Source organism: Schistocerca gregaria, chromosome 2 (assembly GCF_023897955.1).
Source record: "Schistocerca gregaria isolate iqSchGreg1 chromosome 2, iqSchGreg1.2, whole genome shotgun sequence".
NCBI classification, from domain to species: domain Eukaryota; kingdom Metazoa; phylum Arthropoda; class Insecta; order Orthoptera; family Acrididae; genus Schistocerca; species Schistocerca gregaria.
The window spans coordinates 31,393,496-31,465,584 of NC_064921.1; the positions used below are offsets into that span (position 1 = coordinate 31,393,496).

The 72,089-nt window shown below is 45.4% G+C and overlaps 1 protein-coding gene across 1 annotated transcript; it reads left to right on the top strand.

Annotated features, from left to right (window-relative positions):
• The first annotated feature begins 12,299 nt into the window (after positions 1-12,299).
• LOC126335625 (uncharacterized) lies at positions 12,300-48,423 on the top strand. Its single transcript, XM_049999080.1, has 3 exons — positions 12,300-12,397; positions 46,931-47,247; positions 47,356-48,423. The coding sequence occupies exons 1-3, from the start codon at positions 12,300-12,302 to the stop codon at positions 47,802-47,804; spliced, it is 864 nt and encodes a 287-aa protein (XP_049855037.1). The 3' UTR covers positions 47,805-48,423.
• Positions 48,424-72,089: the final 23,666 nt, after the last annotated feature.

Sequence of the window (72,089 nt, forward strand, 5' to 3'; positions counted from 1 at the left end):
TATAAACTTTATTGTGAACTATATAATTCATTCCTTAGTCAGTTTATTGTCGTTTTGTCTTCTTAGTGCCTCGATTTTGGGTTAACATTCTATGTTCAAAGCACTGATATTATTCCTTTTGATGGTTTCATTTAATGTCATACTACAATAATGATAAAATATCTGCTCATTTTTCTACATCTGTTTAGCATAGCCAGAGCTGGCTGTGACAACACCGTGGCCGCTGGAAGAGGGGCGCAGCGAACGGGATGGACAGTGCGGCACAACGTGGTCTATGCTTCAGTGCTTCAAGTAACTCAACGAGGCTACCCGAGTGGGGGTTTGTCGTTTGCGTGTCGAGCTGGGCTTTCTTGAACGCCGTGATGGAGTTGTGAGAGCAAGTTCTGTGGAGAAACCCTGGGATCCCTTCTAAATTGATGGTTTCACCTTGTGAAAGGCCACTGCATTCTACCCAGCGAGAATCAACTTACGTAAGAACCATTTGTGGTTTGACGAATCTTAACACTCATTTCGATTGTCACGACTCGAAGAGGTCATCGGGACTACACAACATTCCGTGTGGCGAATGCTGGCAAAATTACGGCGTGTTAGCTAAGTACATTATTACATTAACCAATAAAAATTAATTGCATTTACATCCTCATAACTACAGACCTGCTGTCAATAGCTACATCCGCCCAAATAACTCGGCGACTGATTGAGCGGTTTATACAATGAAAGGAAATAGAAGTAAATGGTTTGGAAATTAAGCCAAAGCGTCGTAACTCAGACGTGTACACGTAGTACACAACAATACGACGTAAACAAACCCATTACTTACCTTCTTACGTAGAAATATTGTAGCTATATGACTAAATTAACGATAATATTAACATTTATTTGCAACGGCGATTAATAAAACTGACGAGACATGAGACTGCTAGGGCATGTAAAGGAAAGCGGTGGTTTCTGTAACGGATTAATTTGTAGGAACCCGTGTCTTGACAAGCGTTAGTATATTAAAATTCATAGTTTGCAAAGAATATAAAGCTGCCCAGGGAGTACAGCACCGACATGAAGACACTCAGTCAGTATTTGTCGGACAAGAACAGGTTAAAAGGGCTCTGAGCACTATGGGACTTAACACCTGTGGTCATCAGTCCCCTAGAACTTAGAACTACTTAAACATAAGTAACCTAAGGACATCACACACATCCATGCCCGAGGCAGAATTCGAACCTGCGACCGTAGCGACTGAAGGGCCCAAAACCGCACGGCCACACCCGCCGGCTAGACAACAACAGGGACTGTACGTTTAAAATGCATGATGAAGTTAACATGTGTGATAGCCACGTATCAGCTCGTTTTACCTGTGTCGACAGAACGTAACATGTGATGATGAAAGTTAAAAGCATAAAATCAATTTAGAACTGCAACTGCTCTCCCGGTAGCTCTCGTGCTCGAGAAAGGCAAAGTTCCTGGTTTCGAATCCCTGTCCGGCACACTGCGTCAATCTAAAAGGAAGTTTCATATCAGCGCATACGCCGCTGCATAGTGAAAAAACTGAATCTGGAAGAATCCTTCAGGCTGTGGCAGGGCCATGTCTCTGCAGTGTCCTTCCTTGCAGAAGTGTTGTCCGGTAAGACTTGCCGGACCATGCTTCTGCAAGGAAGGTAGGAGATGGGGCACTAGTGGAAGCGAAGCTGTGAGGGTGGGTCGTGAGTGGCGCCTGGGCTGCTTAGTCGCATAGGTCCTACTTTACAGTCCAGGACGTCACACATTTTCAGTCTGTCAGGAAGTTTTGAATTTAGAGTATGTCCAAGGACTGCATTCGCAGAGTGGATCACAAATGCTCCATATGAGAAGCCGAATACCGCATCGCAACTGGAGGGCGCATTGCGATGTCATACAAACCAGGAACTGCGTCGAAAGTGAATACGATTTAAAATAACACTGAAAGCGTAAAATACGGAAATGTAAGATAACTTGAACAAAAACGTAAGGAAGTGGGTAGCATTGTGAAGGTAGGATTAAAATAAGACGACGCTGAACGTAGAGGCAGACGTAGCTGTGCAGTGGGCGTCAGACGGATGGACCACCGGCGATGGCAGCAGCAGAGCGGGCGGCGGCGCCGGCGGTACTTTGACCTGCACTGACGCCTGCATCTGCATCTACATCTGCATCTGCATCTGCATCTGCATCTGCATCTGCATCTGCATCTGCATCTGCATACATACTCCGAAAGCCACCGCATTGTGCGTCGCGAAGGGTATATTGTACCACAACTAGTCTTTTCCTTTGCAGCTCCTTTCGCATACAGAGCGAGGAAAAAACAGCTACTATATGCCTTCGTAGAAGCCTTAATTTCTCTTATCTTTGGGGTCCTTACGCAAATTGTACGTTTGCGGCAGTAGAATCGTTCTGAAGTCAACTTAAAATGTCGGTTCTCTACGTTTTCCCAAAATTGTTCTGCGAAACGAACGTCGTCTTGACATCAAGGATTCCCACTGGAATTCACGAAGCATCCTCGTAGTACTTACGTGTTGATTGCACAAACGGTAACAGATCTCGCAGCTTGTCTCTATGTTACTTCGATGTCCTCCTTTATTCTGACCTGGTAGGAATTCCAAATACTCGAGCGTTACTCAAGAGTCAGTCGCACTAACTTTCTATACGTGATCTCCTTTACAGAAGCACCCTGTTCTAAAATTCTCTCAATGAACAATGTGAATCATTCACTGTCTATACTGCAGTCCTTACATGCTCGCTCCATTTAATATCGCTTTGCAACGTCGCGCCTAGATGGTTAATCGACGTGACTGTGTCAAGCCGCAGAATACTTACGCCGTCTTCCAACTTCCTGGGACAGCTGCATTGACTTATATTTTTTACATTTAGAGCAAACTGCCGTTTATCACACATATTAAAAACTTAAATCGATGGGCCGCTAGGGTGTTAACTGTGCGCACGACTTGCTGTAGTCAGGTGCGGGCGAGTGAAGTGGACAGTGAGGCGACTAGACAGCACCGAGGAATGCTCTCTCATGGCACATCCCCGAGACATCAAAACAGCTGCAGTGTTGGAACCCACGCACTGCAGTTACAGTCTAGTAACCTTGTCATGAAAAAGTGGGGGAGGAGAGGGGTGGAAGCTGACTTGCATCAAATAGTAGTAGTAGGCTTCTTTCATTCTTTTATTTCTTGTATGTGATGACGTCACTGCGATGCAAAATCCAAGTTTTCGACATCGGTAGTCTCCCGGATCACTTTCGATATCCAAGAAACTGCTAAATTTTCGCAATTTTTTCGCTTTTTCCCTTTTTAAGCAAGTAGGAGCACGTTTTAGACAAAGACCATTCGACACAGTTTTAAATTAGTCTGATTTTACTACAAGTTGATATCAAAAGGCTCTCTGAGATACAGCTTTTCAAAGTTTGGCAAGTTATACACACTTGAAAATTCTGAGTTGTTTTTCATGTTTCTTCATATGCAGTCGTCTTTATATCTTCAATAACATGTCTGAAATGTTTTAGTGAAGTAAATATTGTCTTAAGTTCATTATGTTAAAGAAGGAGGATACATACACTACTGGCCATTAAAGTTGCCACACCACGAAGATGAAATTTAACCGACAGGAAGAAGATGGTGTGATATGCAAATGATCAGCTTTTCAGAGCATTCAACAACGATGGCGCCGGTGGCGACACCTACAAAGTGCTGACATGAGGAAAGTTTCCAACCGATTTCTCATACACAAAAAGCAGTTGACCGGCGTTGCCTGGTGAAACGTTGTTGTGATGTCTCGTGTAAGAAGAAGAAATGCGTACCATCACGTTTCCGACTGTGCTAAAGGTCGCATTATAGCCTATCGCGATTGCGGTTTATCGTATCGCGACATTGGTGCTCGAGATCCAATGACTGTTAGCCGAATATGGAATCGGTGGGTTCAGGAGGGTAACACGGAACACCGTGCTGGATCCCAACGGTCTCGCATCACTAGCAGTCGAGATGACAGGCATCTTATCCGCATGGCCGTAACGGATCGTGCAGCCACTTCTCGATCCCTGAGTCAACAGATGGGGACGTTTGCAAGACAACAACCATCTGCTGGAACAGTTCGACGACGTTTGCAGAAGCATGAACTATGAGCTCGGAGAACATGGCTGCGGTTACCCTTGACGCTGCATACTGACAGGAGCGCCTGCGATGGTGTACTCAACGACGAACCTGGGTGGACGAATGGCAAAACATCATTTTTTCGGATGAATCCAGGTTCTGTTTACAGCGTCATGAGCGTCACATCCGTGTTTGGCGACATCGCAGGGAACGCACATTGGAAGCGTCTATTCGTCATCGCCCGACTGGCGTATCACAGGGCGTGTTGGTATGTGGTGCCAATGGTTACAAGTCTCGGTCACCTCTCGTTCGCATTGACGGCACTTTGAACAGTGGACGTTACGTTTGAGATGTGTTACGACCCGTGGCTCTACCCTTCATTCGATTACCCGCGAAACCCTACATTTCAGTAGGATAATGCACGAACACATGTTGAAGGTATTGTACAGGCCATTCTGGATACAGAAAATGTTCGACTGCTGACCTGGTCAGCACATTCTCCAGATCTCTCACGAACTGAAAACGTCTGGTCAATGGTGGCCGAGCGACTGGCTCATCACAATACGCCAGTCACTTCTCTTGATGAACTGTGGTACCGTGTTGAAGCTGCATGGGCAGCTGTACCTGTACACGCCATCCTAGCTCTATTTGACTCAATGGCCAGGCGTATGGAGGCCGTTGTTACGGCCAGAGGTGGTTGTTCTGGGTACTGATTTCTCAGGATCTATGCACCCAAATTGCCTGGAAATGTAATCACATGTCAGTTATAGTATAATATATTTGTCCAATGAATACCCGTTTATCATCTGCATTTCTTCTTGGTGTAGCAATTTTAATGGCCAGTGGTGTACATATGGCAATGACGATATATTGTGAGAATAGAAACTAATTATATAAGAGAGTTGGCAAAAAAAAAAAAGAAAAAAAGAAATAACGTGAGTCGAGCTGACTGTGCCACTGAATTTGAAGTACCCTCAGCCTCGTAAAACGTATTTCATAAAACGGATATGATAATATGAAGTTAGTATCTGTACAGATGTCGCTGGTGATTTGCAGCTCTATAAAAATGAAGTTATAATTAATTCTAAACGTTGTTAAGCAGTGAAGCTGTAGGAGGGAAGGGGGTCAACTCTCATATGGCAAGAGGAAGAAAGGAAAGCTGAAGGTTGTAGGGGAAAACTTCCAAAACGTCAAATTCGAGGGTAAAACAAAAGTTATTTCTCTTTCCTGTGCTGTTCGTACTGCTACTGTTGGCAACAGACAAGGGACTATCGACCCACTCTCTGTTGCACACATTCGCCAGTAAAAAGTAGGATGAAGAATTTCTTCACACATGAGCTTTCACCACTTGCAGTGTTTCTATTAACTCGCTCTATTCACTCTTTCTATATGGCATTCCAACCGGTAAATACTCATGAGTCACGAGGAAAAACTAAATTTGTTGCTATCGATGGTGGTCATCTCCTTCACAAAGTGGTGAGGCCCAAGCACTCTTCTTTTGAGTTGATAGCTGGACGATACGTAAAATATCTCAAGGTACGTTGTGATCAGAATATAGCTGGAGTGTTTGGTGCTTATACAAGAGATCCTGACCAAAACAGTACAAAGAGCTCTGATATTAATTGCCGCGATCAGACACATTGTCCTCCTGAAGTGGTATTAGAGAAAACAACCAGTCCTAATGTTACCGAAGGAAATTTGTTATCAAGTGGTAAAATAAAGTTAAGATTAATTCAACGACAGTAAGTGAAATTTGAAGCCAAACTCTTTGAGGTTTTTCAGGATGAAGAAGACGCTGACACGCTAATCATCACTACAGCTCTCAGAAAGACCTCTGCTCTTCAGGTCGTGCTTGCTTCAGGAGAGGACCTAGACTTGTCAGTCACGTCCACTAATCTCACAGGTCCCACAGAAGGTACCATGTACTTGTGGAAGTATGCAGGAAAATACAAATATAAAATAGAACCCAACTGAAATTGTCAATGAAGTATATGATCAGAAACTTAAAACTTCCAATCTGTTTCACATTAGTCTAAACCATACTTTAGAAACAAAGCCCGTGTACATCAAGCAGACCAATCTTAAAAGAAAGAAACTTGTTGCACTAACCATCATCGGTGGTCATGGTATAGAAAAACATTATGCGAACGAATGCTTAGCACCTTGGCATGAACTAAACAATGGGGGAAGTATCCGAAAGAGAAAGTACAGCCATATCAGATTGAGAACAATACGCATAACCAGGTTATCAGTATTAGAAACTACTTATAATAAATTAACCGTTGCAATGTGAAGCCGTTAAACCAAAATCACGAGACTAATGTTATCAACGCGTAAAGTGCTGAAGACATCGCAATGTTGTCTGAATGACAAATGCTAACTCAACAAAACCTGGGTGATGACTAACCTCTGTAAAAAAAAAAAAACAGGTGGTGCGGGGGGGGGGGGGGGGGGGGGAGAGGACACACACACACACACACACACACACACACACACACACACACACACACAAGACATGAAACATGACGTTGTATTTGGCGTTACAGTACAAAACAAAAGGAGACAAACATCGTAATCAACTGGTGAAGATAAACAGAATCGGTAAGAGCAGTTCCGTTACTCCAAGTCAAATAACATACTGAAACTGTTATGCTGAAAATCCTCAAATAGTAACATGCTTAACGATCAGAGTAGTGCGTGGAGACGTAGGTCCCCCTGCTACACATGCCACACTATACATAGACGTACCGTAAACGGTTAAGCCACAAAAATCAAATTCAACAAAACCATTTAAACGAAAATCACATCAAAGTAAATAACCTATATTTTGTATAAGAAAGGACATGGCTGTAGATATCGAAGGTGCCCATTGTATAAGCGTGAATACTTAAATGAAAACTGTCTATTGAAAGCTGAGGAGCAAAGACATACTCACACCTAGAAACTAATACTGCTAGGGATACAACCCAAACAGGTGACGAAAAGCTAAGGAAACGAGCACATCTGTAAAAAGAAAATAGTTTCAGTAAGCCTAGCCAAATCAGCATATAAAAAAATGCGTCAATAACCATCTAACAAGCCCCTGGGACTTTGGTATCGTCGAAAGAAATGAAGCAACAAACCATAACATCCTTCATCAACCAGTAACGATTGAGGACTAATCAGGGTTGGTGCATGAAGGAAAGAGGGAAATATATAATAATAACTCGTGACACCAATAGGGTCAACACAAGTCAAATATGAAAACTTAATGAAAGCAGCACTGTGTTAGCGTTAGTTAGTTTAAGTAAAGTTCAAACGAATTAGTACTATGACATTGTACCAGTATGAACTCACGAATGAGTGAGTAACTAAATGATAATGTATCTATGAAAGAGGTAAATACCATGTAGTACAAAAACCACAAACACAGAAAAAAAGGAACACAGAATGGAAGATAGCCTCAGATGATTACGCATAGTCAGTATTTACGACTGTTGCAAGGGGGAAATGTACTCTGGTATGCTATGTACAAACATTACTGCATCCATAATTACATGAAGAGAGAATTCGAATGCAGTTACCTACACATCTACTATCCTTACTCGTAATCGTTCTCATCATACTTCTAGCGAAGAAGGAAGAAGTAAAATAGAAAAACTCGATACTATGAAAGTCGATATTGCCAACAAAATCGTTCTCCTCATACTTCTAACGAAGAAAACGAGGAAAAAAATATTAACAGATATAAACGCTATTTTACAGCTGGTGCAGTAAGGATGGAGACGTCAGAGGCGAATTAGGCTCCATACGAGATAAGGAACCGGAAATAAAAGAGTAAGTGAAATATTCAAACTTGAGGGCTTGCTGAATGTCGACACTTTGCTACGCTCCATGATTAGACTGGCCTGTCATGTTAAGGTGTGCCATCAGAGTCTTCGGCGGCTCACCCGAGTCAAAATGTCATGGAGTGTTGCAAACAATGACAGACTACAAATCCGAAACTTCTTTGAATGTGCAATTATTCGGGAAAAAATTAGTAATATATGAAATATATGGATATTCTCTGCCCGTAGGAAACAAGATATTACGAAACAGGTGTTGTCAGCTGCCCCGTATGAAGGAGACACGCTCTTGGCCTTTCTGGCTTACCGGGTACTCTCCTGTTGTTTGCATCTTTCGCCGTCAAGTGCTTGCTTTGGTGGTACGGAGTGCTACATCCTTTGAAAACGCTGAGGAGCTCCTTGGGAGGAATCATTGTCGCCAGGATTTCACCCGGAACAAGTCCCGCCCACTCACCCTCGGCTTTCCCGGTCTTTGTTCGGCGCCTGGGCATCGTTTCAGTTGATCCACGTGGTTTACCGCGTTCGGCTGCACTTGGAGTGAATGTTACATTAATATCTTGCCAGGTCTTAAATTTTGCCACATAGTTAAAAGAAACGTTAGAAAAAACGTGCACAACTGGCCTCAGCTGTGCCAGGTACTCCCACAGAAAACATAAGAGAAAACAATTTAGCACTGAATTCTTTAAATATTCAGATGAACAGCCTATGAAGAAACATACTTCTGTGTGAGAAAAAGCACCCAAAGCTACAAGAGGAAAAACCTACCCTCAAAGAATAATTTGCTTGAAGAAAGAAGGACCACAGTATACTTGACACTTGAGTTTCAGAACACAGACAGTATATGTGAAACAAGCACCAATGTTCAGTATACCTCCACAGGGCATCAAAATTACTTTCTCCTTGCTAGATCGATCCAAGCTGTTTTGGCGTGTTATTCACTGAATAGTTTTGCTGAAAAGGTTTAGGGGTGGAAGAACTAGCACAGCATGAAGGACGTTTTAGAGCCATGAAACACTGCAGCATTCATTTCCTCCATAACTGCTCTGTGACAAACATACACATTGTCATTATTATTTATAAAAAGTGGTTTGAATGACATTTACGAAGTTAATAAACCTTTTGGTTGAAAACAGACAGGACAAAGAATAATGACAGATTATTTTTCTGAGACGTTTGCAACTGCATGTAGGACACTAATCACACAGAAATAGCCACAATTCCTTAAACCCTCGTTCATAATGCGCAGGTATGGCATTGGAAGAATTTACAAGTTAAAATTCACCCATTACCCCTGCAAATACTAACGAAATATGTCATATAAGCAAATATCTTACTGCTTTCATTAGGCATTTCTACTTTATGGCATTGTTATTATTCTTTAATTATTGTGAACTACTATGACGGTCTACATAAACAAAAGGACTTTCACTTATTTCTGTATAACGTTGATGTTAGACAACAGAGTAAGTCGACTGCATCCGTGGTTTTACTACGACACGAGAGATTCAAGACCACTGTTTTCGCACTGTACGTTTGCTCTGCTGTTTCCCTCAAATAAACGTTTTATAATATCTGAAATAGTTAATGAAATTTGTCCTTATTGCCCTTAAGTAACATCACATTATTTTTTGTTTTCTATTGCTGGCGATGCTTTCAATTCTGTATAAATATTTTTATTTCTTTAATAATGCACATTCATATTATATTACTATCCAGAAAAACTTAAATTTATTATCATTACTGAATCTCATCACAGTGTTTAACACTATGGATAGGCATGGAGGGGCGTGAATGGGCGGAACTTGTTCCGGGTGAAATCCTAGCGCTAAGGGCACGTCTCCTTGGAACAGATGCAGCTGAGACCCTTATAGGTGAGTAGTGGGCAGGCAGAGGGCAGCCAGTGACGCAGACTCACCGGCGGCGGGAGTCCGTGCGCCGAGCAGTGCAGCGCCACCCCCGTGGAGTTGGAGAAGCTGGCGCGCTGCGGCGGCTCCTGCAGGAACACCGGGCCCTGCAGCCCCTCCTCGTCGGACAGCGCGGCCGGCAGCCCTGCAACACGGCCGCCACACATCACACTCTGCTCAGACGGGGCGTCGCGACGGCTACCCGCACTGCTCAGTGCCGGTACCACCGCTTGCTGTCAAAGTACATAAACGACAGATTTTATATTGTCTTTATGTCTTTTTTCTCCGAAACCGGAGAGTATGTTATAAGATTTTAATACTCAGAGGTTCATGACATACTACCGGTAGTTAATGCTGTATCTACGATATCAAAACGGATAGACTTTATGTCAGGCACTGTTTCACGCATGCCTTAAGGAAACTCTTGCGATCGTACCACCCACAAAAATTTTGCTGATCCAAATATTGTTAACTGCGTCCGACAACTTTTATCAGTTGTTCATTCCTACTACAATTCCAATCTTTAGTATAATGTCAAGTAACATTTTTATTGTGTTACATAAGGCCGAGAAAAGTATATATGCGGATATTACACAAGAGAACGTGCTCTTTCACATTGTGCTGGACTTGCAATTTTCATTAAAAAAACCTATTAGAATTGAAAAATATAAAAAAAATCCTTTAACTGCAATACTAACAAGTCGCAATTGGAATTAATCAACTCATATGCAGATACGTGACTGTATCGGCTTGTGGGGATATGAAATGGAGATATCAAATAAGACAGATTGCAGGTAAGTCAGGGGCAGACTTCGGTTCATCTCTATGGTAAAGGAAATTCTACACATTCTACAAAGGTGGTTGCTTGTAAAATACTTATTCGACTCCTTCTACAAAACTGTTTTACTTTGTTGCGCCTTTATGTAATAGAATTAACGGGGCATACTCAACGTGAGCGAAAAAGGGTCACTTAAGTTGTGACAGATTTGTTTGACTCACGAAACCTGAGGACGATCAAGCACCGTCTCAGCCAATATGCCGATATCTCATATCGCTATTAAAACGCGGAAAACTAGACTCCCAACTGAAATCCTCTCAAGTAATTACACCTTCGAAGCCTCTTCCATTATAACGACGAAAACATGCAGTTTGACTGTAAAATGTTAATGGGATTCTTTGGGTAACTTGTCTGCAACGGAGGCCGGCCGGAGTAGCCGAGCGCTTCTAGGCGCTACAGTCTGGAACCCCTACGGTCGCAGGTTCGAATCCTACCTCGGGCACGGATGTGTGTGATGTCCTTAGGTGTAAGTGGTTTTAAGTTCAAGGGAACTTATGGCCTCAGAAGTTGTCCCATAGTGCTCAGAGCCATTTGAACCATTTTCTAAGTGCTGTGAAGATAGGTTTGTCTTTCGTCAGTCTTCCTGCCGAGGATGCGTGTCGGCGGGGCTAAGGGAGCCAACCGGGAGTAATCCAGCGTATGTCATAGGGTCAGTATTGCCTCGAGTATTCCCACATTTTTCTCAAAGCCCTTACTGATATTTCCCAAGGTCGGGTTCTACCAAGTTCCTCAATCTTCTGTAATAATTCGTGCTAGTATTTCTCAAGCGAGACTTATAGAAGTGATAGGTCACTAGAATTCACACCTCTCAGCATGACTTCTTTGCATATTACATCCTTCTCGAAGGATGAGGGTATTTCGATTGTCTCACCTATGTTGCGCACCAGGTGCAACTGTTTCTTCGGTTATCAGTATCTGGCTATACAGGGAGATTCCATGATGATATTAAAAACTTCCAGGGATGATGCAGAAGGATAAATGTTTCAATCTGTGGCATTGAACTCAGTCTGGCAAAGGCCGAGTCGATAGTTGTAAGCGAAAATCGTTCTGACATCTCAACAGTGGATCGCTGCCGCTAAAATGTATTTTGCTTTCAATATTTTGGGGGGGAGGGAATAGTGTGGGCAAAAAGAAGGAAAAACACCTAGTAAATACTTGCTTAAAAATGGTTATATTAAGATCTAAGAGCACTTCTTCAATAGAAGAAATGTTTTTCGCAGTACTGAAGATGAAGGTTACATTTTAAAGTCCATGTTTATTGGACTTTTTTTTCTTGTTTTGGTCCATACTACCACCTCCACGTGTTGCCTATCCTACAAATGTGTAGCAACAGCGTCGGTAAATGTATTCCACTGTCAGAGGTGTCGGAACGATATTCGCTTGTAACTTTCGACTCGGGTGTTTCACGACCAGTATCCCTTACCTCAGATTGCTACATTTATCCTTCTCCTCCATCCATGAAAGTTTGTAACATCATCACAGAATCACCTCATGTATCTGTGACAGAGGTAGTGTAAGGGACAGCAGTCCGTGCTGCGTACAGAAAGCAGAGGCGCCGCTGTTTCCCAGCCTGCCACTCGCCTCGCCTGCTCGTCGGCAATCATGGCGCCGCGAGAGTGGAGTGGAGCGCAGCAGTCAGATGCTGCAGCAGCGCCGTTACAACAAAGGGCCGGCCATCGAGAGCAGCACAAACAGCGGCGGCCATCACTCAGGGCCGCGCCGCGTCCTGCTCCAAGGGTAAACAAGCCCTCAGTCTCACTTGTAGTGAGGGATATAAACAAGCCGCCGGTCAAGGCGAGAGCGAGGGCGAATGGCGCTGGGGTGAGGTGGGGTGGGGGGATGGGGTGGGGAGTCACTCCTCCTGCCGAGGATGCATGTTGGCGGGGCTAAGGCGGCCAACCAGGTGTAATCCAGCGTGTGTCCTTGTGGGAGTCAGCGTGCAGGTGAGGTACCGTGGAGGCCAGTCATATTAAATTTCTTGGCGTATTAAAACTGTGTGCCAGGCTGGGACTTGAATCCGGGACCTTGTAATATTTCTGGCTTATTCAGCCATCATATTAGGCTCCAGGGAGCTATTCCCAGGGTACAGGAGATACAAGAAGCATAGAGATAACGCAGTGTGGGATGAGGCACCGGTGACAGATGTTAGATTCGGTACCATTCCCGCGAGAAAGACCGCCTGCATGACGCTGATGCTCTGTGATTGGCTGCTGTGTTCGGCGGTAGGGCGCCAAAACGTTAAACTTTAGTTGCTATTATTAATTAAACCTCTCATTCAAATTATTTAATTTTTTAAAATAAACATCTCTCAACAGGCAGTATCAATCAGTCATTTCAAAATTATTAAAATCAAAGTATTACTAAAATAAAAGACTGATGATATTACTGCCGATGCACTTCGGTGGCGTTCGGGTCATGATGTGTTCGGGAAGTCCGGCTCTCCAGTTCCTACCGTTCCAGTAGACAGACATGTTGTCTGTTACAGCTGTAATAGTTTCTTGCAATTTTATTTACTACAGTTCCGACCGTCGCTAGGTACAGACATGTTGTCTGTAATAGTAGTATTTGATTCGTGTAATTTTATTCTCCAGTTCTGACGGTTCCAGTAAACAGACATGTTGTCTGTGGCAGGATGTATTTCATGTTATTTTAGCCAGATATAATGACTGTAGAAAGATATGTTCAAGACGTTGCGATCAAGAATAGTTTCTCGTGTCTATATCAATAAAAACGCGAGTACCATCCCAAATGAGTTATAGTTTAATTGCAGCAGCAGTTCCTTGCTAAGTTAATTTCAGCCTCAAGAAAAAGAATGCACGACCTGCGTGCTGTTTTCTGCGCTGGGGACATCATCATCACGAAGACAGCAGGTTAGTGAAGTGTACACGAACACACAGGGCAGTGGAAACAACTAGGCACCTCACGTGTACTGCATGCACAGTACAAATGTGCTCAGTGACACGTCATCTGAAGTAATGCAAAGCAGGTAAAGAAGGATGAAAGTATTAACACTATCTCACTTTTATTCCTTTCTTTTCTTGCCGCAACCTTTGTCTTTCGCAGGCAAGTGCTACCAACTGAGCTACCCGAGCATGACTTACGACCTGTCTTCACAGCTTTCCCTCCGCCACTACCTCATCTCCTGCCTTCTAAAATTCAGAGAAGTACTCCTGCGGCATTTGCGGGACTAGCATTCATTGAAAAAAGTATGCGCAGAGACAAGGCTTAGCCACAGTCTGGGGCTTGTTTCCAGAACGAAGCTGCAAGCAAAGGTGATCAGTTTTGCCCGGTTAGCTCAATTGGTGGGACATTTTCCGATGAAAGGCAAATGTCCCAATTTCGAGTCCCCGTCCATTACACACACTGAATCTAATGGCTCTGAGCACAATGTGACTTAACTGCTGAGGTCATCAGTCCTTCAGAACTTAAACCTAACTAACCTAAGGACATCATACACATCCATGGCCGAGGCAGGATTCGAAGCTGCGACCGTAGCGATCGCGCGGTTCCAGACTGTAGCGCCTAGAACCGCTGGGCCACTTCGGCCGGCACACACTGAATCTGTCAGAAAGTTTCATATCAGAGCACACTCCACTGCAGAGTGAAAATTTCATTGTAAAAGCTGTGTATATGTCCCAAACATGACTGCCTTAGATTACACTTACTCACTAATTAGTATTGAAGTGAAATTGGGACTGGTAGCAGTCAAGTTGGTATCTTTAACTCCCTTCTTAACGACGGTAATCGCGTCCTATCCCCTGACTGTCCTTAAAAAATATTTGGTGTCGGAGATGGGATAAAGTAACCCATCGTTGCTTATTTTGGATGTTGTACTGGAATTTGTCCGCAATAAACCGAGGGAGCAAACAATACGTCGGACAAACAATCAATCAGCAAAATATCCCATGCTCCGTCGGCAGGAATTGTCCTTTATTTGAAATTGGTGTGTACAGAATACTGACATGAGGTCGGGAGCCGCGAAATCACGTCTTGTTTTCGTGTCCCAGCTTGGCCAATGAAAGATCTAAATTTATGCAGGAATTGGTCAATACGTGATACTACCTCTCTTAATTAACTTTTTCTATTTGTTTTGGCAAAGACATTAGTTTTGATATAAAGTGATAGTTACTTGAGAGTGCAGGGAAGATCTGTAGTTTCTTGTAGAGCATATGAAGTTTGATGATGATTGTTCTGCATCTGTAGTACTGGTTTGGAACAAAATGACCTCACCGATTGGACCTTCATTTTTATTTTCCCCCAAAGCAATTACCCAGTGGCCTCTCAGGGCGTCTGACGTAGGACCACTGCGTAGTGGCCATCGGCGCCCAAACCAGTCGTGCTGCTGAAAATAATAGCCCAACTCGTCTAGTCATTTTACAGAAATATTGTAAGTAGGGTGTTTAAGTTTTTTTATTGGTAACGCCGCCGCCACGAAGCGCTCTGTATAAAAATCACTGGCTGTGCCGTGTGTAGTCTGTGGCTGGTTTGCATTGTTGTCTGCCATTGTAGTGTTGGGCAGCGGCAGCTTGATGCTAACAGCACGTAGCGTTGCGCATATGGAGGTGAGCCGCCAGCAGTGGTGGACGTGGGGAGAGAGATGGCGGAGTTTTGAAATTTGTAAGAATTGGTGTCATGAAATGATATATATATATATATATATATATATATATATATATATATATATATATATATATATATTGACTATTAAGGTAAATACATTGTTTGTTCTCTATTAAAATCTTTCATTTGCTAACTGTGCCTCAGTAGTTAGTGACTTCCGTAGTTTGAATCTTTTAGTTAGCTGGCGGTAGTGGCGCTCGCTGTATTGCATTAGTTCGAGTAACGAAGATTTTTGTGAGGTAAGTGATTTGTGAAACATATAGGTTAATGTTAGTCAGGGCCATTCTTTCGTAGGGATTTTTGGAAGTCAGATTGCGTTGCGCCAAAAATATTGTGTTTCAGTTTAAGCACATTCGTGTATAATTATTTCTAAGGGGACGTTTCAATATGTTTTAGATGGATAAATAAAGTATAAACGCTGGAATGTAAATAAAGAAGTTGGCTCGTTGGTGTACATGATACAGTGGAAAAAAATAAAAAAATTCATTTCGTTTGTAAAACACAACTTTTATTTAAGGAATTATATGTAACAGTCCTGCCACATTGCGCTCTAAGGGCGCTCTTGTTACATATGAAGCATTTCTTTTCTAGTGTGTTACTGGATTTGAAACCTCTCGAAAAAGTTTTTTTTTTTTTTTTTTTTTTTTTTTTAGTTTGTTGCGCACATAGTTCCGCGTAGTCAGCGCGTACACAACTCTCCCACTAGAGCGCGCCCCGCTAAGCACAACAGCGCAGGCGCAGCGCTCGTCCTTCTCCGCACTACGAGATGGCGCTGCCTTAGAGACGCACCAATCCACGTATTAATTGTAACGCAGCCAATGAGTTTGCTGCTAACGTAGAACCTTTTCTCCTCGCGGATCACAGTCGCGCAGTGATACATGAACGCGCGAGGTATTATAACGAGTGTACAGACCTCCGATTAGTCAGTCTGCATTTGTCTGCAACAGTCTGTACGAGTTATACGTTTGTCTGTGTCAGCCTATAGTCAAGTTTCAGTCTACGCCCAATAAGATTACCATATTCCTGTACATAGCCATGAAGATAAATGTATAGACACTTTTGTCAAGTCTCAGAGATATATGTGAGAATAATATTAACGTACTAATACCAAAGGAACTTCAGATTGTCAATTGTAAATAGCATCCAGAACCAAGTTAAGTAATTTTAATACTTGTTATTATTTTAATAAATGTGTATGAAAATGAATTAAGGTCTGTTTAAAGTTGGTCACCGTCAATCTGCTACTCCAAGCGTGCAAGTGGCATTTCTTTCATCTGACCTAACGGCATAAGATAAACACGCCACGATAAGACCACGAGACATATTGCTGACACTCGCCTACTTCATTAGAGTGACAAGTCAAATAATCTGATGGTGCGTGTACAGGAGGTCTTACAGTATGCTCATCACAGAAACAGAGTCCAAAACCGGGGGCCACTGAGTGAAGCGCGTTTCTTCGGCTCGCGAGTTTTCCCGCTCATTGAAGGTGTTACAGAGAAGTGCGGCACTCCACAACGTGTGCATCCGACTAAACAAGTGTTACTTGCCGTGGTGTATTGTTCTCCGTTGATTACCACAAGTGATAAGTGATAAGTGAGTGAAAAATGGGAAGAGCACGAGTAAGCGGCAGCAGGCGAGGCTACAGGGGCGCAGGCAGCGCGGGCGCCCGGTCTCCGGCGGCAGGTGAGGCCCCGCTTCCTGACATCGGGGAGCTCGTCCGGTCCCAGGTGAGTGCGGCGCTGCACAGCAAAGACACGCTAGACGTAATCGTGCAATCCATCACGGACTCTGTGACGGCCGCGGTCATGGACAAACTGAAACAGTCTGTCGGGCGCAACAGCACCGAAATCCAGTCTCTTAGGAAGTCCCTGGCCGCACAAGAGAAAAAAGCCGCCGACCTAGAGGCAAAACTGTCTGCTACCACCGATGAAATTGAGCAGTATCAGCGAAGGAACAGCTTGCGCTTGTTCGGGGTAGCTGAAAACGATCGCGAAAACACCGACGACCTGGCCATTAGCCTCGTGCGTGAGAAACTTGGCGTGCAGATCGACGTGGCCGATATTGACAGAAGCCACCGTGTTGGGCGCAGGATACCAGGTGCCACGAAACCCAGGCCCATAATAATTAAATTTGTGTCTTACCGGAAAAGAGCTGAAGTGTTTGCTCAGAAAAGAAAACTCGCCAAGAGTGGGGTTACCCTGAGGGAAGATCTGACGCGCGAAAGACTAAAAGTTTTGAACGCTGCGATCACACAGTTCGGCCTTAAAAATGTATGGACCCAGGATGGCAGAATCGTAGTCAAGATGGAAGGAGGGAGGAAAACGGTGACGAACATGTTCGAACTGAAAGACTGAGCGAAATCTCGCGAGACACAACGTCTCATATTGTAATCTGTCTAATATAAGTTAATTTTTATTCTTTCTTTTCATTTTTTAGCTTAAATATTGCTCTGTTATTTCTATAACTACCATAACCTGTATGTTTATACAGTTTACACTGTCAACTATAGCTTAACTAATGTATTATCAAATTATTCGTTTCTCTACATAACTATTTTTTTATCTCTAATTACTTTTTCGCGTGCAATTTTTGTTATTATTTGTATTATCAACTTTTCGTTTCTCCACATAACTATTTTCATCTTTAATTGTTTTTCTCATGTAGTTTTGTTAATTATTACATAAGGTAGTCTCACTTCCATGCTTAATTAGCAACCCACCATCATACTTTAGTTGCAATCCTCATAAGTGAAATTAATACACACTCTGTCGTAACGTGCAGATTACTCCCGTTGTGTTTAGCGAGATTCCTTCCCCTGCCAGCCCACGGCTGCTTCCAGAACCGTTGCAGACCTTGCTGACCTTGGCCGCAGACCCCGTTGCCTCCCCGGGGACCTACCCCCTCCCCTTCCCGACCGCTTTCACTGCACAGAACTGGGAGGACACTCCCTCACCCCCCCCCCCCCCCCCTCCATCACACGCCTTCCCCATTCCTCATGCCAGACCCTCTTGTCACCGCCAACCACGACCCGCAAACATCGGTCGGCAGCCTCCTCGGGCAATCAACACCCGAACGCACCAAGTTGCATATTGCAGATGCAAATGTCCAGTCTCTGCCTGCTCACTTCGACGAGTTTAAATATATATATTTCAAACTGCTGATATAAACGTAATACTTTTGTCAGAGACTTGGCTCAAACCAAGTATTCCTACAACTTCCGTAAACCTAGATGGCTATATCTTTCTCAGGCACGACAGATACAACAGACGAGGGGGCGGAGTAGGGGCGTACATACGCTCTGATTTGTCACCTACTGTACTACACACATCCCACAACAATGAAGATAAACAACTGGAATATATGTTCATAGAGATCAAATCGCTTAACAGAAAGTGCTTAATATGTGTCCTTTACAAACCTCCTAAAGTAGGTGGGTTCGCCTGCTTCGAAACTGCCCTCTCTAGTCTCGAATCGTCATATGAACATGTAATTATAGCAGGTGACACTAACACTAATTTTCTGTGCAATAGTCCTTCCACTGGGAAATTTAAGAGGATGCTTTCTTCCTCAAATATGACGCTACTTCCGCTGGCACCTACTCATCACACGACTACCAGTCACACTTTCATTGATATATTCGCAACGAAATCTCCGAACAGAATAATCCGCACTTCTCAAATATCTGCACCTGGCATGTCTGCCCATGACATCATTTCCATGACGTATTCACTAGAATGTCCTAGAAAGAAACAAAAACTGTCTACATACCGAGACCTCAAACGCATAAATTTGCCTGAACTCGAAACTGAGGCACAAGAAATAGTTTGGGGGATGACCTCTGCTCCCCTCATGGACATAAACGACAAACTCCAGGATTTCACTAACAAAATTACTCGACTCTATGGCAAATATGCTCCAATAAAGACCAGAAAAGTAAAAAGGCAACCTGCACCCTGGCTGACTGATGAACTAAAACAGCTCATGAATCTCAAAGGTGCTGCACATCGAGCATACAAGATACACCCTACACCTGAAAATCATGCTGTATACAAGCAGAAACGAAACAAAGTCAGTCAAGCGGTGAGAAACGCTAAGTTCAGACATGCCCGTACATTAGCTGACAATAGATGTAGACCAGCTATCCTGTGGAAAAATCTTCGTAGTCTCGGTTTAGGCAAAATAAAAGTTGCAGAAAATCACATGGTCCCAGCTGAAGAACTAAACCGATTCTTCGCGTTACCTACAACCAAAATTGTACCGCAAAAAAGAAAAAAAAAAAAAAGAGAATCATTGATTACTTCATGGGGTTGAACGACTGTAGCAAAGAGAAATTCTATCTACAGCACGTCACTTGCAGTACTGTCAAGAAAGCCATAATGCGGATTAGATCAGCATCTACTGGACATAATCGTATCACTATCCACATGGTAAAACTTATTATTGACCAACTACTGCCCTCTATAACAGACATTTTCAACGATTCATTAATCACAAGTGTTTTCCCTGAGGCCTGGAAACTGGGACAAATTAAGCCACTGCCTAAAAAGGACATAGCCACAGCACCCTCTGACTACCGCCCCGTCTGCCTTCTTCCTGCACTATCAAAGGCCTTAGAATATATAGTTCATGACCAGCTCACCAACTACCTCACTACTAACAACCTACTAGACGAATACCAATCAGGTTTCCGTAAACATCGAAGCACAACATCTGCTCTGATAAAGGTGACAGATGACTTGAAACTTGCCATGGACAGACAAGAAGCGACTATCATTTGCTTCTTAGATTTCAGCAAAGCATTTGATACTGTCGATTTCGACATCTTACTGGCCAAACTTAGCGGTCTAAATTTCTCACCAAGTGCAGTGCAATGGTTTCGCTCATACATGACGTCTCGTCAGCAACGCGTCCTATCTGGGAATATAAAATCACAATGGCGGCAGGTAGTGTCAGGCGTTCCCCAAGGCTCAGTATTAGGTCCTATACTCTTCTCTCTGTATGTCAACGATGTGTCATCGGTTCTGACCTATTGCAAATACCATATGTATGCTGATGACCTTCAGTTGTATCTAAGTGCGTAACCAAGCAATCTCAAGAAAGCTACTGAAAATTTCAATACTGACCTCGATGCACTGTCAAAATGGGCACAGGACATAGGTCTAAAACTAAACCCATCTAAAACACAAGCGGTACTTGTTGGTCACTCAAAGCTCATTAGTCTAAAACATCGGGAATCCTTACCACCTCTTATCCTAAATGGAACAAATATTAACTTCTCTCCCTCAGCAAAGAGTTTGGGAGTGATAATAGATGAAAATGTAAATTGGACAGAGCACGTAACTGCAGTGTGCAAAAAAGCATCAGCATCCCTTCATGTCCTACAAAAATATAAAAAAAACTCTTCCCTTTCGATCTGAAAAAGAAATTAGTACAAACGCTTACACTCCCAATCATTTACTACAGCGATATTATCCTACAAGGCCTCTCTCAGGAAAATTCCCGACGTCTAGAACTGGTCATGAATGCCTGCGTCCGATATATCTGTGTCGTTAGACTTTTTGATCACATTTCACCAGCATATGCAAAATTGTCCTGGCTGCGTGCAGACAAACGCAGAGATTTCCATACACTCTGTCTCATCTACTGCCTTATAAATGTAAACTGTCCCTCATATCTCTCCTCGTCCCTAACGCTCATGTCGGAACAACATGACAGAAACACACGTTCCCATTATAATAAAATCCTCTCCGTTCCACTGCATCGCTCAGTCACTTTCTCCAAGTCCTTTACAGTAGCGGGAACCCGACTCTGGAATAACCTCCCTCGTTATGTTAGAGAACTTAAAAACATGTCCAGCTTCAAAAAACAGTTCATGACGTATCTACTTAAGCAACAGTAATGCCTTCCTCTGTACATGAATGCACTTCACCTCATTACTTCCCTCTTTCCCCCTCCTTAAATCCCCATTCCCCAAAACACGCTAAACCAGTAAACATCTACTTTACACACCAAGATATTATGTACATCTGCACAAACCTTCGTTACTGTTGCCAATCCTTCTCATGGTTGCCATTATTATTTGATTTTTTTTACTGTTATTATTATTGCTTATTATTTCTTTTATCATAATCTGTATGTATAGCACCTGCTGTAAAAATACTGCCAGCATTTAATTTATTAAGTCTTAGTCATGTTTATCATTACATTTTATTATTACTTTTATCATAATCTGTATGTATAGCGCCTGCTGTAAAAATACTGCTGCATTTACTTAATTAGGCCTTAGTCACTACTCTTTATTCATATTGTCACTAGAGTAAGCTAATATTCTCATTTAAACTATGGTCATGATGTAACTCTGGTGTGTGAAATGCTGCAAGTGTGGAACACTGGTCCGATGTAAGAGAGGGCCTGATGGCCCTAATCTGATCAGGTTAAATAAATAAATAAATAAATAAATAAATAAATAAATAAATAAATAAAACCAGACTATCCACACGTGGCTTCTGCATAAATTTCACATTTACAGAAATTGCGTCTAACCCTGTTATTAGTCCATACTGGGCAGTGACCAGCTTATACCGATGTACGGATTTTGGTGGAAAATACGACATTCACTCCAAAAGAAATGCACACTGTTTTTTTTTTTTTTTAAATCCATCTTTTATTCTACATGTTTGAAAGTTTTGCAGTGTGTAGATAAATCGTTTACGAACAATATTTTCATTTCTCCACATAATTTCCATCCATCTCAACTGCATTACACCATCTTGGAACAAGCGTCTGTATACCCACACGGTAAAATTCTGGACCAACCTGTGGGAGCCACTGTTTGGCAGCGTGTTCAAGGGAGACATCATCTTCAAAACTTGTTCCACGAAGAGAGCCTTTCAATTTCCCAAAGAGATGACAGTCACATGGAGCCAGGTCAGGACTGTAAGGCGGGTGTTTCAATGTTGTCCATCCGAGTTTTGTGATCGCTTCCATGGGTTTTTGACTGACAAGTGGCCGTGCGTTGTCGTGAAACAGCAAAACCTCCTGCTTTTGCCGATGTGGTCGAACACGACCCAGTCGAGCTTGAAGTTTCTTCAGTGTCGTCACACATGCATCAGAATATATGGTGGTTCCTCTTGGCATGATGTCCACAAGCAAGACACCTTCGGCATCGAAAAACACCGTGGCCATAACTTTTCCAGCAGAAGGTGTGGTTTTGAATTTTTTTCTTGGGTGAATTTGCATGATGCTACTCCATGTTTTGCCTCTTCGTCTCTGGTGAAAAATGTTGGAGCCATCACCTGTCACAATTCTTCCAAGAAATTCATCTCCACAATCTTCGTACTGTTCCAAAAGTTCGGTGCATACCGTTGTTCTTGTTTCTTTGTGAGCCACTGTCAACATCCTGGGAACCCACCTGACACAAACCTTTTTTTAACGCTTTCAGTATTCTACAAACACTTCCTTCCCCTATCCCAACGCAGGGTGACAATTTCTTCACTGTGATGCGTCTGTCAGCAGTCACCAATTCGTTAACTCTCTGCACATTGTCTGGAGTGTGTGTAGTACGAGGCCTGACTTTGCGAGGAGAATCCTCAATGTTGCCGTGCTCGCTTTCATCACGTAACCTGCTTGCCCACCGAATGACTGTACTGCGATCGACAGCAGCATCTCCATACACCTTTTTCAACCTCTTGTTGATGTTTTCCACTGTCTTGTTTTCACAGCACGGGAATTCTATGACAGCACGTTGCTTCTGACGAACATCAAGTGTATCAGTCATTTTGAAGACATGCTGCGACGGAGCCCTCACGGGAACAGGTTGAACTAAGTTTCAAAACAAGCGGGAAGGATGTATCTACACACTGTAAAACTTTCACACATGCAGAATGAAAACTGTATTTTTGCAAAAATAGTGTGCATTTCTTTTAGAGTGACCCTTGTCCTGTGTCTGGCCTTCGGGTGTCTTCACCTGAATATCCTGTTTTACTCAATACCTTTCTTTTCTGCTTCCTGGAGCTCTTGTACCCACTTTGCACGTTATTTCTTCAGAGTCAAGCAGGAACTCTGCTGAGATCATTGTTTTCCTTGAAGACTCTCGTATAACAACCATGAATTAGCTATGGTACATATCCTCTCTTATTCCTCAAGAGTCTTTTACATTTTCTAAGCAATCTGTCGATCGCCATTAATTATATTTATCATGAATGACCTGTGAATGAAAATGTACTTCCTCTAAGATTTATTACATCACTTTACCCGTGATGTTGCAAATGTTTACGAAAAAGTTGTCTCACTATCTCTCCAATTAAGCACGGGAACTACTGCTTTATTGTTATCAGATACATACTCTACCAAATACAAATCTTCTTTTTTCTACCTTTCCTTAACAACTGGAATTTTACCATTTGAAATTCAGTTTCTCCAGTACTACCAACGCAAGTATGCCCTCTAAGTGCAGGCACTTTAACAAAGAAATTGAATCAACGTAATTATGAAATACAGACAATAATTCAAATTTATTGGAATATCCCCAGGCAGGCGTTCATCTACATACAAACGATTTCCTTCTTAGTTTTATTGGTTTCCATCCACGTTTCACTGCCATACAACGCTACATTACAGAGACCTAAGTATACAGCAGCAGCGATCTCCCTGGTGTCTACTGAGTGGGGAGTCTGCCAGAAGCTCGGAAGCACTGTCAACTGAGTGTTGGACAAGCAACTGCCGTGGAGGATAGAGAGGAATGGATAGGGTCTGCGTGGTTCAATAAAGTTATTAGTAATCTACTACGGAACGAGGGGAACAGCATAGCAGATTCAAACTAAGCACAACCCTTACCGAATTAAATGTAAACAAGCGTAGTGATAATAATATTGTCAGAGAAGACATCAATGAATTCGTAAGCAAATACTTAACAGCTGAGTTGTCAAAAAAATTGTTGTTTCTCACGCTACAACCCTGTTGATTGGCATCAGCAAGGACATCCTCCCATCAAAGTCACTAAAGCTGCCAAGACCGACATGTAACGATGCAGACCCCGTAAGAAACTGGCAAAGAGAAAGGGAAAAGGAGAACTGTGGGGTAAGGCAATGTCTATGGCAAGTACTTGCAATGGGAATGTTAAAGCACAACACAGACAATTTCTGGTGGTGCAAGACAAAACAAATGGCATAAACACTTAATGTTTTTAAAAGAAGCAAACATGGAGAAGTCTAGACAGAAATGAAACAAAAATAACGTGAACGAAGCCGAAAAACTAGTCAGACATCTTCAAATGACAGTCAGGAAAGCAGGTGCGAAATGTTCAGTTCCAAGCAGTAGGTTACGTGATACACATAGCCATACGATAAAACAATTTTGTTTTAGGAAACAATAATTTTTTATGGCGAAAACATTCTGTGCTGAACAGGAAACAGTATGTACGATTATGGTAAAACTTTATGTAGCCAGCTTATGCCTTTGGGTAACGATATCCAAAATCTAATATTCAGAAATGAGGAGCAAGTGAAAATAAAGCAGTGGTTGAATGAGACTGTATTTTATGAAACAACATGAAGACATGAGGATTAAGACAGCTGAAGCCAAGAGTCTGGAGATAGCAGCAGGTTCCAACAAGGAAAAAGTTGAATGACTCTTCGTAGAATTAGGCGATGTGGTGGACAGATTAAAGTTTACTCTTACAACTCTTGAAAAATTTAAAGGTTCAAAAAGATATTTTTATATCACGAGATGTTTTCAGTTATACTGATTTTTATAATCTATTAATGAATGTATACTAGTATTGTTTCATGTGGAAAATGTTCAGATCTAAGTTCGAACAAGATTACATGTCTGACAATACCCACGAGCCCTTATAAAAGCTGATCTATATGTAAGGAATTTGTGTTGTGAAAAAATCGAAATTTTACGCAAAAGCCTTTAGTGCGATATTTTCTTGTAGTTTTCGAAATAGTCTAATTTCAACCACTTAGTGGACTTTTTGTAATCAACCGCCTTCAGAAAAGAAGGTTTACTGTTGATCTGCAGTATTTCGTTACGGTTATGCCTTCCTCGACGACGAATTTCGTGCATATCGGAACAAAACAGTACATCTGATTTTGCATGGACATGTAGTGGTGAAAAAAATCTGTTCCCGTTGGATTATGCCTAAGTTCACCCAAAATCATATCCCATCTCGTGTAGATGGGTGTACGGAAACGTTCAAGAAATGCAGAATCCACAGACAATATCGTGACGGGAAACGAGACTTGTATATAAACTCTCTGATCGTAAGTATCCAGACACCTATTAGTGGGCACTAATAGAGTGCGTGTTGTCCGCTCTGCGGCTGTATGTCGGGCTGGACTCTGATGGGGACTGCTTTAAGTGAGGTGAAGGCCAGGGGACCCATTCTTAACAGCTGAAACCAGAGAAGGTACCGGTGCTGTATGCTGGGGCCTAGAGGGAAGTCGACGTTCTAAAACGAATCTCAAAGGCATTCCCTTAGGTTCAGGTCGGAACTCTGAGCAGGCCAGTCCTCCAGTTCTGAAACTTTACCGTCCACAAACCATTGCCTCACAGATTATATGGTGGTCTTGGACGGGGTTGATTGTCGTCTCCGAACTGCTGCTGTAAGCACTAAACATTACTGTAAAACACGTTCGTATCCATTTGATTTAGCGTTTTCTTAAGCGCAGTTAGAGGATCACACTCTAACCACGAAACAACACCTCCTCTGTATTTCAACGGTGGCACTGCACGTGATGTCAGGTTGCGTAATTCAGGCATTCGCCAAACACACAGGGTACAGCGCGATTCAGCGCTTGTGTCACTCGTCAAGAGTGAAAAGTCTCCTCGCATTGTCTACAGAAATGCTTGGCTTCTGAGGGTCTGCTCGACAATTCCAAGTCGTTCTTTTCGACTCCCTGCGCCACTCCCTGTCACTGTGCTAATTTCTTCCGATTTCTGTCCCCCGGGAGATACGTCTGCCTGGTATTGGTTTAGCTGTGGTTGCTCCTTCATGTTTCCATTCGCTATCACATCATCAGCAACAGCACGAGAGACGGCCGCTGTGGCCGAGCGGTTCTAGGCGCTTCAGTCCGCAACCAAGCGGCTGCTACGGTCGCAGGTTCGAATGCTGCCTCGGGCAAGGATATGTGTGATGTCCTTAAGTTAGGTTTAAGTACTTCTAAGTCTAGGGGACTCATGGCGTCAGATGTTAAGTCCCACAGTTCTTAGAGCCATTTGAACCATCTGAACAGACATGGGGCAGCTTTAAAAGAGTTGAAATGTCCACCATGTGTTTCTTATTCAGGTGTCGAAGTCGCTGAGCTCTCGTGGCTGACACATTATGCTGTTACTGCTTCTGTACTGACGACACAATACTTGCCGCCTTCTTTACGTTCGTGGCTCCGCCGCATTACGTAGGGATATCCGCACACTTTTGTTCAGATAGTGTATTCGCAGGAGACAACTGACAGAAAGTATTCCAAGATGGAATGAAAGCAACGAAAGTGGTCCTTTCGCCAAGCACGTCCAAGAAAGTGATCGCTTTTTTTCTGTGGTTATATTGGACCGATCACTGCCATTGGTTTACAAGCACGAAGAATAATTAGTGCTAATTTTTTGCACTGTTCTTCGATGGCATCAGAGAAAACAAGTGAAGACCTCTCACTGTAAATCGTGAAAGTGCCACCTGGAAACGAGTTGGCTTCCGCGTTTCAGCTGGGTCTTTAGCGCCCGTACATTGCTATTTGCCACAAAACCAGGTATTTTGAAGGAGGTGAAAATCATATCAGTGTCTCACAGATCGTATTCACTTTACGTACTCGCTAACGGCTTCTTTTTGTTGTCATATTTAAAACAAAAAAGTGAGTGGACAGCGATTTTCCTCGCCTTAAGAAGCTGCTGAATCATTGCAAAACCATGTTTTTAGGTACACATCAGGGAATCAGAATTAGGGAAAACGGAGACAAAAGCGTATAAATTGTAAATGGAAATGTTTTAAGAAGCAATAAAACATTGGAACCAAAGAAACAAATTATTTTCTTTCACTGTTTTTGCGGAAACTCGAAAGGCAGCTCGCCCATCTGATGATACATTCCACAAGAGTGTCTCATTTGTACTAGGCTACAACCTGCAACTCTGCGGAAGCTTTTTTGAAACAAATAAACAAGGCATGAATCCAAGAATAAGTAAGTACAGCCTTTTGGATGTCGTGAATGAAAAGGCCAAATTGAATTCCGCAGCAAGCTCTTATCTACATGGGTGGAACCTCTAAAAATGTCATCACATAGAATCACGAAGGGCCTTCAGCTACTTCATTCGTCAGCGGCAGTACTCCTGTGAACCTTGCTAGAAACTAGGACTAATAGGCCCAAATTAAAGTTACAATTTGAGTAATGCTGAGTGTTTCCGTCGTTTAACGTATGCAAGTGGAGGCAAATCGTCAGCACAGTACCTCGACTAGTCCAGTGTGCATGTGTTGTGATTGCCAAGAACTGTGATTATTTGACCTGTAAATGACACGCACACATGCAAGTAATGTCGAACTCCTCATATAGCGCAATTCAAGGAGTCAAAGTAAGTTGGACTGCGCAACGGAATTAAATTATCAGTTTTCGCCACTCACTGGGACGCTTAGGGCAACGACCTTGCCGCAGTGGATACACCGGTTCCCGTGAGATCACCGCAGTTAAGCGCTGTTGGGCGTGGCCGGCACTTGGATGGGTGACCATCCAGCCGCCGTTTTTCGAGGTCAACTCAGCCTCGTGATGCCAACTGAGCAGATACTCGACCGAATAGTAGCGGTTTCGGTCAAGAATACCATCATAACGACCGAGAGAGTGGTGCGCTGACACCACGCCCCTCCTATCTGCATCCTCCTCGGAGGATAACACGGCGGTCGAATGGTCCCGGTAGGCCACTCGTGGCCTGATGACAGAGTGCTTTCACTGGGATACTTAAGTTTGAAGTTAGCCTCAAATGTGCGTACACTATTCCTCTGTTAATGCAGCAGATGCCTGTCATCCAGCGACGCAACCATCGCCCTCTATGACGCATCAAACAGTAAGGTGGCGACACACGCTAAAAAAAACGCCACAGCTCGAAAGTTCATGTGTCGTGTGAGGCACGTTACTGGTGTCACACTGGTACCACATTTCAACACAATTATGCCGAAGGCCAGCGTGGACGGGTCACACGATCTAAAGATCGTCACGCCTCCTCTTGTCCATATATCACACCTTCTTTTGACGCCTCTGTCACGGAGGTCAGAACAGCGACGCCCAGGGTTGAAACCTTTAGGTTTTCTTACCAGAGGCAAAGCATTTCACACAAACCGCCTCTTAGAATCGGCCCCAAAAGGCTACAGGGAATGGGATGAAGGCCATCAGTGAGAGCTCCCATTTCCCTGGAGCGCAGATTCCCGCACATACGGCGGTCGAAAAGGACAGTTGAGCAACACGAAGACGTTCTTCACAATCTCTGATACCGCTGACATCCTGGGTCGTTTCAAATCTTTTCTAAGTACATTTTGGGGCGTCGTCCCCATAGAACGTCATCGCACCAGTTCGGAGCGCAGCTCGACCGCAATTTTTGTTCTAATCTACAAGTTGGAACCAGTAGGGGCGGTTCATAATGATTCGACGGGCACCAAAGCCGCTGCCGTGATCGCGTGGGGACACGCGACACCAACACCTGAGTGAATAAAACGGCGAAGACCCACTCTAAGTAACCCCATCGGTGGCACCTACCGGCCTTTATAGAGTAAAAAATGTGCCTGCACAGACAGAATCGTAAGGAAGTCCTAGGAACTCACAGACCGGCAACCCCTTCGACATTCTCCGATTACGGATGGCCTGCTACCAGGTGCAAGAGCAGCAGTGTAGCGACGAAAGAGCAGCAGCGTAATCTGGCTGCTGGGCGTGGTACTGTAGTCACGGGTACCGTCTGTACGGCTTAATTTTTAAAATCCTCAGGAGAAGACAAAGGACCCTTCGCTATTTCGAATCACGCCCATATTTCGTCGAATGATTTTGATCGATCCGTAGAGGTTCCCACCCGTACACGAGAGCAAAAACTGCAGTGGAGCTGCGCTCCAAACATGTGCAACAACGTTCGATAGGGATGCAGCTTAATATGTTCTTAGAGGAGATTTGAAACGCCCCAGGGCCTCAACAGTGTCAGATTGCGAAGAACGTCTTGATGTTGCTTAATCCCTCTAAATGTGCGGGGATCAGCGCTCCAAGGAAAGGGGTGCTCTCACTGGCGCCCTTCATCCCATTCAGTGCAACCTTTTGGGGCCGATTCTGAGAGGCGGTTTGCCTGAAATTTTTTCCTCTGTCACTCGTAAGAAAAAATATAGGTTTCAACCCTGGGCTTCGCTGTTTTGACCTCCGTCGCAGAGTCGTCAAACGAAGGGTGAAATATGGATAAGAGGAGGCGTGACGACCTTTAGATCGTGTAACACGTACACGGTGGCATTCGGCATAATTGTGTTGAAATGTGGCAGCAGCGTGACACCAGTAACCCACCTTACAGGCCAAATGAACTCGTGAGCTGAGGCCTTTTCTTAGCGTGTGTCGACACCTTCTGTTTAATGCGTCGTGGAGCCCGAGGATGACATCGGAGGGCGCCAGGCTTTTGCACCACCACAGAGGAAGAGCGTACGCATCTTTGAGATAAATTTCAAACTTAAGCGTCGCGATGGGTGGGAATTATGAGGCTTCGGAGAAGTAATCCTTTAATTATGTTGCGCGGTGTAGCTGCATCGAGAACAGAGATAGTTTACAATCGGAGCCAAGGCGAAAATGCCGGTCAGGAAGGCGAAGTCGTCAAGCGAAACTAACACCTCCTATCCTAATGGAAGCCCATAGTCTGGCGAAGGTGGTTGTTGCGCGGGTGTAGGACAGCTACCGACATCCAGACAAGCGCCCGATGACAGATGGTGTGACGTCAGTACCGGCCCCACCTGAAGCGTCCGTCCACAGATTTCGCAGACTAATTCTGTTCATGGCGTTCGCCTGCTTAGCTGGGTACTTGCCTGCCATGCAAGCGGGCCCGTGTTGATTCCCGGCCGAGTTGGGGATTTTCTCCACTCGTGGACTGGGTGTTGTGTTGTCTTCATCATCATTTCATCTTCATCACCGCCGCGCAAGTAGCCCAGTGTGGTGTCGAATGAAATAAGACTTGCACTTGGCGGCCGAACGTCCCCGAATGGGGCCTCCGGTCAACGATGCCATTTGCATTTCTGTTACTGGCGTGTAAGAGACGTCTGCGCTGCCTGTCTGGACTGGTAACTGAGAAGAAGAGGTGTTCACGCGACCAGTCAGTTGCGAGCAGCCGATGTTGAGTGGTGGAAGTGCGGCCGTCGCCCGCAGGGGAACAACATCTCTGATGAAGTGTTGAAGACATTCTTGAGAATGCTTTGAAGGAGACAAAGGTGTGTGTGCAGAGTTTCTGCCACACACCTTCACGCGTCAAATAAAAAAAAAAAAAAAAAAAAAAAAAAAAAAAAAACGACGTGTTGATGCCTGCTTCTATCTTTCTGCAAAAAAATTGAGGGATGAACTTCTTGTTATCAAGACGAACCTTCAACAAAACGTCAGAAGAGCAAAAATCCACATTAAGAGTCAAGGCTGTGACGACATACCTGTCATGTTTAAGCCAGTGTGACGTTCGAGTTGGACATAATCTCAAAAAAAGAACTCTTTAGGCAGTTTCATGTGGCTGTATGAATGTTTTGAACGTTCTGCGTGTTGTACTCAAGTGATAAGAGATGTGGACAATAGTGGTGGTGATGATGAGGCGGGATGAAGGAGCTACACTTGAAACATTAAAACCACCATACCAACGTTCCTACGTTTTTATGAAATCCAGTCTCGAAAGTTTTTTGACTGGCTTAGGGTGCTCGAGCAGACACTGGCTGCTTCCTATGTATTGCTGGACGGGATCCTCCCCGGCTCGCCCAGGATTGCTGTACGGTGGGAAGACGAACCAGCTCGCGACAAAGACCGGTGTCTGTGTCTCGCTGTAATGAACGTCGCTCTACCGTGACTGTCTGGTTTCACGTTACGTATGCGGCAGCTATTCGAAGAAGAATGGGCATAGGATTTTCTCCTTTCAGTGTGCTGTAAATTTTAATTGTATGCTGCGATCCAACCAGAAATTAGAGGCAATCAGTGGCTTTCCAAAATTCTAGCGAACAGAAAGCCAACAACTATCTTGGTACGAATGCGTATAACCATAGCCAAACTTTATCCCACTTATGTACCATACCTGCAGGTATTACAGATAACCCTTTCTGCAGCTGCCACGAGAAAGATGAAACAGTTCCTCCGAAGAACAGTAAAACACTTGGGGAGAAAACCTTGTGAAACTGTATATGCTCCTTCCGACCATTGCTCCAGCTTTATTCTGTCATCAAGACCCTCAAACACAGGCCTGCTCACCGCTCTGCTTTAGCGAGCTGGCTCACGCTCACGCTCAGGTCTCGGCAGTAAGCAGCTGGCCTGCTCACGACGAGATTCGCCGGGGTGAGGGTGGACAGGGAAGGATTGGGGAGGGGACGGGAAGAGGAGTCGGAAAAAGGCAGCAAAGCTTGACACACTTTGGCAACGACACTGTTATGAGACTGCTAATGTTCCAAGGAAATGTATAGCTCCGCTGTGTGTAATTGACGCCTTCTGTGGCGCACTCATGGGAAACAACAATGGATGAAATCTCCGTTTCTGTTAATTGATGAGGCGAAGGGAATGTCGTAGCTAAGTACCAAACATGATATTTCTTACAACTGATGCAGCCAAGTGATGAATGTCGTCTTCTGGCAAATGTGAGGTCATCAGTCCCCCGGACTTAGAACTACTTAAACCTAACTAACCTAAGGACATCACACACATCCACGCCCGAGGTAGGATTGCAACCTGCGACCGTAGCAGCAGCGCGATTCCAGACTGTAGCGTCTAGAACCGCTCGGCCACATCGGCCGCCCGACGATTGTTGCACGGTGCTTGCTTTCAGGTGTTTCACGCCGATGGAGCATAAAACACGATTCTTCTTAAAAGGCCACACGTGGCCAGTCAGTGTGGTAGTGGCGTGCCACTTCCAGTCGACGAAGAGCAGTGAGCTTGGGTGGACGAAGCAGGCGCCCTGTTGCAGAGTCCCACACGCAGCAGTGTTCGCTGAACGGTCTCTGAGAAGACGCCATCGGCACCCCCTCGCTTCTCCTGGGTGGCCAGTCGCTCGGCAGCTGCACGCCTTTTCGCGTGCACACGCCTCCGCAGCCGTCGTCCGCCCCTGTTGTTTGTGGCCCGCGGTGCACCGCAGTGGCCTCGGTGCTGGTTTTGGGTAGCGCCGTTTTGCCAGGCACGGTATACGTTGTCTACGGCGGCACGCGAACAGCTTACCTACTTATCCGTTTCGGAAATCCTTCCGCCCTTGGCCTGATAGCCAGTGATGGTGACAGTTGGAGGTCAGATAAATCGCTCCGTTTCCGCATTGCCACAATACGTGCATCGTTCTCCACATCCCCGGACCTTCCTCTGCTAGTGCTTCCGCCTGCCGTCTCTGGATGGTTACTGGATGTTGACGCTCAACATTATTGGTACGGACAGCGTATAACTGTATCTGGGCGTCCAGCACTGACGTCTTGTAATCCGACGTGTGACTTTCGCTTTAAAGTTACTAACTCGGTTATAATGCTGCTTCTCAACAATTCACAAAGAGCTACTGTCCACTTTAAGCACTGCACACTTAAGTGCCAGTATACAAGCTTGCGTCTATGGCTACGGTGAACGTCAGGGCACAGTTCCCACTGCCTCTGCGATACATAACGACGCCTGACCGCCCCCTTACCCCCCCCCCCCCCCCTGCGTTTCTTACTTCGAACGCTCACCGCCCACGTAACGAGGAGCGAGCGACAGCTCCGGTGCTCGCCTCGCCGCCACCTGAACGGACCTGCTCCAATGCTAGCTGTCCTTCAATAAACGTCCTACTCTGCAGGTGTGTACTTCCCAATTTCTGTTCAGCTCTTTGTATTTTAACGTGTTTTTATTAAGTCGATTTCTTGTCTGTGTGCGCAATACAAATTTTGCAGTTGATTAAAGTAACTGCCGATGAGTCATACTTCGAATGCTTTCGACATAGCTGAGTACTGGATGACAATGCAGTTTTAAGGTGCTTCGCTCTGTGGTGAGTGGTGTGGGCTACTTTGTTTAGCGATGTAATCTGCAGATGAGTTTGCGACTTGAAACCTTCGACATACCTCACAACTGGGTGACAAATCCAGTTTTAAATCTGTTTCTTGTCCGGTCTGTGGTGGATAGTTTGTGTACGGCTAACATTTTCTCGTTGTTTCTGGTTCCAAGTACGAATGGTTCTGGGGAAGAACGATTGCTGCTAAGCCGCCGTCTGAACTCAAGTCTCTAATTTTTACCTCCATGATTTTTCAGGAGATGTACATGGGAGAAAACAATATATTGTTTGGATCAGCCGAACAGGAACTGAAATAAACCTGAAAGTTACCACGCACGTTCTCTTGCAATCTCATCATACTTCTGAAATCCATCCAAAAATTTCACACAGAGAAGATTAAAAAGCATAAAATAATTATTTAAATATAAATTCTGATAGCGAATTTTTAATTTCTTTGGAAATTCAAAGTTTTTATAATTAAACTTTCTTTACTTCATCTAAAATGAATAATTGTCGGAGAATGAAACTTTGTGAAGGCAAATAATGAATAAACCACTGAAAAGAATACAGTTCAATTCCAACACGAGAGCGTTCAAATCTAGTGTGGACCAATGATGGCGTTTTCTCCAAATGTGTTACGGAGTAAGAGACTGTACTCGTGGAAAATGTGAGGAAGAGCTCAATCGTGCATCGAAACAGTTGAGTTCAAGGCGTATGTCTGCCGCAGAGCAGGGATGACATGTTGGGGCAGCGAGTTGCAGTAACGTGCGCCGATCATGTGTCCTTGGTCCCTGGGATCCGAATTCCTCAAAGAAAAATGGACCAATCGTGAACAATACCTTGAAGCCTCGGCACACAGTGAAGCATTCAGTATGCAGGGTACCTTGACGAACATTCGTTGGCGGCGACGGTCCCCAAACGTGACGATGGTAAGTGTTCACCACCCCACTGTCGGCATCTGCAGCGTAGCGGTAGCCTTACCGCCTGCCGCGCAGTGCGCCCGGGTGGCTGCAACTAAGGGGACTCGCAATAAGAACGCCCCGCATCAGGCCTCCCGTCCAACATTGCCATACGATCATTTCATCATCCCATTGAGCCTAAAATGTAATTGATCACTTCACAAAATGTTCCAAAGCCACACTTCGTCAGTTTCAACCCTGGCAAGACACGTAAGAGCGAAGGCTACTCGAGTAGATTTCCCCACCATGTTATAGTTCTGGGTGGAGATTTTAATTTGCTGGATATAGACTGGGACACTCAAACGTTCATAACGGGTGGCAGGGACAAAGAACCCAGTGACATTTTTTAAGTGCTTTATCTGAAAACTACCTTGAGCAGTTAAACAGAGAACCGACTCGTGGCGATAACATATTAGACCTTCTGGTGACAAACAGACCCAAACTATTTGAAACAGTTAATGCAGAACAGGGAATCAGCGATCATAAAGCGGTTACTGCATCAATGATTTCAGCCGTAAACAGAAATATTAAATATTTAGCAAAAGTGACAAAAAGCAGATTTCAGAGTACCTGACGACCCAACACAAAAGTTTTGTCTCAAGTACAGATAGTGTTGAGGATCAGTGGTCAAAGTTCAAAACCGTCGTACAATATGCGTTAGATGAGTATGTGCCAAGCAAGATTGTAAGATGGTTGAAATGGCTCTGAGCACTATGGGACTTAACGTCTACGGTCATCAGTCCCCTAGAACTTAGAACTACTTACACCTAACTAACCTAAGGATAACACACAACACCCAGCCATAACGAGGCAGAGAAAATCCCTGACCCCGCCGGGAATCGAACCCGGAAACCCGTCCCGGGAAGCGAGAACGCTACCGCACGACCACGAAATGCGGGCCAAGATTGTAAGAGATGGGAAAGAGCCACAGTGGTACAACAACCGACTTAGAAAACTGCTGCGGAAGCAAAGGGAACTTCACAGCAAATATAAACATAGCCAAAGCCCTGCAGACAAACAAAAATTACGCGAAGCGAAATGTAGTGTGAGGAGGGCTAAGCGAGAGGCGTTCAATGAATTCGAAAGTAAAGTTCTATGTACTGACTTGGCAGAAAATCCTAAGAAATTTTCGTCTTATGTCAAAGCGGTAGGTGGATAAAAAACAATGTCCAGACACTCTGTGACCAAAATGGTACTGAAACAGAGGATGACAGACTAAAGGCCGAAATACTAAATGTATTTTTCCAAAGCTGTTTCACAGAGTAAGACTGCACTGTAGTTCCTTCTCTAGATTGTCGCACAGATGACAAAATGGTAGATATCGAAATAGACGAAAGAGGGATAGAGAAACAATTAAAATCGATCAAAAGAGGAAAAGCCACTGGACCTGATGGGATACCAGTTCGCTTTTACAAAGAGCACGCGAAGGAACTTGAACCCCTTCTTGCAGCGCTGTACCGTAGGTCTCTAGAAGACCGTAGCGTTACAAACGATTGGAAAAGGGCACAGGTCATCCCCGTTTTCAAGGAGGGACGTCGAACAGATGTGCAGTACTATAGACCTATAACTCTAACGTCGATCAGTTGTAGAATTTTGGAACACGTACTATGTTCGAGTATAATGACTTTTCTGGAGACTAGAAATCTGCTCTGTAGGAATCAACATGGGTTTCGAAAAAGACTCTCGTGCAAAACCCAGCTCGCGCTATTCGTCCACGAGACTCAGAGGGCCATAGACACGGTTTCACAGGTAGATACCGTGTTTCTTGACTTCCGCAAGGCATTCGATACAGTTCCCCACAGTCGTTTAATGAACAAAGTAAGAGCATATGGACTATCAGACCAGTTGTGTGACTGGATTGAAGGGTTCCTATATAACAGAACGCAGCATATCATTCTCAATGGAGAGAAGTCTTCCGAAGTAAGAGTGATTTCAGCTGTGCCGTAGGGGTGTGTTGTAGGACCGTTGCTATTCACAATATACGTAAATGACCTTGTGGATGACATCGGAAGTTCACTGAGGCGTTTTCCGGATGATGCTGTGGTGTATCGAGAGGTTGTGACAATGGAAAATTGTTCTAAAATGCAGGAGGATCTGCAGCGAATTGACGCATGGTGCACGGAATGGCAGTTGAATCTCAATGTAAACATGTGGAATGTGATGCGAATACATAGAAAGAAAAATCCCTGATCATTTAGCTACAATATAGCAGGTCAGCAACTGGAAGCAGTTAATTCCATAAATTGTCTAGGAGTACGCATTAAAAGTGATCACATAAAGTTTGTCGTCGCTAAGCGGGTGCCAGTCTGAGATTCATTGGAAGAATCCTAAGGTAATGCAATCCGAAAACAAAGGAAGTAGGTTACAGTACACATGTTCGTCCACTGCTTGAATACTGCTGAGCAGTGTGGGATGCGTATCAGATAGGGTTGATAGAAGAGATAGAGAAGATCCAACGGAGAGCAGCGCGCTTCGTTAGAGGATCATTTAGTAATCGCGAAAGCTTTACGGAGATGATAGATAAACTCCAGCGGAAGACTCTGCAGGAGAGACGCTCAGAATCTCGGTACGGCATTTTGTTGAAGTTTCGTGAACATACCTTCACCGAGGAGTCAAGCAGTATATTGCTCCCTCCTACGTATATCTCGCGAAGAGACCATGAGGATAAAATCAGAGAGATTAGAGCCCACACAGAAGCATACCGACAATCCTTCTTTCCATGAACAGTACGAGGCTGGAATAGAAGGGAGAACCGATAGAGGTACTCAGGGTATCCTCCGCCACACACCGTCAGGTGGCTTGCGGAGTATGGATGTAGATGTAGATGTAGACGTAGGGAATGTATGCGTCGAGTATGGAAAATTGGTACAGATACCATTCCACGAGTGTTGCAGCGCTTTCCGAACCATGAACTATGGAATGTTCAGCTGTTGTGACACAGCTCGTGCACTCCTTGAAGACTGCACGATGCGTCGAACATTCTCAGCAATGGAAATGGGAACTTCTTCAACAACTTGTGGCACAATTGGCTGTCAGTCTCTTCCAGGAGCAATTAAAGTCACCAGCTTCTTAATCATGTACTTCGACCCTGGAGTGGTAAGAGGACCTCTCCTTAGTGATCTGAAGTGTTGATACGCACAAAGAGCAGCAGCGTGACTGCTGCAGTTTTGATAGAACAGCTTTACGAGTGAAGCCGCGATCACCTTGTCCAGACTCGTGCTGGCTGCCTGCAGACGCCACGCACGCCGCTGCCTGTGTTTCAACCCTACGTACGAGTGGTGGCGCCTACCGACGACTCATGGGACTGACACTGCTGACAACGCAAATGATGCAGCGCACAGTTCATTCCTGTAAAGTCGGGGACACATACGGTACACTGATTCACAGTTTGGATTTATTACAGGTGAAGGCACCAAAGACATCTTTGTGAGGTTCCTTCGATAAGTGGAGCCAAGAGTTAATAAAAATCAAACCGTCGTCATAGGATCTGTCGACGTATACAAGGGCTCCACTGAGTAAAATCGTGTAACATGTTCCAAAATCTCAGAAAAAACAAAAAACCTATACGGTAACATTTAATACTATACATTTCCGGCATTACCTTTATCGTTGGGGCCGATCTAAAATTTACATTATTGTTGAAGAACCAAGTTTGCCAAGATCACTAGAAATTCTTTTTTCTTTCCGTGACCTATTTAGCCATAATTGGATCTCGTAACATCTAAAAACGTTACAAGATGATGAGAACGTACATCTGTCGAAACCGGTCATAGTAATAAAACGAATTGGCGATGATCCTGGAAATCCTGGTTTTTCAAGAAAATATGGAATATGTGCAAGAACCAACGGGGAAATTATAAAAATTGGTCACCAAAGGAGAAGTGTCGATATTGAAAACGGAATGAGCCAAGGATTCATAGATTCACCGTTACTGTCCAACCTGTACATCGAAGAACGAATAACGTAAATTTGTTGTAGATTTGTTGCTCTGCAACTTATAGAAGTTTTAACTATGTCATATTAATAACTATCTGTTTGGCGGAAGCTGCTTGTTGGTAGTACCTCGTTTTACTGCATTAGTTTCGGGTGTTGCCAATTGTCAACGATATCAGTATTACACAAAAAATAGATTATAATACGTTAGTTACGATATATATAGTAGTGTTTTATACGTACGTGACTTTTCATTTCCTGTAATGACGTAAATAGAAGAAAGCTACGGGAGTGACTTCCAAATTGTCCGTGGAAAGATATCAATAATTCGCTCATGCACTGCTGTCCTCGCCCAAAGCGAGAAGCTATTAAGCAGCTGTTGAAAGGAATGAACAGTCTACTAAGGACATACTATGGAATAAGACTACACAAAATGAGGCTTGTAGTACTGGGCAGTAGCAGATATGAGGTCAGACGTAACGTAACACGAGAACTGGAATCCACGAAGGAGAAAAAGATGAGGAATTTACTTACGCTGGAATAAAAACAACGCGTGACGGACGATACAGAGAGGATATGAGAAGGAGAATAGTTCAGTCAGAGAGAGTATTCCTTGTATGTGTTGTATTGTATGTTAACCGGGGACCTAGAAACGACGGAGAGGCTCCGTCCACGCCGCAGGCGCAGTGGTCCACAACCCAACGACGACTACCGCAGTCCACTTCATCCCTTCGCCGCCCCATACCGAACCCATGGTTATTGTGCGGTTAGGCCCCCGGTGAACCCCGCAGGGAACGTCTCACACCAGACGAGTGTAACCCCTATGTTTGATGTACGCGTACGTGGAGAACATGTTTGCGCAGCAATCGCCGAAATAGTGTAGCTGGGGCGGAATAAGGGGAACCAGCCCGCATTCACCAAGGCAGATGGAAAACCGCCTAAAAAACATCCACAGACTGGCCGGTTCGTCGGACCTCGACACAAATCCGCCGGGCGGATTCGTGCTGGGGGTCAGGCGCTCCTTCCCCCCCGGACAGCCGTGCGTTAGACCGCACCGCCAACCGGGCGGGCCGAGTATTCGTTCCTTGAAGAATTCTACCAGTGTCAAATATAGGCTACAAACTTTGGGGAAGATGTTTCTGAGAATTTACATCTCCTGCCGCACCTCTGTACGGAAGTGAGTCGTGGGCATTATGAAGACCGGAAAGGGGCAATGAAAATGTTCCCGTCTGAGAGCTGTGCTGCAGCGTATACGCAGCGTAACGCAACTGGTGTACAAGTACCGACACGTAGGCGAGGCATTAGTGTGGCATTCGTATAAATCGGAACTGCGTGCGGTAAATGGGGAAATGTGACGTTATTGCCAAATGCGTCCAGACAAGACCAACGTGCTGTTATTCTTTTCCTGGCTGCACAGGTACGAACGCTGGTAGACGTCCACCAGAGAATGAAGAAGTTACGGGCAACATGTCTGTCGGAACCACCGTTGTGCAGTAGTGTTGCTTCACGATAACACACGTCCCCCCATCGCAAATGTTGTAATGTAGAAACTACGCCAACTCAGGTGGCAGACATTCGAGCACCTGCCCTATATTTCTCAGCTCTCTGCAAGCGATTTTAGTGCTCTGAGTGATGTAAAAAAGGTCTTGAAGAACTGACGATTCGTGTCGCACGAGGCTGTGCAGCAGACAGTTACAGACCTCCAGACGCAGCAGCAGCATGCGGTGTATTAACAGACAGATGTCTTCAGCCTGGTGCGTCATTGGGATGATTGCCGCAATGCTCGCCAAGATTCAGCGTCGTTGACATACCGATTCTGGACAGTACGGCCTTCGAATTGAAACTTTTTGATCGCGCCTTATAATGGCAGGATGCTGAAAACTGAGTGACTGGTAGGAAATGAGAAGATTATCCGCAGAAAAGGCGAGGAGACGAATACACCGCCGCGAGCTGTGGTGCGTGCTGTGTGGTGCACTCGCTGCCGTCGCTGGCTCGCGCGCAGCGGGTCGCCTGTTCAGACCCGATCACGGGCAATTATCTGTTAGCAAAACTGCACCATTCATTAAGATTCTTGCAATTTTACGTTAGCAATGTTTACATATTCTAAAATACTGGATGTTTTTAGAAACAGTCACACTCATAATCCAGAAGTTCAGTTCTCTTCAGGCTGTACGTTTGAGTCAGTAATAAACGCGATTTCCATTCCAAGTGCTGCACTTCACCGGCGACCATCACCTCGGGTTTGGACCTGATTGTGGTTACGACGTGATGTCATTTGTTGGAGGCGTCAGATACTCCAAAACATCAACGGCGCTCTAACTGGGAAATTTAAAAACCATCGCCTACAAGGACGGGAACCGGAATACGAATCGTACATCCTTCCAAAGATCCGTACATTCAGCAGACAGGTGGATTCCAAAACAGCAGTAAGTCAGGTGCCCATCAGGGATCATCTGTGCTCTCGGAGACAGAGGTCAGGAATCTACTAAAGGGCTGGAAGGATTCAGCCGAGCTGCCAGACAAAACAGGTGGGGTGACATGATGTGTGTGGCAAATGGATATTTTTAATTGCACGGCAAAGCCTAGCAGTGGTTCGAGATCAACGAAGAGAAGCTCAACAGCCAAGAAAAATTTCAAGCCAAACTGAGGAAAGCCTTTGGTGACGATCAACAGCAAGTCAAGGCCTAAAAATGTAGAGAAACGGCAGAGTCGTAGTACATACAGAATGCTTTGTCCCTATGTTACATCGTAAATCCGGGTATGACAGAAGCCTTCGAAATGTCACACTATAGAAAAGGGGTCGCAGAAGACGTCTATCGAGCTTATCTGGTAAAGAACGTCACAATGACAGAGGAATACACAAGGTGGTGCCAGCGAATAGTGGAAATATAACAGAAAAAGAAACTGGTGAAAGAAGAGTGACCAACTGCCGAATGTGCTCCTCGTGGCAGTTGTGCAAGGCCACCATGAGCTCGCCTCTCTCACACGCTCCGTGCCGGCCACTGTGATCGAGCGGTTCTAGGCGCTTCAGTCCGGAACCGCGCTGCTGCTACGGTCGCAGGTTCGAATCCTGTCTCGGGCATGCATGTATGTGATGTTCTTAGTTACGTTTAAGTGGTTCTGAATTCTAAGGGACTGATGACCTCAGATCCTCAGATCCCATAGCGATCAGAGCCATTTAAACCAATTTGGACATGCTCTGAGAAGAGATACAGGAGTATATGCCAGTCAGGAATGTTGAAACGACTACACAAGCGACAGCAGCCATGATCTCAACCATAAGTCAGGAAGTAATGGAAAATGTAGAAGATGGCACCCCAGTAGTGTGGCGTTATTCTTGAATGGGACTACATGAAGCCACAGACTGTCGAAGGTCAGATCTCCAGATCGACGAAGGTATTCCAAAAAAAGATTGTTCTGATCGGTTATTTGCCGTTGAACAAGTTGTTATCCTGCCACCATCAACAAGCCGAGTTCCAGCCGGCTGTCGAGATGCTGAGGTAAAATGTGAATCTCTTATCGGTTGTAAAAACCATTCAGGCTCAGAAAGCAAGTCTACACAACGACGATAATAAGCACTGTAGGTGACCAGAATGGACTTTGAATCGTTAACTGTTACAAGCAGCCACAGCTCGTCCCTAAAGTATGTGCATAGGGGCAGCCGGACTAGTCCAGGTAGTGAAACTTGGTGTCACCAGTGAAGAAGCGTGCTTTGCCACCATTACAGACAATACAAGGGAGAAAGCTACTATCGAACTACAAACAGGATCTGACCTGACCGGGAAAAAACTTTGGTGAGTCACAGCCATTGTGCCCCAATTTTCGGGCAACAAACCAAGAGGAGAGACAGACGAAGCACCTCATGTTGAAACACCATATCATCACTCTGGCTCACCCAGCAATTAGCTAGCGCTCATATGGCAACTAGCTGGATCAACGACACAATCTGAAAGGAGGTGGAGGAGACGATGTTATTATGACATCGTTGAACATTCAGAAAATCCTTGGTCCTCTTCCTTGCTTCTTGTGGAGAAGAAGGACGGCACGTGTAGTTTCTGTGCCGACTACAGACGACTAGACAAAACCACAAAGAAGGATGTGCACCCATTGCCACATATCGATCACACCTGGACTGCTTGAAAGGAGAAATGTTACTCAGCTATGGACATGTAGACAGGCTACTCACGAATCGAGGCCGAAAGACTCACTGGGAAAGACTACCATCATAACACCTGGAGGCCTTTACGAGTTAAGATGATGTCGTTTGGATGTGTAACACTTCAACCACCTGCTTCGACACCTTAAATGGAAGATATGTTTCTGCTACCTGCTTGATACTGCCGTTATTTCACAGATTTTTTAAGAATATCCGAGCTGTCTAATAACTGTGTTGCAGTGTTTTCAGACGTAAAAAATTCATCTTCGTCGGCCAAGAAATGAAAATCTGGGGACACCTAGAGAATATCGATGGAGTCAGAAAATATGAGTAGTCGCCGTGACTGAGAAATTTTCTTGGAAAGTTAAGAACTTCTTTACCAAGATACTTCTCTTGCAAGAACTAAGCATGGGCACTCCACGTTTTCCAGAAACGAGGTCCAAGAAAGATCTTTCCTTGTCCTTATGGAGGCGCGAACATTTTCTTCAAGTCAACTATTGTATACGAAAATGGTTGAGTCAGAACTTCACACCAACGCAAGTGGTTTTGGAATAGTGTCAGTTCTAGTAAAAATTCAGGGAAGTGCTGAAAATATCATAGCTTAAGATTCCACAGTACGTCAATACATTAAGTCAGCCTGTTCTTGGTTCAGCTTTGCTTGTTCCTTCTCGTTGCCACTCCAGACTCACACATCGCCTGCAGCAGACTTGGACAGCTCTCGAAGGATTGCAGTGTCTCTGACGGATCTTGTTATTCAGATGACATCCAGTGACTGGTCCACGGTCGAACTCTCTGAGCTTTCGTGACCGACCCAATCTGCTATTCCTGCTTCTATACTAACAGAATACTCCCCGCCTCCGTGTGTACTGGGGGCTAACTCTCTCGAGGCGTCTAGTCCATCAGTTCCGAATTACGGAGTAGCGTCAGGATGGTTTTGATCAGGCAGTCAATTAAATCTATATTCTTTGTAAAAATTTACGCTGAAATGAAAAGCGGCGTTTAGGGGAGTCTTTTCCGGGTACTCCTGATCTCTCACAAGCATAGCACGACTGGTCATAAAACATCCTTATCGTCTGCAGCGTAAGTTTATTGACAGACTGCGTGACCTGAAGGGCTTCACTAAGAGAGTAAAGGTTTTACAGTTAACAAGTGCGACAGAAGGATGATAAGGAAGTAGCTGAACATGGATCAGAGCCAGCAGTCAGCTGTCTTGACGAGAATACGGAAGAAGGCTGCCGCAAGTCGAGACGTACTGTAGGCCACACAGAGAGCCGCCATGTGTGAGGAAGAGGAATGAGCAGACCACCCATGCTGCAACTAAACTATTGCGAAGCTACTATAAACTGTAGCAGATTCAGAATTCTTACCTTGAAATTAAAAGAAAACTCAACGGGACATAAGGATGACGTGGTGGGCTGAGCAACATCACAAGCAGGCTGCACTCATACTACACATTTATTTAAGAACATCACGTTACTCTGATATATTTAGTTTGCATAAAAACTGTTTATAAAGTCAAAATTGCTTTTGGATACTATATTCATCGAACGATGCCATTTTGACTAGTAAAACATCTTTATCAAATAGTTATTTGAGAAAGAAACAATAAAAGCCTTTCTAAGAGAAAGATTCCAAATCCTAAAACTTTAAAATACTTTGACACGAGTTTTGAGATACAAATCATTGTGTGTCTCAGGCACGGGCTCTACACAACTCATCTAAAGGGACTGCAACATCGCCCAGTGCGCGGCCCATTGCGTGCAAGTCTTAGCCCAAAACAGACCAAAATATGCTTAGATGAAATCTGCATAAGATCTCTTGAAAATATCTCACAATATTAATGTTAAGCATCACAAGAAGTAACTTGCGATACACACAACTGCTTTGACACTTCAATAACTTGGCAACTAAATTGAGTAAATTTAATAATTTACTATCTAAAACATATTGTATTTCAGTTAACTTTGCCCTAGAAGTTTTCGTTATTGGCCATACAACCCTTTCGGCCACAGGCTTTTCATACCAGCCAATAACACGTTCACTTAACAGTACCATCTATAGAGGCATCCGTAGTTAAACTAAAATTACGTGCTAGCAATTCACCTTGACAGTACAAAACAGTGTAAGGACGATGTCTAAATGACTGTAGAGTCGCATGTATCTTGCAAAGAGAATGATGAATTAAGTTCAGAGTTCACGTGGCAAGTCAAACCGACACGACCAACCACATACAAAATGTAACTTCACTGCTGTTGAACAAACAACGCTCCCCACGTATCTCAGACCACAGCTACAGATCTTGCTGTACACTCCCACGCCGTCTCACACGAGACAGAGCAGCGACAGACGGCTCGAAGCCTCGCTGTCCAGCAACCCCGACTCGTGGCTTTCACAAGCAGGTCCACTCTCGGCAAACCACAGCCTCGCTGAGAGTGCGCTCCACTGCCGAGGCACAGACGACTCTAGCCTTCGCTACGTGAGCCGAACCTGTCCAGGCCACTGTGTGGCCACCTCTCCCCGAAGTGAACGCGGCATGTGGACTTGTTTCATACAGTCGGTAGCGTGGCAAATACAAATGTGGGCGGGCAAACCGTCACAAGAGGAAGCCTAAATCTTGTCTGTAGACGAAAGCTTGACCAAATACAATCGAGAGTAGTGATAGCTATCCGATAAGGACTCAATAAATTCGGATGTGCTGTCCTACCAGCAGAGTTGTCAAAAAGAACCTACACAGTTTTAGTCCTACGTAAAGTTGGCAATGAAATAAAGTCTTCTGTCCGAATGCTCGTGAATCATTAAACCAGCGGGACGGAAGAAGATAAAATTAAAGCCGAAAATGGAAATACGTGCATCCATAACTGCTTCACCGTAGAAGATGACATGTTCGAGCATAGCGCGGACGCAGGCGTAGACGTGAGTGAGTGTGGAAACGAGAGATAGCTCACACCGCCAGACAGAAGGAGGGCTATAGGACGTGGTGGGGAGCCAGCTGTCGTCTGTATGGAAGACGTAGGGCAGCGGGTGGCCCCTCCTACAGCCTCAGTGTATCGTGGGAAGCGGCGCGCCACGGAACTGGTTAGGCCGAGGTCGCTTCAGTTTGTGAGGGAGCTGCACAACTACAGAACGTGTCACTGACATCAGTTTCTTGTAGTAATTCGGTGTATACACTGTGCTAGGGTATGGTGACACTTTTTGCGTACGAATAAACACGGTTTCTTTTTTGGAACATAGCATGCTCTGTTCGCCTATAAAAACCAGAAAACACTGGGCAACGGAGGTCTCCTAAATTTCACGGAAAAGAGAGCTCACTCGTCGTTTTTACTGGAGAAGCCATATGAGGGGGTTACAGACGGGATAGTAAAACTCCAAAGAAGAGCGGTCCATTTCGTAATGGATTCAGGTGATGGTCGTTCCACCTGTTTATGAGTGATACCTGTTTAGGTAACTCAGAAGTAAAGTGACAGGGCATAAATCAGAAAGTCTGAGGTTCAATCCGTTTTTGCGTTGACTACAGTTTCATTCGTGTCTTGCACTGATCTACGACGGCCTCAGTCCGCCGCGGTTCGAAGCCCACGTTAAACTGTACGCCCCCCTGTAGCTGGCCGTGTAAGGAGGGCGAAGCAACAGCGACTGTGGTGGGACCGTGTCCAGCAGAGCAGTGTGCGGCACACACCAGCCTTGCTGTTGAGCACAGCTATACTTACTCACGCTACGTTTATTCACGTTTCGTGGCCAACTACTAATCTGTGTAAAGGCATTTGAATACGGTGTTCTTCCATTGCAACGTTTCTGTTACTTCACAGTATCATTCACAAACGTGGTCAAGATACGCACTTGCTCATTTAGGCCCTGTAACCATCGCTTAAGCACTTTCGAAGTAATTTTTGCACCCGTGAGTCTCGTCTACTTACGAACGACGTGCTAGATTCCATCTTGTACATAATTTCAAGTCCACTCCACTCACAATCGGTAAGCTAACATTTTCTTCACTGAGCGTCAGCGCGCGACCGTATCAAGTGTACTGCGAAAGTCAAAGAACACGGCAACAACCTGGCCCCTTCTGTCTGCCACACTCTTGATCTGGTGGACGAAGTGAGCGAATATTTTTGTGGAACTCTTATTGATCCCTATAGATGGGAATTTCCCTTCCGATAAGACTCATAATACGCGAAAATTGACGTGAGAGGCAAAGTTTGGGTAGCTGTGTGACGGCTGCGTAGAGCAGCTATGGATGCTTTAATCTCACGGTTCAAAGTACAGGCAGGCAGGTGGTAGAGGGTGGAGGGTGGTCCGTACACTTTTCCGCTCCGTCGAATGCGTATGATAGTACAAGAGCGAATTTTGTGCACGAAACTGTTGGAGACAATGGGTGGAACGAGACGTCAGGATTCATTTCCTCGGTAACGGCGTCCTGCATTGTCGACCGGCTATAAGAGAAGGAGCGCCTCAGTTGCCGGGCGACAGAATCCAGCAGACAGGAGGGCCGCGGGGCGTGGGGAGGGCCCGCACTCCCTGGCCCCTCCTGTGGGGACTCGCCCGCGCCCCGCACCTTTCTCCAGCGCAGCCGGCTCCGCCGCTGCACCCAGCCGCCGCCTGGCGGCGCCCCCTGCGGCGCCACAGCCTCCACCCAGCAGTGGACGCCTGCCGCCACTCCGCGCGCTCTCAGTGTACGAGGACCGCCAGACACCGGTGTCTCACCGGCTGGCTGAGGCGACGCATTGACTGCAGTCGGACGTCGACCGTCGTAGCGGGTGAGTAGCGTTCACTGCTGTCTCACAGAGGGGGTGGGCAATGTGCGACTGATGCCCTGACCCACGTAGCAGCAGTGTTAGAAGAGCGGCGCGTTTTGGTGATTGCAGGCGCTGCCTGTGTGGAGACGGCGCGGCCATCTCGAGGGCTGGAGCTGCAGGCAACGCTGGCTGGGAGGAGAGGCTTCCCTCAGAGGACGCGGTCCCCGTGCACTCGGGCAGTGTCGGAGTACCTAAGCAGCTGGCCGACCGTCTCAGACCGGGCAGCGTCTGCTCCCTCCCGATCAGAAGCAGTCGACGGCTCCTCCGCTGCTACAGCCGAGGACGGCCCGTCCGAGCTGAGGCGTAGGCGGGCAATTCTCCGCGCTATGCGGCAGATTTGTTTTCTGTCTCGCGCCGAAGCGGTGACAGACGGTTCTCTCCGAAGCTGTAGCTGTAGAGGGTTTGCCTCCTTATCCTGCTATGGCCCCGGGAAAGCCCGTCCGAGCTGCGACCGGGACGTATTTACTTCTGTCCCGTGTCGAAGCGGAGACAGTCGGTTTTCCCGACCTGCAATATGAGGAGGTGTGCCCCCTTGCCGTGGCAGAGGATGGAGTCGTAGCCTCAGCAGAGCAAGGATTTCCGGAGCTGGAGCGTGAGGTGTGGTCCTTTAGCTGTGGCACGGTGTCGGCCAGTTTAGTGCGTCGACCCTTGCTGCAGCTAAAACACGGCCTCTACCCACGCTCTGGCCGAGGTTTCCCTCGATGCTAACACAGGCTTCCGCTCCCTCCGATGCTGCGGTAGGAGGATCGCCGTTGATGCTGCTGACCGAGGAGGTGGCAGTCCCTGCTTATAGCATGGAGTGTGACGGTATTCGCATTAAACCGTATTCGCGTAACGCGAATACATAACGTTTAATGCGAATGCCGTTCACTCCGTGCTTTAAGGCTTGGGACCGATCGGCCAATACTTCGGTACTTCTGCACTTCCCCGAGTGTGTTGCTGAGATCGCTGACTCCTCGGGGTGGCAGATGACGTTGCTGACTCACAATTAAGGGCAGTCTATTTCTGCCCAACATTATTAATGGGCTGTCTTCGTCACCCCTCCTTGATGTACTGGATTACAAAATTGTCAGTAAAATATTTTATAGAAAAGAAGCTGTGTCTTCTTATTTCCAATATAACACATTTCCATCGATCAACATGTGATGTCAATAAGAGATGAAGAGGCAATGCTACAAGACATCATCATTAAGTGCCACGTTTGTGTCTGAATGCTACAAAAATGAGGAGGCTAAGCTCATCCCTAGATTTCACATGTCGCATACGAGATGAGCTACTCATGTTCCAGGATAATACGAACTGTTACTGCATCCACCATGTGATATAACATAGCATTTTCTTCTCTGGTTTATGCAAACTGGACATCTGTGCAGTTACATGGATCGCCTACATATAGACACACGTGACGTACGATGTATCGAATGACGCGAATCGAGTACCGGTCTCTGAGTCTGGTACTGTTATCACGCCTCCCACACATTGCAGTCTCGTTGCCGTTATGCAAACCGCGCATCGGATAATGCAACTGGGTTGCCACAAACAGGCGTTTACCGTTTACGTCTTACTGTTTACGTCTTACTCTCACTGGACCTGTCCACAATAAGCGACTCTCACTGGACCTGTCCACAATAAGCGTCTAAGATGAAGTCACTGGACCTCGCCAGTGAAGGTGTGAATGAGCGCTAGTAGCTGGTGCTATACATACTAAACACCAGCCTCCCTAGATACAGTCTTCGCAGGCGGCGCTAACGTGGTATACCTGCCCTCTGGCGGGGCTCACATCCGTACCCTACGGAGTGAGTTATGCTACTGTTTGAGGCCACTTTGATTCGTAACTGCGCGTTCGATTACATGCAATTTTTCGGGAATACATCACAAACTGAAGGCCACTAGTGGATTCTGTGATGTTCACTGACACATTGATTTTCGCAAAGTAGAGCCTGAAGTAGAGCCTGACTGTGATGTTCACTGACACATTGATTTTCGCAAAGTAGAGCCTGATACATTGATTTTAGCAAAGTAGAGCAGCGTTGTGAATCTTCTAACCATAGTATATTCCAATTTCTCCTTTCACAGATTTTCTGGATGTACTAAAAGCGAGCAAATGCATAAGCTTACCTTTCAATCTGCATCCAGATAGTAGATATACATGTCACTCGCACAGAAGCAGTAAGAAGCAGCGAATGCTCAACAGACGCATCTTGTGTACGCAGCAGTTCAGAGAACTGGGCTACAGAGGTTCAGCTGACATTACTGTGAATCACAATTTCTCTCTGGGGTACAAGTTTCCAGTGGGGAGGTGACGTGTTCAGAAGCATTCCGCACATCCACGGAGCATCAGCTGCGTGTATTAAACTTTGACAGGTTTCGGTGATACAGTGCACCATCTAAGCTTTCAAACGGCATCATCAGCGCATCTCTAAAACGTGGAGCAGATGCGACCGGTATCTGCGGAACTCCTCGTTTACGGCGCTTCCTTTCGCAGCACATCATCTCAACTCCAGAGGTCAGGAACTCGTTACGAAATGCACAGAAACTTGCGGTGGGTCAGTAACCGAAGCAAGGATTGCAAGTTGAACCAAAACACGAACAGAAGTAACGTAGTGCGCGTTAATAGACCAAAGGGTTCGACTTCATTTGACTACGGCGTCTGGTACCAGTCTCTGGAGCAAGTGATAGCCGTCAAGTATGTCAAAATTCTGTCCAGACTGACTGAAGATGGACCGAACACGTAAATGTAGTACGACAGGACACACCTGGAAAAGCCTTCTTCGATCCAAATAATGGAATTAAGCTTTGTTTATGGATTTTTTTTGTTTGCATGGAAAGAGGTATTCAAGAAACCGGTTGGTGGCGCTACAAGTAAGCAGTAATATTTACTGGTCACCTTACAGAATTTCGAGAGCCCACGTTGTATAATGAATTAAGAAAGCTATCACTAAGTTCACCAAACATCTCGCTTATTGGCCGAGAGGCTAAAATTACAGAAGAGGAGCTCATTTGAGTGGCTGCTTAGTGGAATGTCATAGCTTGTAACACCGAATGCCGCATAATTTTTCTGTTCAGTGTGTGTTACAGGCGCTCTGTAACTGAACAGACGACACTCTGAGCACTGAACGTGTACAGAGGGGCCATTTAATCCTCTAGTTCGTTAATGCCGTGTGGGCCAGAAGAGTGAGCACGCCCTTTTTGGCTATCGACAGACAAGGCTGTCTTCCTTACCCGGATGACATATACACGATGTCAGCAGAGGCAGTAGAAACTGTCCGCAGGGTTGCATCGAAAGCTTCACCTCACAGGTTTTCAAAGAAATCTGACAATGGCCGCAGCAGCAGTCTTGACGCAGCTTTAAAGCGAGTAGCGAGGGCAGAGCTAATTGCAACTGCGCGCGAAAACCAGTAGCAGCAGAAGACGAGGAGTGGTTGCTGCCACCAGGCTCATGCTGGCCCCGAGATGTCATTAAAACTGACTGAAAACAGGTCTGACTGAAAACAGGTCGCTTGGTGTATTATTCCGGTCGCCAGCTCACTAGCTACGTAACCCAAATTGAGTCGGTTGGTTGTGTCCGTGTCAATCTAGAAGACAGCAGAAGCTGCTACTGTTTGTTATAAACGCTGTCTTCACACACTAAAATTTTTATACATAAGTACTATCTTTCTGTAGAAGGGAATTTTTTTTTAGGAAGAAGACATAATTCCTGTCATCCCATATGATGACAGCGCTTACGTGTCCAACGGTACAGTAAGAAGCGCAGAGAGAACGGACGGGAAGGCTGTGTTCGGATTGTCTCTAAAACCTTTAAGGATCAGATACGAATTGACACTGTGTATACGAACTGACACTGTGTACAGAGAGGACTCCTACCGTCCCACCGAACCCTACGCGAGACCCGTTCTGGACTGTCGCATTAAATTCCTGCGACAGGGTGGCCCTAGTAATCAGTCGATAGCCAGAAATGGTGTGCTCACTCTTCTGGCCCACACGGCGTTAACGAACGAGAGGACTAAATGGCCCCTCTGTACACGTTCAGTGCTTACAGTGTCGTTTGTTCAATCACTGAGTGTCTGTAACACGTGCTAAACAGAAAAAAAATTATGTGGCATTCGGCGCTAGAAGGTACAACATTCCTCTAAGCAGCCACTGAAATGAGCTCCTTAACATACATAGACGCCGTCAAAAGAAACCTTTACAATATTCATGGGATATAAACCATTTCGCGGAGAACAGCCAGTTGTCTGATGTCTGTCGACAGTATGAAATCTCAACAATAATCATACTGAGATCTCTCTATGAGAGATAGAATGAATGAACTATACTGAGATCTCTCTATGAGAGATATGAATGAGCGCAAAATACACAGCTTGGGCAAAATCGCCTGGAAAATGCTTCCTGCACTGGGGAACCCAGCTTACATTTCTGGACCAGGGAGCAGTTGCCTGTCTTATGGTGCATTAAGAATTTTCTGGCCCAACTTGTTTTGTCCAAAATTCACTGGCGGAAGAAAATAAATCAGCCTCAAGCATAATGTCTTTTTATTGACAAGCGAAGTGCCAGTTCGTCATTCGGACGAAATGAAACACACACGTCGCGGTAAAGGGTGCTCAAAGAGTCGCATCAATACATAGCGTACCACCCTACGGCAAGGTGGGCGTGTATTTTTGCATCCAAACAATCGTAATCATCTTGCGAAATCATCATCATGATCTTGCGCCTTTTGTTGAAATTGGGCAGTGGTGCCTCATAGGCCTCCTAGCCAGCTTCATCAGGTCCCACACGTATTCAGCTGGCCAGAGATCGATCTGGCGATCTTGCTGGTAACTTCAGTTGTTCACAACGAAGAAAACGTCGCGTTGCAGAAGTCTAACTTGATTGTGTACCGTCTTGCTGGAAAAGAACACCTTCCTGTCGAAGAAATGGCAGTAGCACGGAGATATTCGCTTGTGTAATGTAGCGGGATCTGGTCACTTTACCCCGAGAAAGCACCAAACGTGACCGCGAGTTTCAACTAATAGACCCCAATCATAAAACCTGGGCTGGGACGTAAGTGTGTTGGGCGAGAGCACTCTGGAACAGGCCGCTCACCAGCTCCGCGCCACACACGTGTAAGCCCGTCACTCGCGTGCAGTGGGAACCTACTTTCACGGCAGAGCGACGTTCCACTGTGCAGTCAGCTCTCACGACACCAGCGTAGCCACACCTCTGCGGTGTCAGTGGCCACACGTCATCCTAATCCTGCAGAAACCAGACGGCTCCCGGTGGTCCCTGATGACACAGCAGGTACAGCGTACGTTCGGTCGGCCACAGCTGCTGGCACAGTGTGTCGATCCTGACGTGCGTCTGTACCACACGCACATCCAGAACCTGGTCTACAGGTGTGAGAATGTCCCAGCGATCACTGTTGGAAGCAGAACACACCAGCGATACGTTGTGGCCAACATGTGCAGCAATCCGCCGATACGTCCATCCAGGACCACGGTACTGCGCCATACAAATGGCTGAACTGCTCAGCGGAGCATGCATTCGTCAGTGGTGCGCGGTTGTATCCGACAATGAATGTAGCAAACACTGTTCACCCCTAAACTCAGAAAAGTTAGCGACTGTGGGGTCCAAACAAAGTTTGCACAGGTAAGCCTCCTGAGCACCAAGCGATTGCCAATGACCGCGGCAAACGAATCATTAACACTACCACCTCTCACATTCCTTGAGGATATTGCATTTTTTTTTCAGCAGTGTATAAAAAATAATCCTTGCGATCAAAATGTGATAGAAAGTCTACATACTGAAGCAGTGGTCACTATAACCTTCATTGTGACGATGCCCCACTTCATCAGCTGAGTGGAATCATACTTCCAACACATCAAGAGGTCACTGCGAGGCATATAAAACTCTGACGGCTCCGGAGGAGACACTAAACAGTGTTCTGCGGGAACGGCCGCATTTGTACCAGATCCTTTTTCCCTTTCCTGTTTCCCAACCCTGTACTAATTGTCTCGTCTGAGCATCCTCTGTAATCCGCGTTGCATATTGTAGTCTTTGCTTTCCCTGTGGGGGCCAGTGGGCAGCCTCCTTCAGTGGTCGGGGTCCAAACAGTGTGTTCCAGTAGAGCAGTGAGCAGGCAGCTGCCCACCCGACTCTGAGCAACAAGCGCAGTGATCAGTAATTCCGTGATGGTACAAGTCGTCCAGTGGTTAGTAGAAGAGGTGCAACTTGTCACGTGCTAGGCCTATGTCAAACAAGGATCCGGCGAAATATGCACAAAAGTCATGACCATGGATCACCTGAATTTAAAACAATGACGCGCGATTTGAATTATACATAGTTAGACAAGCCTTTTGAAACTTGTAGTGATGTTGAGAAATGCCGTTAATAGGAGGTCAACTTACACCGGTTTACGCCTTCAGGCTGCTAGTTGTCACCGTCTGGCTCAGAAATCTTGAAAGACAGCTTAATTAGCTTGCTGTGATGTTATCTTTTGTCGGGATGGATGCAGTGAGACACAGATTAGAGAGGCACATACGGCTACCGAATCGCCCTTAGTCGGGTGAAGAGAAGAAATATGTAGCATTTACGACTACAGCTTTCTTACCTTGCACAGGTTGTATTCCTAGGAAACGTGCTGTGTAGCGCATTTTTCGACCACCGTCTAAGATTAGGGCCCTTTCATTGGTCTCTGAAAGATTTCGGGGTACGTAATACAGGTGTCTACCATATCCCCTGCAGTTGTAGTATGTCAAACACTGCTCAGACTATCTGGACCGTGGAGGACGGGGTTACAGGATATTTTTTTTTCCTTTATTGTATTTCAATGCCCCATCTGGGGAGAAATGGAAGCAGCTTATGCGCTGATCTTCAGCCGAAATACAGTAATTACACAACAGAAGACATTTAAAATAACAGAATCGAGGAAATATGGCGTAAATTGATATGAAAAGGGGGAACAGTAGGGAACAAAACAGACAAAAAGGGGGCACCTGTAAAATGGACTTTGCTGGCTGGTGTGGTCGAGCGGTTCTAGGCGCTTTAGTCTGAAACCGCGCGACCGCTACGGTAGAAGGTTCGAATCCTGCCTCGAGCATGGATGTGTGTGGTGTCCTTAGGTTAGTTGGGTTTAAGTAGTTCTAAGTTCTAGGGTACTGATGACCTCAGATGTAGAGTCCCATAGTGCTCAGAGCCATTTGAACCATTTGTAAAATGGAGATAAAAACCGTAAAAAAGTAGCGCATACAAAAAACCACATACTGGCACAATTAAAGAACACAAGGCGAAGAATGCCCGGAGGATGGAAGTATCGACGGACGGCGTATCACATAACAATCACTGATAGTAACGCTATACACAAGTCCAGCAAACAATTAAAAGCACAGCTCCTGATGCACTGGAGAACAGCACCAAACACAACACTGATTTAACACACCGATGACCATGAGTAAATTGAGAGGATCTGCCAGTGGCATGGAGAGGTGGTAGAAGGGAAGAAAGGAGAGCTGGGGAGGGGTGGAGAGGGGAGGTGAGACAGACAGGGGGCGCTCCGAAAAGGACCAGGGAGGGAAGGACGTGGGAGCGAAACAGTCGAGAAGACGGTGCAGGGACTCAGGGAGGAAAAGGAGGAAAATCCGCTCGGGGAGAAGGAAGGGAGAGGAAAACGGGGGTCCTGTGAAGGGGTGGGGGGAACAAGGCCACGTTACAGTTGGAAGGAAGGGTACATGTGAAGGCGAAGTTAAACATCCGGAAGAAGGATGCTGGAAATCGCCCTGATGTAGAGGCGGAGAGAGGGAGGGATAAAGCCAAAGGTATTATAGAGCACTAGCGCCACTAACATTTGTAACATTTGTGCCTTGAAACTGGCGTAGTGTTCGCCTGTTGAAATACGTTATGCGGCTACATCTCGTAATCAATAGAATATAATAACACAGGGATTCAGTCATGCACTTCCAACTTCCAGTTAGTGGCACACTGTTATTAATGTTGTTAATATTGAACTATCACGTGACCTTGGAGGAAGCTTTTGCTTCAATCGTGCCTGGGACATTGCTTACCCCATAGGCTAATAACAGAGAAGCAGAGCTTACCCCATAGGCTAATAACAGAGAAGCAGAGATATCGCTACTTACACACGGGTTGTTAATCAATACGAGGGTCGGTCAAAAAGTAATGCCTCCCATTTTTTTCTACTTAAAAAAATTAAGTTAAGTGAAAAATTTGAATTTGGCGCCATTCCTCAAACCTTCTTCTGCAATCCACTGCAGTAGTAACTTTCTGTGTCAACAGGTGGCAGCACAGCAGAAGTTTGTAAGATGGCCGACATCGATGTTCGTTTGAGACAGCGTTGTGTGATTGAATTCTTGAATGCAGAAGGTGAAACGCCCATACGCATTCATGAAAGACTGAAGAAGGTGTATGGTGTTGTGACAGTGGATGTCAGCACTGTTAGACGATGGGTTCGTCGTTGTAAGGAAGCTGAAGGGCAAACACCGTTGACTGACGAAAAGCGGAGCGGCAGGCTGGTGAGTGCAGTGACTCCACACAACATTCAGCAAGTTGATGACATCATTCGTGGTGACCGTCGGGTGACTGCAGATGAAGTGTGTCGCATTATTTCTCTTAGTAAAGGCAGTGTGATCACGATTATTAAACAATTGGGGTACTCAAAAGTTTGTGCACGGTAGGTTCCAAGAATGTTAACCGATCAGAATAAAGAGGCAAGGAAAACAATAGCCTCCCAACACTTGCAGCGCTTCCGTTTGGAGGGAGATGAGTTTCTGAAAAAAATTGTGACTGGGGACGAAACATGGGTGCATTTTTTTGAACCCGAATCAAAGAGGCAGTCAATGGAGTGGCGTCACACAAGCTCGCCGAGGAAGAAAACATCCAAAACTGTGCGATCGGCAGGGAAAGTTATGGCAACAGTTTTCTGGGATACAGAGGGTGTGATTCTGGTTGATTTTTTGGAGCAGGGATGCACAATAAATTCTGTTCAATACGTCACAACCCTCAAAAAACTTAAAGCACGTCTTCAGCGAGTTCGCCCAACAAAATCAATGGCAGATGTTCTTCTTTTGCATGACAATGCAAGACCACACACCAGTCGTCACACCTCTGACGAGATTGTCAAAATTGGATGGGAAGTTTTGCCTCATCCCCCATACAGCCCTGACCTGGCACCATCAGACTTCCATCTGTTCGGGCCACTAAAAGAAGCTCATCGTGGGATTCATTTTGAAGATGAGGAGGCCGTCAAAACATCCGTGCGTCAATGGCTTAGGAAGCAGAGCTGTGATTTTTACCGTGCTGGGATACATGCCCTTGTTCAAAGATGGACCAAAACTGTAGAGATGGGCGGAGATTACATTGAAAAATGACAAAATGATCCTCAATGTTGTGGTTTTCAACCTATGTAATTGCATTTAAATTTCCTGACAATTAAACGTAGAAAAAAAATAGGAGGCATTACTTTTTGACTGACCCTCGTATTTCGTTATCGATATTGTCCAGTCTTGGTTATCCTTGAGTGGTGGTGTTAATTTGATACGTATTGTCTTTCAGGATTCTCCGATTTTTGTGTCCGATTGACGTACCAACGAGTCCCACTGTTTTTGTTATTTAATTTTCGCCTTGAAGCTGGCGTAGTGTTCGCCTGTCGAAATACGTTATGCGGCTACATCTCGTAAATTATTCGAGCCTGACAGTCCTCGACGACATACGGCAGAATCTTTCACGTGCAACAGTAGAAGAAGTGGCAAAGCAATTCGCCCTAAAAATAATAAGGCAACTATAGAGTCAAACAAAGCGTTTTACCCTGGAGTGCCGAAACAAAAACCTTCTCACTGTAATACCCGAATGGGAACGGAGATCAGCCAGCCAAAAACACAGGAAAACACGGCCTGAAAGAGGTAGCCAACAACACCCTACGAAAGGTCTTTTGTAAGTAATTCAGCACACATTTTTTCTCGGCCAGTTTCCATTGAAAAAGTGCTGAATATTCCCGGTCCAACCACTGTAGTTTCATGAAGTTCCGATTGGTGGCGGCGATATACGTAGTCCTCAAAATGGCGTCCATAACGGAGGTGCGCTCCAAGCAGAGGGCTGTCACTGAGTTTCTTTTGGCGGAAAACCAGACCATCGAAGATATTCACTAGCGCTTGCAGAATCTCTACAAAGACTTGGCAGTGAACGAAAGCACTGTGAGTCTTTTGGCAAGGCTGTGTCATCATCGAAGAAGGTTGCGCAAACCTGTCCGATGCTCCACGTACCGGGCGGCCGCACACAACTATGAGTCCTGCAATGTTGGAACGAGTGGACACTCTCATTCGATGTGATCGACGGATCGCAATCAAACACCTCGCTGCTCAACGTTTACGTTCGACTACACAACACTTCACTGGCTGGAGTGCCAAGGGGAAATCAGAGTCACTAGTAGAGAATTCAAGTCCAAGACACTGCCAACCAGTCGATACCGACGAGTCGCAAGTTTCCAGCCAGGGAGGCCACAGTACGGTTCGATCGTCGTGTATCCAGCATCCGGGTAATAACACATCGGCGAAGATTGAACTGGTTGAACGGGCTCTGAGCCTTGGCTTAAATCCGCAGGTCCGGACAATCAGAGTGTCGGTAGGTGGCGCCCTTATACGGTTGCTCACTCTGGTGGCAACGGCAGCGCCGCCATGGTAATCCGTATCGGCAGTGGTGTGTGCGCTGCCGCTAACCCCGCCACGACGCGTTCACTTGCTTCAGTTGTTGACATCGTGTGCGGCGCCAGCGGTACTCGCTGTGTGCCGCGCCGAGTTGACAGCTGCTGTGCGGCGGCCGATACGACAGAAACAAAACGGCAGTCTATGGAGTGGAACCACAGCAGCTCCCCTTCAGAACAAAAAGTTGAAAGCCGCACCCTCAGTCGCAAAAACCACTGCCACGGACTTCTGAAGGGGCTATTCTGTTTAATGCCCTCCTGCATCGTCCAACGATCAATTTGAAGCGTATTGTGATACCTCCATTCCAATTCAAGGACTTACATAAGTTTGTGCACCCGAGAACGGATCCCAAAATTTCATTGGACTACTCTTCCTCATCCGTCTTACAGCACGCATCTAGCACCTCCCGACTTCCATCTGTTTGGCTCAATGAAGGATGCACTCCGCGGAAAACGGTACGTGGCTGATATGCAGGTTATTGACGCAGCAGCACGTTGTCTCCGACATCGACCAGTGGAGTGGTACTATTCGGGGCTACACTCTTTCCCGGTAAGGCGGCGTCACACTGAGTAGATGTAATGTTCAAAAATAGAGTTTTGTAGCGAAAAGAAAGGGCATTAATATGGTATACAGAATTCATTAATAAAACCACCCAGCTTTCAGAAAAAGAATTCCATTACTTACTGAATACCTCTTTTACATCTATTATTGAAACCATTAGGTGAAAAAAACTGAAGGTCCTGCACGACCCAACGTATTTACAAAAAACTCAGACATCGCTACCCAAAGCGCGCTAAGAGTCTTCAGTTAAGGAGACAACAACAGAGGACGCGAAGGAGTAAATTTGGCAAAGCAGCGAGACGGATAACGGGCAGGCGACAAGATTTGTGCCGTTAAGGCTTCTTCTAAGAACATAGATAGAGAATATAGATGCTAGAGATTTCCCCTTCTGTATAGCAGGATGTCTGAAAGATCTGACGACAGAATACAATACTGATGAAGGATCAAGTGTTTCGGACAGCGTCATTAAGCGCGATTTCATTGACTTGCGGCTCCGCAGCTTTAAAATCAGGCATGTTCCCGTTTCGGCCCAACAACATCGTAAATTACGATTTCAGTAAAGAAGGGATCTTCGAGACTGGACCGTGGGTGAATGGCAAGGTGTTGCCTGGTCGGATGAATGAAGTTTCTGCTTGCGCCAGGTCGATGTCAGCGCCCAGATGAGCCGTCATCCAGGCGATCGGCTGGGTGAAGAAGATGGTGGGGACAACAGTATGCTGTGGGAGACATCCACGAGGTGTCTGCTGGTAACCGAAAGCGCCGTGGCGACAGTGGATTGTGTGAGTGGAGCGTATGCAACCTTTCATCCTCGATGTCTTCCCAGACAACGAGATTACTGTCCATGTCACAAGGCAAGAACCCTGATGCAGTCGTATGAACGGCATGATAGTAAATTCACTATGATATCCTCCCAACCAGGCCGACATTATGCGTCCACATCTGATGTCTCATGTCTATGGAATTCCAACAAGAACTTTTTGAATCCATCCCACGTAGATTATCTGATACATTGCGTTCCCAAGGTGGACCAAACGGTTAGTTAGCAGTTTATCATGATACTGCATAATCTCTTCAGTCCAGATGTTCAAATGCGATACCTCCAGGTTTCATTTCTTTCCCGGGCGCGCACGCAGCTGAAACTTTTATGGCCTGTGGTACGATGTACGATATCCATCACGCTTTCCACAGCTTATTCGTTCATGCTTCTCCCGACCACCAGAAGGTGGCAACACTGACTGCAAACTTCGAATCCGCAACTGCGCAGCATGTCGCAGCAAAATAAAGGCAAAGACATATATTTTTCTAATTAAAAGTGTTTTCACATGCTTTAATAACTTATTAATGCTATACATACATTCCTCAGTTACTGGGTAACTATAAATTAATGTTATAACGGATTCATAAACATTAAACTTTTTATTATCGAATATGCTACATCAGGAGTCAATGCCAACTTTATTTAAGCCAATGGAAGTGGTGTGATTTTTTTTTTAACTGACTGACAGGCTTGACCGCCGTGTTCCAGAAGCACAATCCTACATGGCAGCGCCACTTTAACACTTAAATAAAAATTGGGCCACAAAAAATGAAAAATTGTTAATCAGTGTACCTGAAAAAGGGCCATGGCAAAAATACTACAAAGACGGGCTATCTCAATCGATGACGAAATACAGGATTCAACATTTTAGTCAATAAGTTGCGATACCGTGACAGGCGTAAACACCTCTAATATGCAATGGCCATATAATGGTGGAGTGTGAGAGGGTCCGTAACGGGGCCTCCGTCTACAATGTAACGAATTTAATGGGCCGACAGCCATGCAGTTGTATTTGACTCTGCTCTCGGAAAGGAGGAGGGGTGTGAACACAATGGACACCAAAGGGTATCAGCCGAAAAGGCAGTCTCAGTGGGTCGAGTTAGAATCGCTAGATGTTTTTTAAGCCAGCGTTAGTTCATTTCGTGACCATGACAGCGTATATTTGGAGAGACAACAACTGCAATAGTCCGTGACACAAAGTCCAATACGAAATAGGCGCTCATTAGCGGGCAGTAGGTTGTGTACCAATTGATGCTACAAGGGCACCACAGCCACTGGTAGAACAGGAAGTCTAAGATGGGACCACGCCGTCTTCCAAGAAATTTGCGGCGATGGCCGTTCAACAGGCGCCGTACAGTCCGCTCTTACCCACGCTTTACACAAATGTGGTAGTGAGGTGCTGACTCTGTGGAGTATCAGCCCCAAATATCTGACACTAATATAAAATTCAAGGACATGTTTTAACTAGAAATTTAATCGATCAACATTAATAGGCGGATCGAGACTGCTCGGCTGTAAACAGTAAAATAACCGCGACGTGAATGCGTGGGTTGAGCGAGAGATAGTCACCACAGTGTGCCGAACGAATAGCACAGACGTTTTGCTCTGAATTTCGGAAAGTTCCAGACTACTTGACTAGAACCTTTAAGAATTAACAAAATTGTACATTTGGTAATTTGTGGTAAGGTCTTATACGACCAAACTGCTGATGTTATCGGTCCCTAAGCCTACACACTACTTATTCTAACTGAAACTAACTTACGCTATGGACAACACACACACCCATGCCCGAAGCCGGCCGAAGTGGCCTAGCGGCTTGGATGTGTGTGATGTCCTTAGGTTAGTTAGGTTTAAGTAGTTCTAATTTCTAGGGGACTGATGACCTTAGAAGTTAAGTCCCATAGTGCTCAGAGCCATTTGCCTGAGGGAGCACTCGAACCTCCGACGGGGACAGCCACACGGTCCGTGACAAGGCGCCCTAGACCGCGCGGTTACCACGCGCGGCTGAAATATATTGACAACTTTGAACGAGTCGGGCGCAAATCCCCCTCTGAAAACTTCGTTCAAGTAGTACTCAACAAAGGCCAAACGCACATAAAACTCCTTTGGCAGACCATCCAACCTCGCAGGGAGCGATCTGAGAATAAGATAAATGAAAAGCATCTAATGGGCCAGTGTTATGAGTAGGTGTAAGTCTACGATCCAGACTCGAACAAATAAATCGGATGACATATCGATATGGACGGGAAGCTAATACGGCCTTTACGCGCCTGACGACTACAATCCGTAGGGGAACTACACGAGTACCTTCGTAAAGGTCGCGATGGAGACAGTAGTAAAATTCTTGCGTCCTCCGAAATCCCCACGCGCTATCAGCACAGAATCGTACCAACGTTCGTCGGAGCCTTCGCTTTACCAGTTGAAACTGTCATTCCAAAACGGAGGCGTATCACACAACTGAACGGTGCCACACTTCACGGATCACCGAATTTCCTATTTTATAATTGGAGACATACAGGAACTAGGTAGCATACATACGGACTGTTTCTGTCTGTTTATAACAAATTATGTCCTTCTACACCTATATTTTAATAAGAAATTAGTGTTACTTAAACGAGCAGAAGCCATATCCAGGCAGATATGTGAGTACTCTCTGTTTTACGTAATGTTCGTATTTTTCCCATTACTTATGTTTCGCCAGGATAGCGAGTGGATCTGAGAAAGGTAATGCCATTGTTTTAATATCTCGTGACAACTGCCGTGATAAAATAAGTGACAGCACGTACCGGTGGATCAGTAAAGGCCCCACCGGCCAGGTGGTAAGGAATACTGCTCAGTTTCTGAACGCTTCGCCCTTTCCACCAGACGTTGTGCGATGATTGAAACCAAGTGGTGCGGTTCCTCCGAGTGTCTATGGACTTCCAAAGATCCATAAGAATGGTGTTTCTCTGCGTCCGATATTGGCTCTCCAACCTACGACTGTGCCAAATACTTAGCATCGAGGAAGGCGCTGGAATCTGCTAGATTGAAGCCCACAGTATTTTGGCGGTATGCTGATGACACGTTTGTCGTGTGGCCCCATGATGAAGATAAATTAAAAGAATTATTAAATCATCTGAATTACATCCATAAACAGTTCACGATGTAAATAAAAAAAAGATGGGTGCCTTACATTTTTGGGTGTTTTGGTCCGACGCAAAAATGATGGCACTTTGAGACATGCAGTATATCGGAAACCGACCCATAACCATTTATATTTACGTGCAGATAGCTGTCACCATCTTCCGCAGACCATGAGTGTTCTCAAAACTCTGGTACACAGAGCACACGTCATTGCTGACGAGAGCAGTCTGGAGGACGAGCTTCTACACTTGAGAAGAGATTTTGGAGCCAACGGGCACTCTCCACAGGAGATACGTGAGACACTAAAAATGAAACCAACAGTGGGCACAAGGAATGAAGAAGAAGACACGGAAAGTTTTAAGTCCATGTCTTTTCTGCCATACGTTGGAAGCCTATCGTAAAAAATAAGACGGGTCCACAACAAACACTAAGCGAAAGTGATTTTTCGCCCTCCAACAAAGACAACAACACTGCTGGGTTCCGTTAATGACGATTTGGTGCTTCGGAAGCCTCAGGTTTACAAAATCCCCGTGAATTTTGCCGTACATACGTCAGACAGACGATACGAAGTGTCCGTAAGAGATGCACAGAGCACCGCAGGTACACCCGGCTCTTACAACTAATAAATCGGCCGTGGCAGAGCACTGTATTGACACTGAGCATTCTATGGTGTACGACTTCATCTTTCTGGGACTCAGTAGCGAAGGAAGCAATTGAAATTCGGTTGGCGACGAGTGTAATTAATACAGATAACTGCTTCAGCTTGGACAAATCAGGGAATCCGGCACTTTCTGTGATAAACTCAGAAAGACGTCGCGATGATGCAGCTCGTAGTGATACATCGATATCACCATGTGGATCGAAAGTGCAGCCACAGATCTTACTTGAGGCATATGAATACACTAAGCAGATTCAGAAGGATGTAGGTTGCAGTAGGTACTGGCAGATGAAGCAACTTGGACAGGGTAGAGTAGCATGGAGATCTTCATCAAACCATTCTCTGGACTGAATACCACAACAACAAGTACAACATTATACCCCTTTGCCGCCGATAAACGTCTCTGCGGCTTGTATATCCGCGGCCGCATTGCAGTAGCGGGGTCCTCGGAATTGAAATGACGGAGCAAGTGGTGTAGCGTCAAAGACCTTGGGTCACTATGAAAATGGCCGGACGATATATAGCAGAAATATTAGAAGAAAAAGTGAAAATTATGCGGTTGGACGCCCGAAATTTTATGGAACAGTCATTGGGCCGCGAAAATATGAAGATGCACGCTAAAAAAGTTGTTGCTACTCAATACTGAATTCAGAGTTTATCGTTTAGCATGTGATCAGGTGCTTTTAGGAAGTACAAATAAACTTCCAATTCTTCCACTTTATTTGCTGCATGTCAAACTTGTGTCACTTTTATATCTTTTTTTCTATGACCAGAGGTGTACATATGGTAATCTACTTTAGATTTTTCAGAAATGCTGTTGTGCATTATATGGGTGTGTGCCAGCGTAACCGATCTATGTAGCGCGCGGGTCAGCTTCTTGAACACACTTTGTATATGCTACTAATTTGCTTTTAAGTGTTATTCAAGTGAAATGCAGAACAGTATTGGTTTAAATATTCGCACCACTACGATGAAAAAATACACCAGTTTTAGAATCTTTTTGTGACAGAAATTACGAAAAGGTGAAGTTAGAAGAAGTACAGTTAGAATTTTAAGAAGGACTTCCTCATGAACCGTGTAATAAATGCATAGTTCAGTAATAATCATTTTTTGTGACTGTGTAAGGTATCTCTCTGTCCAAGCCACATTTTATTTCATTACCTTCAACGTAATTTATAGTTTTGTATCGCGTCTACAGATATCACGTAGCATTCAGTGAATAAGGTCGTACTGCAGAACGTACTCTGTGAGGGAAATCGACTTGCACACATTCTCCGCAAAAGAGATAGAAAGGATCTTAAACGACGACTCCACAAGACTGTCCATGGGCGGATTGTCTCAGCCTCCAGTGAACTCGGATGGAAAAGCACTGCCAGTCATACAGTACACCTCTTATACCATTCTCTACGGACTCACTAACTAAACTGAGAGGTTTATGGAATTCTAGCTCGTGGGGGGGGGGGTTTCTTGCAAGTGGAAGAAAATATTATCAAAGTATCCTGTGACTTCATCATTTACCGGGGGGGGGGGGGGGGCGGGGCGGGGGGGGGGGCGGAGGGAGACATTTCTTCAATTGTGTTTTAACATGAGCTACATAAATTTTTGAGTATGTATACAGGCAACAGGGTGTATAAGTTCATAGTAAAAACCTTGACCAGGTTCCAGCACAACTAACGGTATCTTCTTCAGAGGAAAGTCATCCAAAATGTTTCAACATATTATGAAATAAATGTCTAAAATACTTAACACTTTGCAACATTGAATTGGAGTACATGCGATAAAGCTAGTACTCACTCGTTTCCAATCATCCAGTGTCCAGTGGCGCCGCTGTTTACTCGATCTCAAGCATCGCATCGCTTAGCGCTGACTACAAAACGTTTCTGCTTATGACGTGCTGCTCCACCATCGTGCCCCATCGTTTTCGGCTCGCTACACGCAGCCACTACTGGACCGCTGGCAGCACTTTGGAAGACACGAGTGACTCCTTCCGACGGTCTCAGGCGATTTTTCAGGACCACCCTCCGCAATGCTCGGCGGAGCACGTCCGTCACTGCACGAGGGCTGCCTGGTCCCGGTTTAACAGTGGTCATACCTTTGCGTTTCCACTTAACAGTCACATGAAAAGCAGTCGAGACGGGCAGCTTTACAACGGCTGAAATGTCCACTACGGATTTGACACTCAGGCGACATTCTGTGAGTAGCCTATGTCTGAAGTGCTTTTTTACTGGCGGGTCCACCTCAAGTGGTATCTGGAGGTCATTTCTGCACTGTGTAGTGGTGTCTGGATAATTTTGATCAGACAGTGTGCTTATGGGGTGAATCCGGACTCCACAATCCAAATTTACGAGGTTGTTGTTCAGTTATCTTTTCTGCGTATTTTGTATCAGACTGTCCGATGATTCGTTACCAAAAAAAAAAAAAAAAGGTTCAAATGGCTCTGAGCACTACGGGACTTAACATCTGAGATCATCAGTCATCTAGACTTAGAACTACTCTAACCTAACGACATCACACACTTCCATGCCCGTGGCAGGATTTGAACCTGCGACCGTAGCAGCAGCGCGGTTCCGGACTGAAGTGCCTAGAACCGCTCGGCCAAAACAGTCAGCGATTCGTTACAAACTAGTAATGTAATTTTGATTTTTGTTATATCATTTATCTATGTTTCTGTGGAAAAACCTTCGAAACAGGAAATGGGTGTAATTTGAGCTCAGCAAAATGTACAACACTAAAGCTGGGAGCCTCACGCGAAACGCACACACACACACACACACACACACACACACACACACACACACACACACTGTAATGCGGCTGTCCTCACTGTGGGGAGAGCCCACAACAACTATACTGAGAGGCTCCTCCAGTGAATGCAGTGAACCCACACAAGAGGTTCACACCGTCCAACACTTTATCAGTGAAACGTGTTCATGGTGCTATGTAGCACTGTTAAGCCACAACTAACACTGCAGACGCAAGCAAATCCGAGACAGAACTGTAAGGATGAGCCAGAAAGTAGTTCGATAGTAGGGGATTTTATTTTATTCTTTACTCGCTTTCAAAAGTCACTTTATTATCAAGCAGTAGCCTGGCAGCTTTGGCTGCCTGTAATTTTCTCATCCCACAGTCCAGCAACAGCAAGTCATCACTGGGGTAGGCAATCTGGATCACGCGCCTCCCTTGTGTGCTGAGAAGGGAACGCTGTCTCCGCGACGCTGAGCAGGCCACGCTCTGGAAATGTCCGTGCCGCCCCCGTGGGTTTCTCAGCTTCTGACCAATCAGGGCTCAGGAAGCCACCTGGCCGTGCTGGAAGTTCTCTTCCGCCCTCCGCCGGCGCCCCCTCTCGATCGCGCTCCCTGTGGCAGTAAACATCTCCTGCCCTTCCCGGTGCTGCGGCACTGCGTACTTTGTTTTTCAGTAGCTGCCACGCTAGTCGGACTTGTCCGAATGACAGGCACCGCTTCTCCTTAACTATGTGAACTACGTTTCAACCCTGACTACGCTCTGGCTCATCCTCGCCTCCCTAGTCCTGACTATGTGACCCATTTCAATGCTGTTTTGCTAATAAAAGACCTACTAACTAAAACCAACCTAATGGTTTATTCCTGCCCACCGCCTCACAATCCGGCTGTCCTGTACGAAAATTGACGTCAGAAGTGGGATGCGTTCTTATAGCGACTTAGTCGCAAATCCAAATTCTTGTGGCAAAGTGCTGAGCATCTCACTCATAGTGCGCTAACTGGCCGGCATGTTCCCCCCCCCCACCGCACGGGCCGTGGACGTAGAAACGCACAGGGCGTGCGCTGCAGTGTCGGATGCGACTGAGCCGGAGGAAACCAGCCACGCGAGCCGGGCGCCGCCTGCCGCCGCTGCTGTCGCCGCCACGCCAGGTGTAGAGATGGGTAGCTCGCGAACGAACGGGTGCAAAGGAACGGTTCACCAAGATGAACGAAAGGACCGAGGAACGAATTCCAAGGAACGTCACTTTGGTCGCGGCGGTCTACTTGTAGTACGCGGGAACGAGGAACGATCGGTTCATAATTCTCTAGTCTCAGTCTCGGTCTGCCTAGGCAGCACTCGTTGTTCTTCGTATGACCCCCTGCCTCTGTTCCACTGCCCACTGCTTCTAGTTAGTTCAGTATCCAGTTGTTCGTTTCGTTCACTGCGCTCGCCTATTTTACATGCATTCGAAACTGTTCTTGCACTTGGGTCTGGCTATTCAGCATCCATGACCGGTAATCAAACAGTATTTTATACTTGCGAAAATTACATAAAAATTACGTTGTATGTAATAGGTACATCTTTTCAGTTAACAAAAGGGCATATCAGCTCACTTCATTATGTCGATAAGTAGCAGAGGACATACTTATAACAAGGCAAGATTTTTTTTTTTTTTGTTATTCATATATTTTTTGGTTTCATCGACTTGCTTAATTTTTAGTGTAAGAAAATTCATATAAAACGATTTTCATGTATCATTCATATACAAAACATTACATTTAGGAAGGCTCTAATTTTTTTAAGTTTGGTTGTTTCTAATTTGTATTACCTGCTAATTTGGTTTCTATGGAAAAGAAGTGTGTTCTGGGTCATTTTGGCTCAGTAGGAAAAGCGGTGCTTCTCCATTTTAAAAGACATACATTACCATAAAATCGTATTTACTTATTATCTCAAAAACATTTGTTCAGAAGTAGCTTTCAAACCCAAAACTTTATTACTGTGAACTTCATTATTATTATTATTATTGCTGCATTAACTTTAATAATGCAACATAAAAACCTAATTTTTACGAACTCAAGAGACAACGTGAAGTATATATAGGGTGTAAACTATTATTATTTACAACGCAGCATAGCTATGTAGTTGAAGTCGAAACGAAGAATTTTGTTTTGAGGTCTATTAATCTGAGAAACAGCCACCAACAGGTTTAGAAGACTACATGTGCTATAGCCCATGCGCGTCGCGTGAGATTTTCATGTTCTCTTCTCCAGCTCTGTACACATCGTCATCGATTGTTTCGAAATTGTTGCTTGCATTAGCTAGTTATTTATTCACTGCCTAATTATTACATGTTTGTCTGTTTGTTGTATCTGCTCGTAACGGCCAACACTTCGTCCGTAATTGGCGACCAGTCTGTACTCGGGGCTGGTTTTCCGTGCACCACCCTATATTATTTCCCTGCGATCAGCCACACAGCGCTACAGTTGGCTAAACGAGAGGTACTGCAGAATCACAGAAATTACTTGTAAAAGTGTGTAAGAATTATGTAATGAATAAAAACTCTATACTCCAGGGGGGTGCCCTCCATCCTTCAGTCACCTACACTACTAGTTTTCAGTTTTTCATAAGAACCATTTACCAAGCACAAGTGAACGGTGAACGAGTAAAAAGGAACGGTTCCCAAAAAGGAACGATCAGCAGTGAACGAGTTCCCGAGGATGAACGAGTTTGCCCATCTCTATGCAGGTGGCTGCCGCTGCTGCGTACCGGCGGAGCCAGCCCCCGGCCACCCCCGCCAGCACAGCAGCCGCCGCCCGCGGGTCCGGCAGCCGCCCGCCCACACCCACGTCCGCCGCTGCCTCGTCTCCTGCCGCCGCCCCTCCAGCGTGCCGTCGCTGCCACCAACGCCTCGTGCCGCCTCCACCTCCCTGTAAGTCGCAGCGATGCATCGAGCCGCCCGCCCCTCGGGTAGGTTATTTGTGACCTTTCTTTTTTGTAACAATTACTTCTTGGGTCACTAACGACCCCCTAATGCCGATGGGAACGAGAGCGAAAGAACGGGATACTCGCCCAGAGGCACCAGTCTCGCAAGACCTGCTCAAACCTATTAATACTCAAATGCACTAGTTTTTCACATAAAACCAAGAATTATTTAAGCAAAACCGCGTCTTGAAACAGATGCTGGAAGCCAGTGAGCGATCTTCAGTACCTGTGGCTAAATCCACGCCTTAATAAATGTGCAGCCAGTGACACCTAATACTAATTCTGTCCCTACTGCAACTACCACAATTTCAGCTAACACGGCAACTGTAACTAATTTGCCTGCTGCTGATTTCATTCCCACATTTTCTGGAATGTCCCATGAATATGTGGTTATGTTCATACCGAATATTCGCGATCTGGGTCGCACTTGCGCGTGGCCAGATGATCTATTGGTCAACGTAACCTGATTGAAGTTCACATGGGAAGCCAGAATGTTTATAGAGACAATAGACGAACTGCGTGATACGCGTCACATTGACGTTTTGGCCCGGGGATTAACTACGCCTTATTCCGGTACCAGAGGTACCGCATTTTAGAGACATCAATTATCAACTCTTAGGCAGAAGCCTAACGAGGATTTAGATGCTTTTGCAGATCGCCTACGAGCCGTATCTTGTCGTACATACAAGATAGGCGAAAATGCCAGTGAAAATACAATTTTGCGCTCTGAGGCAGAAGCGCGTCCAAGGCATGTGTTTGTTCGCGGTATTCATCCCCACATCAGAGGAGAAGTTAAAGTAACCTCCACTACCTCTTTGTTTCAGCCTGTTCGTTTGGCGGCAGTACGTGAAGAGGTACTACGCTTCTCCGCTGCTGCACCGCGTCTGCCGGACCCAGTACCAGTATTAGCAAAGGAAGTATTTTGTCAGCGCTGTGGGAGACCCAACCACACAGCAATGTGCTGTCGCGCACCTTTCTGCACTATCTGCCAGACGGTACGGCATCTTAATAATGTCTGTCCCACAAAACCCCAATTTTTTAACCATAAGCGCGGCCAACGCCGCAACAAGGGGTCAAACCCGGGAAACGCATGCAGCACGCTCCACCACCTCCCTGCTCCCCTGACCAGAATAATACACCCGGTGAGGACCGGAAAAGTTAAGATGTGCAAAATGTTAAGTCGCATACTCGTGAACAAAGTAGTTCAGATTTTAGTTGACACTGGTGCACAAATTAGTGTATTATTTGCAGATAAAAATCATCGAATGGCGCTACAGCCACCCAGATTTCATATCAGAGGCCTTGCTGAAGAAATAATTGTCCCTACAGGTTCGTGTGTAGTGCATCTGCAAATAGACGAGAATAAACACAGTCAAGAGATGGAAATGGTGAGGTTAAAGAAAGGTGATTCTGACATCATATTAGGGAATGACTTCTTGCACCGTTATCACGGAATAAAGAACCATCGAACACAAACTGAGCAGTTTGGTGAAACAATTCACCTTTTCGTCAGTGCACTAACCCATCCGACGGGAGGAAACTGTGACAGGCGCCGTTCACAGTCTCCCATAAACACGCGGATGTGGGTGATAAAAACCACTGACCCTGTAAGGATAAAAGGCAGAAGTGGAAAAATTCTCTGGATAGAAAGCAGACAGACATTCTGGTGGATCCTCTCACCTAGAATGATGTATTAGATCGTCAATCATTTCATGTTACCTACCGTACTGCCAACTACGCTGGGTTCAATTTTTTTCCTGATGTAAAGCCCTACACCCCATTGTGCTATTGCTGCTTTGACAGGTAGACCTTGTATTCTCCCACTTCCTCTTCTTAGTCACCCCTTGCCCGAATGTCACTAACATCTAAAATGTCCAGCCCCATCTTACTTGCAGCCTCTGCCAGCTCTACATTCTTCCCAGAGTAGCCCCTATTGATATTAATAGCTCCCCATCTCATTACCGTTTGTTTGCCAAGTCGTATCTTAGGAGTCCCTGGTTTGTCAGTTAGAGGTGGGACTCCGTCACCTCCAAAGGTCCGAGGCATTTTGCTCTGATTGTTGCCAGCATCATATTTAAAGTACCAGGGAAGCGGGTTGCTTGCCTTACTTGCCCCGAGTCTCAGTGGGTATTACCCGTAACGGTTGAGGGACTAACCGGTGGATTTGGTAGTCTTTGCCGTATGAGCACAAAGGTGACCACGACTCAGAATATGTCCGAGATGCCCAGCCTTATTCCAAAGTAACTGGTATCCCGACTGTCGGGACCACTTACTTGGCCACTCATACGTTGCCCGTGGTTCATGAACTAGGACATGACTACAGGAACCCACACCATGAACCACTAGGAGCCATCCTGTCACAAGAAATTAATGGAGAAGAACGACCAATTGGTTATGCGTCTCGACAGCTTAACAAAGCGGAATTAACTTACTGTACAACTGAGAAGGAACTCTTAGTGCTCATGTTTGGTGTAACCTATTTTCGATTCTATTTGTACGGGAGGATATTTACTGTCATCACTGATCATGCTGCATTACAGTGGCTGTTAAGTTTAAAAGATCCTAGTAGCAGGTTGACTCGTTGGGCTTTAAAATTAAGCGAGTTTGAATATGAGGTAAAACATAAACCGGGCAAATTGCATTAAAATGCCGATGTATTAAGCCGGGAAGTTAGAGTGATTGTTACCAATGATGTTCCTATTGAAGAATTGAGGGAAGCAAAGAGATGTTGAATGCCAGAAGTTTGAAACTTTGCCTGACTTTTCTGTTGAAGAAGGAATTTTGTACCGAAAAACCCAATTTGGTAAACGGTTGGTGATTCCGAAAGAACTAAATCTCAAGATAATAGCACAATGTCATGATAGCCTGCAACCATGTCATAGTGGTCTTCGTGCATATAATAGCCGAATAGCCGCCTGCTATTTCTGGAAGGCAGACGAAGAGATGTACAAAAGTACATACAAAATTGCTTGCCCTGTGTTAAGAGGTCATTGCCACCTCAAACAAAGGTACCCTTACAGCAAGTGCCAGAAGCCACTCTTCCTTGGTCTTTGGAACAGCAGATATCGTTGGTCCTTTCCCTTTTAGTCCACGAAATAACAGATATATATTGTTCATCATAGATAATTTCTCCAGGTTCTCAGTTCTCGTTCCCTTACCAGATATGTCCGCAGAAACTGTAGCTTGTGCATTTATCACCCACTTGGTGTTACCCTATGGAAGCCTGAAGCTGTAGTTACAGATCTCAGCACGA

What these genes read in the sequence shown, in the direction of transcription:
- LOC126335625 (XM_049999080.1), top strand. Translation starts at nt 12,300, where the DNA reads ATGCTGCAGCAGCGCCGTTACAACAAAGGGCCGGCCATCGAGAGCAGC. An exon ending in CGCCGCGTCCTGCTCCAAGG is followed by an intron (nt 12,398 to 46,930) that starts GTAAACAAGCCC and finishes ACCGGCTATAAG; the next exon opens with AGAAGGAGCGCCTCAGTTGC. An exon ending in GACGTCGACCGTCGTAGCGG is followed by an intron (nt 47,248 to 47,355) that starts GTGAGTAGCGTT and finishes TGGTGATTGCAG; the next exon opens with GCGCTGCCTGTGTGGAGACG.